The 72,089-nt window shown below is 37.1% G+C and overlaps 4 protein-coding genes across 5 annotated transcripts; 2 read left to right on the top strand and 2 right to left on the bottom strand.

Annotated features, from left to right (window-relative positions):
- The first annotated feature begins 20,762 nt into the window (after nucleotides 1-20,762).
- On the top strand, nucleotides 20,763-23,803 carry P58IPK (DnaJ P58IPK-like protein). Its single transcript, XM_078981588.1, has 9 exons — nucleotides 20,763-21,027; nucleotides 21,528-21,693; nucleotides 21,998-22,199; nucleotides 22,293-22,453; nucleotides 22,531-22,624; nucleotides 22,705-22,917; nucleotides 22,996-23,076; nucleotides 23,168-23,386; nucleotides 23,466-23,803. The coding sequence occupies exons 1-9, from the start codon at nucleotides 20,898-20,900 to the stop codon at nucleotides 23,658-23,660; spliced, it is 1,461 nt and encodes a 486-aa protein (XP_078837714.1). The 5' UTR covers nucleotides 20,763-20,897; the 3' UTR covers nucleotides 23,661-23,803.
- On the bottom strand, nucleotides 23,723-27,076 carry LOC145032693 (uncharacterized). 2 transcript variants are annotated; one of them, XM_078981586.1, is made up of 8 exons: nucleotides 26,838-27,076; nucleotides 25,495-26,013; nucleotides 25,220-25,394; nucleotides 24,822-25,131; nucleotides 24,671-24,746; nucleotides 24,496-24,586; nucleotides 24,202-24,281; nucleotides 23,723-24,114 (listed from the first exon to the last, which is right to left on the bottom strand). In XM_078981586.1, the coding sequence occupies exons 1-8, from the start codon at nucleotides 26,910-26,912 to the stop codon at nucleotides 23,872-23,874; spliced, it is 1,569 nt and encodes a 522-aa protein (XP_078837712.1). In that variant the 5' UTR covers nucleotides 26,913-27,076; the 3' UTR covers nucleotides 23,723-23,871. The 2 variants fall into 2 exon arrangements, with proteins under 2 accessions (XP_078837712.1, XP_078837713.1); XM_078981587.1 differs by having other exon boundaries at nucleotides 24,671-24,743; nucleotides 26,838-27,074.
- Nucleotides 27,077-55,713: 28,637 nt separating this feature from the next.
- LOC145032692 (putative E3 ubiquitin-protein ligase LUL2) lies at nucleotides 55,714-57,574 on the bottom strand. Its single transcript, XM_078981585.1, has 3 exons — nucleotides 56,654-57,574; nucleotides 56,025-56,526; nucleotides 55,714-55,945 (listed from the first exon to the last, which is right to left on the bottom strand). The coding sequence occupies exons 1-3, from the start codon at nucleotides 57,166-57,168 to the stop codon at nucleotides 55,829-55,831; spliced, it is 1,134 nt and encodes a 377-aa protein (XP_078837711.1). The 5' UTR covers nucleotides 57,169-57,574; the 3' UTR covers nucleotides 55,714-55,828.
- A 6,878-nt stretch (nucleotides 57,575-64,452) lies between these two features.
- Nucleotides 64,453-67,030, top strand: LOC145030360 (uncharacterized). Its single transcript, XM_078978737.1, has 6 exons — nucleotides 64,453-65,069; nucleotides 65,144-65,337; nucleotides 65,425-65,636; nucleotides 65,772-65,786; nucleotides 65,873-66,271; nucleotides 66,656-67,030. Exons 1-6 carry the CDS (start codon nucleotides 64,453-64,455, stop codon nucleotides 67,028-67,030), a joined length of 1,812 nt encoding a protein of 603 aa, XP_078834863.1.
- Nucleotides 67,031-72,089: the final 5,059 nt, after the last annotated feature.

The raw sequence follows: 72,089 nt of genomic DNA, 5'->3' as shown, positions 1-72,089 counted from the left end.
CATGACAAGTTGCATTCCTTAGAGGTTTCTATGTGGATATGGGAGAAGATCACCATGGATTTCATCACCAAATTATTGAGGACGGCCAAGGGATTTGATGTCATATGGGTTATTGTTGATCGCCTGACCAAGAATGCCCACTTTCTTGCCATTCGGGAGAGTTCTTTAGCCGAGAAATTGGTCGACGTGTATTTGTGTGAGCTCATTGCTCGCCATGGTGTAACGGTACGTATCCATCATATTTGATTGTAATGTGAGATTCACTTCTTGGTTTTAGTAGAGATTTCATGAGGAGTTGGGTATGAATTTATACTTTAGCACTTCTTATCACCATTAAACATATGGTCAGAGTGAGCGGACTATTCATATGCTCGAGGATATGTTGAGGGATTGTGTCATTGATTCTGGTGGGAATTAAGACTCCTACCTCACTCTATCTGAGTTTTCTTACAACAACAATTATCATTCCATCATTGTTGCACCTTTGTACAACCTTCTATAAAGGAGGAAATGTCGTACTCTAGTTTATTAGAAAGAGTTTGGCCATAGGGTCATGGGGAGAACTGAGGTGGTACTCCAGACGACAGAAGTTATTTAGCAGATCAGACAGAGGTTACAGACAGCACAAAGCCGATAGAAGATTTACGCCGATAGACGATGGTCTATGTTGGAATTTTAGGTTGGCGATATGATTTTGTCGAACGTATCACCCCGGCAGGGTATTATACGCTTCAGGAAGCGGGGCAAGTTGGGCCCCCACTTTATCAGACCTCTTCTAGTAGTGGCCAGGGTAGGCAATGTGGTCTACCGGTTAGATATGCATGAGGATCTTAGTTAGATTCATAGCACGTTCCATGTTTTCTCAGCTTCAGAAGTGCTTGGTTGATGATACAATGGTGGTTCCATTAGACAAAATTCATGTCAATGAGCGTCTGAATTATGTGGAAAGGTCGGTGGCTATTCTGGATAGGAAGAAAAAGGCCTTACTCAACAAGGTGGTACTATTAGTCAAGGTTTAATGGCAGCATCGGAAGGGTTCCGAGTGGACTTGCGAGCTCGAGTTGGAGATGTACTAGCACCACCCATATCTATTTGCAACTATAGATTTAGAGGATATAATCTAGTTCGAGTGTGGGAGAATTGTAACATCCAATTCTAGGTAAGCATCACTTCTGAGTTATCAATTAAATCTTACATGATGAAAACCTTGGTCCCAACGTGAGCACTTGTGTTTCATGATGTGACGGTGCCCAGGAAGGAACACACATTTAATTGGTTGTTAGGACATGACAACATGTTGGTTACGACGTGACAACTCTTCTGATAAAAACCCTAATTTCAGGGGTTGTCCCCTTATTTAAGGAAAGTGAGGGATAGGGTTTGCATAGCCACCCCCTCATTATCTTGAGCTACATTAGGACTCTTATAAGTCCTCAAGTTCCTGCCTTTTTGGCTCAAGCATGTTAGATCTAGAGTTTGGTCCACTTTTCTCAACATTTGAGGAAGTTTGAGTGTTGGAAACTCATAAAGTTGGAAACTTTATGAGTTCTTGAGTCTCATTTGTAACTCCTTGTCCCAAATTTATAAAATTAATGAGTTTCAAGTTCCATACATGGGATTCGATCTCATTTTCCTTTCACTTTGAAATAGCTTGTGTTTAAGACATGCATTGGACATGCATGTCTAAAAAGCAATGATTTTATGGTATTTTGAGATGGAGAAAGCCTTCTTGAAATTTTGGTTACTTGGCTTGAAGAATTAAGAGCTTAAAGTATTAAGTTGTCCAGAGCAAACTTCACGACGTGATGGTTGGGTTGTCACGAAGTGAAGATAATCAGCTTCGCGATTATTGTGTGCTCACTATGCTACGATGTCGATGGGTTTTATATGTTACAAAAATCTTATTTTAGCAAAATCATAAACCCTAAGTTCACATGCACCCTATAAGATCTATGTTCTCACTGTGATTTGCAATCAACTATTGAACATCGAGAATCCTAAAAGTACATTGCTATTTTTGAAATTACTAAAGGGTTATTAGAAAATACATACATTAGTTTATTATAGCAAATAAACTAGTAATCCTTCCTTGTTGCTATTCAGAAAGCAAGCACCAGAAATCTCATGCCTCTAATGGCTCACACCGAAACCTTAGCAAATTGAAGGCTAAAGAGGAGAGGGAAGGAGGAAGGGAATTTTTGAAATTCAATTTTTGGAATGAGGTGAACTTCAAAAATCATAACCCAATAGGATTTATATAGGTGCTAGGGAGGCTAAGGATAATGCAGGTTTCGTTTAGATAACCCTAACCTTTTGCTTTCCCCCTAAGGCATCCAGGTTTTCTTAGCGACCAAGAAAAGCTCTAGAAACCCTCTAGAACTCCTCTAGAATCGTACCCCTTATGGGAGGCTCTAGAATTGGTCAATGTTCAACTTTTGAACATTGTCATCTTTAGTCCTTCCACCTTTAATTTATCCAATTAATCACAAAATTAATTCAATTTAATTTTTAATTAAATATTACTATTTCTAATTAATATATTATTCTCATAATACATTAATAAGTTATTTATTTTGATTTATGATTAACTAATTAATCATATAATTAATAAATCAGTCACACTCTCCAAAAAGCATTACAGTCAGTTACTAGGTTTGAGGGCAACCCAAAAGGACTTTGCAAATAATTCAAGATTATACTAATTTAGTTGTTAGCTTAGACATCTAATCCAACAGATGTGACTATAGGGTGGTCACGATGTGGCGAGTGGATGAAGTGAACTTTGAGTGTTGACTTTTTGACCAAGTTTAACTTTAGGTCAATTTGAGGGTTTTGGACTGTAGTTTGATTTTTGATCTATGTTTGTTGTATAGGTGACCTCTAGTGTCAGTTATTGGATCTGTCATCAGTGTTGTTATCTTCTAGGCTATGAGGTAAGCTTTTCTCACTATATTTTGTACTGTAGTATATGTCTTGTGTGTAGGATATTGTTATGTTGTAGTGACATGTTAGACTGACAGATATGCTATGATTACCTGTACTTGCTTGTGATTGTTTTTGGTGCATATGTCGACATAATATGGTTTGGTTAAGGCAATATTTTTTTTGTGTTGTAGGCCAATAAACCAAGAGGGTGCAATCCAGTCTTGTAATTGTGGGCCTAGAGGAAATCTAGCCGTATGACTCTGTGCCTAGGGGAAATGTAGTTTATATTGTGGACCCGGTGTGCATGCGTTGTATATGTATTGTTGTGTGGGGTATTTTGGGGGAACTCACTAAGCTTTGACTTACAATTGTTAATTTTAATGTTTTCAAGTACTTCAGATGATTAGGGCAAGGTGAAGGCGTAATCGTACACATCTTCCTGTTGTTTTATGTTTGAGACATTATCTTGATACTCTAATTTTTATGGATTTGATTTGATAACAATATTTGATTATCTGATGGCTTTATGAAAATATCTTTTAAAACTGAAAATTTTTGTCATGATTTTTGAGATATTACAAGGCGTTGTCAAGGGACAAACAGAAGCCACCCCGCATGGCCTATGTAAGTTATTATTTAATCTATGACAAACAGAAGCCACTCATCCTAGCCTAAGTAATTCATTATTTAATCAAACCTCCTTTAGGAATAGCAATTCAAGAAGACATGAAATGACTGTTTTGCCCTTTAAGGGTTTTTTTTTTTTTTTTTTTTTTTTTGCGTTTTAATACTTTTATAATTTAAAAGATAAAATTGTAAATTTGGTCTCGAGGTTTGTCAAAAATTAGGACTTTAATCCAAAATGTTTTAAAGTTGAACCACTCATCCAAAAAATTTAATTTGTTGTGATTTTGGTCCAACTTTTAAACTTTTTAAAAATAATGAGTTTATCCATTGTATTTCTTCTATTTTCATTTTCTATCTCTCTCTCCAAAATATTCCAAACATTTTTTTGAACTTTTTTTTTATAATTATATAAACTAATAAACACTTTGATAAAAAAAAATGTTTATTGAGTTAAAGAATCAATCCCAAACACCCCTTAATCTCCATAAACCGTTTAGAAGTGTGTTCAAAATTATACTATTTTGTTTTCGAAAAAGAAATATTCTCCGTAAAATATTTATTTAATCTTTTAATTTTACAATCTTATTACAATACTACATGTATATGAACATATACATACTTATGAAAATATACGTACTTAAAGACATGTAAAGCAATCCATATTTGTAAATTTAAAATACGTTAAAAATGTTATTTATTAGATTCTTATGAATTCATATAAGTCGTGGGTTATTTATTTTTCTAAATATATCAAACTTTTATAATAAAAGTATATATTAATTTTGATTCAACAAGTAGATATTGAAAATTATGGTGTTTCTTATTTTCAGAAAGGATGAGAAGTGGAAATTACCCTACATGTTTAGGGTACTATTTGTGGTCTCCTTGGTTGACTTTCCAAGGCATTGTTTACTAGTTACTACTAGTACTTTTAAAGAGGCCTGCCTAGAAGTTTAGGTCAATATCTAACAATTATAAATTGGTAAATTATATTTTTATGTTTTAATTAAATTCAATTTAATTCAATTAACTTTATTGAGATTAGATAAAGAAAGATAAATCAGTTTGCTTGGGTACTTGTTTAGTACCCATCTTTCAAGGAATTCTCTCCCATTTTTTTTTTTTTACCTTTTTACCCTTTCTAAAAGGTTCACCTTTTCAAGATTTGGATCCAAGGGACTATGTAGACTCATGTCCTTTTAGTCTTTTAAAATTTAAAACTAGTCCAACAATACTTATAAAATAAATACTTCGCAGTTTAACTTATTTAATTTCTCAATCAGTTGATCACATTTTCTATATTCTATTTCTACCCTAGAGATACTCAAATAAGTCTCAGATCGTTCCTAAGTCCCAAAGAATACATATGTGAAACATTTATAATAGTTATTTGAGATATATTTTTTAACATATTTAATAGTTTCTTTTAAATTATATCTTTTTATGTGATGCAATGTGTATCTATACTTTTTAATGTATTATTTATAGAACTTATTTGAGGTATTTCTTCATGGAATATTAACGTTGCCGTCATTTGTTTACAGTATTAATCGAATTAAAATATATTAGAGTTCATATTAGAATGGTTTGCATTTTATTTAAATAGTGTTACGATGGTAAATGAATATAATTTAACAGATTAATACCCTGAAAAATACCTGAGAACTTATTAGGCCCAAAAAGCCTAGAAAATTGGGTCTTTCTTTTAAGTAGCTGGGCCAAATAAAACTGGCCGTAGAATTGAGCCGTGCATAATTCAGAAAATCTGAGGTCTATAATCTATTGAAGTAATCATAGCCCATAGGCATCCTCTGTTTCGTTGTAATAACCTCAAACATCTACCATTTTTTTTTTTTTTTTTGAAATGGTAAATATATTATATCGGTCTCAGGACTAGCAAGTAACTAGAAAAGGGTAAAAAAAGAAACTAAATAGTTACAATAATAGTTTAGGTGATTACATATGAGAAAAAGAAGAAGATATACTTTCGACCCAATTACATATTTTGTCTTTACCCCTACACTTAATCCATAAATGTACCATTGATTTATAGGTTACAAATTCAATGTACATGTGAAAAAATCACTTAAACACTTAAAAGTATATGTGAAAAAATCACTTAAACACTTATAAGTATATGCAACCGAAATGATCTATATCTTTAAACATTAATAACAATATACTTATGAAACTTGAAAACAAGAAACCCTATAATTGAGATCTACAAGTTTTGATTACATACATTTGATATTGTTATTGTAAACAATATCCTTGAATTTTTTCTTGATCTTTAGAAAGGTAACACCAAAAATATGGTTGTCTCTAATGACTCACACCCAAAACCCTTGAATGGAGAGGAGAGGGATGAGGCAGGAAGAAATTTCGACTTTATGCCTCTTGGGAGAATATGAACGAATTTTGGCTTTCTTGTGGTCCTACTTATAGTGTAGAGGTACAAGGATAATCGTAGATATGAATAATAAAATAATATTATTTTATGTATTCAAATATGATAATCCTTATCAGCTTTTCAAGCCTTCCACGATCCTTCATGATCCTTGACAAAACTGTCCACCAACCAATGAGAGTTCTATAATTGTTTCCTTACTCAATTATGAAAATTACAATTTAACCATTGGATCTTTAATTAATTCCAATTTACCCTGAATAAATTCTAGATTAATTTTGATTAATAATTAATTAATTCCAACTATTTCCAATTAATTCAAAATTAATTAATTTCTATTTCCATCTAATATATTAATCATATAACATATTAACAAATCATTTTATATCTTTCTTAATACCAATTCTAATTATTTCTGGTTATGAGGGCAATCCAAAAAGGATTTTGCTTTTATTCATAAGATTGCACCAATTTAGTTAAGACCTTATACACTTAATCCAATAGTCTCCCACTTTGATAAGTCGTCAACTACAATTGCTAGTATAATTACCTCGAATAAATAGCAAAGGTGTTTTCCAAAGCCATTGTCGAACTCTAATTAAAATCAAATGTTAGTCCTAAGATAAGTGATTAACTATTCCTTCATTTTACAAGATATCATATTAATAGACTCATCGATTAAAAGATCAACCTCATGTTCATTTTTTTTTTGTTTCTCAGTCTCTGATTTATGATCAAATTTAGACAAAAAAATCAAACACAACAATTTAGTCCGGACGAGGTCTGATTCTTACAGATCAAATCCAATCACCAAGGGGCCCAACGATATCGATTTTCCGTATTCATGCAAAAGGATCGAATAAACTATGACTACATAATTATAACACTTACTCAACATGTCATACATGGAACTACATTTTATAACATCCATTTACGAATGTGTTTATGCAATACCAATGCATAACAGATTCATAAACTATAAATTATGCATCTCGGTTTAAAGAATAATAGATGTTATTGTCTTAGAATTACTTGTGATGAACTCCATGAATTAATTTCTAAACGTGGGTTTACCAATACTTAAAATCCCTTCAAGCACTCATGAGCATAATATTAATTCTATTAACACTTCATGAAAGTCATAAATCATTACCAACATCCAAAAGTACAACCGACTGTGTAATTTTGACTAATATTTAAATTACTCAGGGGAGTAAAGATGTAAAGTGAAACACAACAATAAACTAATTAACTATGGTATCAAACATTTGTGTTGAGAGGAAAACTTGAGACACACTTGAACAAACGTTAGAACAAGTATAGTTGCGGAATTAGTTAATCTTAAAGGATTTAAAAGCTCAACAATAATAAGTTAATGTGTTAGATGGTTAGATAGTTAATTGCGGAAAAGTAAAGAAACATAGATGATAGCAGGTGATATATCAAGTAAACACATAAGTTGATTCATAACATGGAATGAATTCAAACTAAGTTAGTAAGAGAGATCAATCTTAGTGATAAAGTCATGAATAACTTGCTCCAAATAGAAGTATTACTGAGTTGTGTTTGAGAGGATTTTTAGTATGAACGATAGGAGATGCGTAAGAATAGTTTCAGATTTAGAGATTAGTAAAATAGATATGTATTGATTGATAAGGAGCGAGCTCTATTTATAGAGACTCGAGAAATACAAGTGATTCACTCTCTAAGAGTAACCATGCAAGGCATACTGGAGAATAGAGAGTATTACAGAAAAGTAAACTAAGTATAGAAAGAGTAATTGCGGTAACATGTAGATGACTTTGGATGTGATTAATGAAGGAGCTTGACTGCAGTAGCATGTAGACTTCGGTAGGCAAAAATTAAGAGGGTCACTTCATGTATCAACAATTTCCCCCTAAGTGACCTCTAATTTTCTTCACTTGTCAAGTTTAAGAAACTTGATCAGAATCCACCAAAACCTCCTGACATTCTCCAACCAAGTGATCCTTCTTAAAATCTCGAACTTGACTTCAGCAATTGTATGTTTCGATTTTTCCACTGCGATTCGACTGATTTCAAGTTGTTTCTTCGTGAGGCGGTTCATGGAGACCATTGAAATGAAGTATTTGACTTTATCAGTCTTTCTTTTGAAGATAACTCCGAGTTCAAGAAAGTTTGTAGCACCAAGTGATGTTTCCTCATATCCTTCGGTTGGCATTGGTGCGGGATCCAGTGGAGGTAGATAAAACTTTGTGGCAATGACTGGATAGATATCTGCATCGATCTTTGCGAAGTCACACACAGTCTCTTTCAGAAAAATACTTGCCCTTTCAAGTGCTATCATCATCTTCGGATGCTTTTCACACTTGTTATGGAAAACCTTAGCTATCAGGAAGACTTCTTCTGGGTTCATGCAGGGGAAGTCAGCTTGGGTGCGGACATAGTCTTGATTCCTTCTGGTGAGTGTGTATTGAACAAAATCATCTTTCATGAATTTGCGAAGTTTAAAGTTCTTGACTGTTGATGGTCTGTCGTTGGACCAGATCTTCTGAATTGAGGAGGCATGATTTGCATAAAAGCGGTTTAATCTTTCAAACTCCATTGGCAGTCTTTTGTGATCAGGAAGACTCCGGCCAAGTTGCTCAAACACAGTGAAGTACCTAGCATTTGGGGAGATAGGAACATCCCAGTAGCCATCAGGGGGAGGTTCGACAAATGTGAGGTACGGTTTGTAATCATCATCCAACAGTCTACGGTGGGGATTGACCCAAGAATTCATCAAGGATTCATCCATAACCATGTCAAAACTGCATTCTCTCCATATGAGCTCCGTAGATTTAGCTGCCCTCCAATCAACTTTCTTTTGTTTAGTGATGGGGGAGTCATTCGATCTTGGAGATGACATATACTCAACAAGATTTTTGAAGTGGGGTGGAGTTTCTGGTCGTTCAGAGGAGGGAACGATTTTTTGTTGTGGTGGAGGAGATTGATGGCTTGGATTGCTGTGATGAGATGGTGGCAGTGAGGGTTACGGTGAAGGAATTTTCTGAGCACTGATGGATCGAAGTTCTTCATGGTGTTTTTGTTCTTCTCTATTGTGTTTTTCACTTCCCCCTCTTGAGGAGTTCAGACCCGGAGACTCCTCAAGCCACTATTTAAGCCCATCGACTTTAGCACACACCTCCTGGAATTGAGCTTTAAGAGCATCAGCCAGTTGTTAATTGTCATGTATGGAGGTGTTGAAGAGTAACCGATGTATCTCCTTGTTCAGATTAAGGATTTCGGGGCCATGGAAATTTGCAGATAAGGATCGACGAAGTCTGTTGATGGTTGCATGCATGATTGAAATAGTTGACTCATAGGCAGTGTGAGTCTCAGCTATCAGTTTTTGAGAAAGTGTAGATTGATCCGCAATGGATTTCTGTAAGTGGTCTTTGATTGCGGATACCTCAAAGATGAGGCATTCCACAACAGCCATAAACTCCTTGTGATCCGCTTGATGGTTATTATCAAGAGACCTTATCCCCATTTCAACCTTGAGAGAAATTCTCTCAGCAGCTAATCTTTCCCTTGTTTCAAGACGTTCAATCCTTTCGATTAGAGATTATGGCATAGGATGGTCTTCAGACTGCGGTTGAGTAGATTTGACTGCGGCTAGAATTTGATCAACCTTGGATTGAAGATTGAGAAATTCTTTTCTTGATACAACCATTTTCTTCTTCTTTTTCTTCTCCTTTGGCTTGGACGTCGAGTGTTGAGAGCCAATCGATTCCTCTTCAACATACTGTAACATCCCGAGTTCAGGGGTTCAAAGTTTAGGGTTTAAAGTGAAAATGTGAATGATCAACTCGGCGGGTCCATGGGTAAACTCGACGAGTAGGGTCGCGATTCTGGTCGTGTGTCTAATGGCCAACTCGGCGAGTCGGTGGCTGGACTCGGCGAGTTGGTGTTGTGTGGAGAAAACCCTAATCACAGGGATTTGGCCCTATATAAAGAACATAATACCCTCTCCCTAGCCTCTTTGCTCTCCTTTGAAGTCCAGAAACCCTAATATTCGTTGTGGGAGAATTAGAGAACATTTGGATCTTGAAGGAGTGTTTGCTGAAGAGATCTTTGAAGATTAAGAGGCTTGGAGCAAGGGGCTTTTCAAGGTTTTGACTTATTCTTCTATTGGAGCCTTCTTTTGAGGTAATGATTCGTTGCTTGAGCTGTTATCCATCTAGATCTATCATTTGTGGGATTTTGGGTGTATATCTAGTGCTATCTTGAGTTTGGAGGTTAGATCTGAGGTTGCTACCTCAGATCTAGAATAGTGATGATCCAAAAGAGCATAAAGTCCCTGTTCAAGAGCTGTTGATGAAGTCTTTTAGCCCCAAACCTTAGCCCAAGAGTGTATTATGCTTAGATCTCCTTGGATTCACGTAAAGTTTGCCACTTTACGTGATGGATGGCTTGTATAAGAGTAGATCTATGGATTGGAGACCCTGCATGGTTTGGAAAGCCTCTGTACGGGTTAAGAGCTAGTGGTACTTGGTGAGTCACATGGGTGTACTCGGTGAGTTGCATGAAGATAGGAAGAATAACTCGGCGAGTTGGTTGAAGATAGCCTTGGACTCGGCGAGTCTGTTCTTGGACTCGGCGAGTCTGGTCTTGAGGTCATAACCTTTTCTGGTTAAGCTGAGAATCGGTGAGTCATGGGATGACTCAGTGAGTTGAGTACGGTTTGACTCAGAGTTGTAGGACTCGGCGAGTCTTGGAGTGACTCGGTGAGTTGAGTCGTGTTATGGGAGTTTTAGAGCATTGGAACTCGACGAGTCAGCGGGTTGACTCGGCGAGTAGAGTCAGTCAGGAGGGTTGGCTTTAACTGAGGACTTTGACTTTGACCAAGAGTTGACCGGTTGACTTCCAGGGGTATTTTGGTTGTTATTGGTATTTATTGGTTTCGGTGATTCAGTGGTGGAGTTCGTGATGGTGGTCGGAGCAGCGTGATCTCGTTCTTCAGTCGATAGTAGCAGGTGAGTCTTCTCACTATACTTTACCTAGAGTGGTAATAGAGTTATGTGACAGAGTTATTGTATGCTATCTATGCTATGTGTGGCACTGCATTATTTCTATGTGATTTATGTTGTGTGTATATCAGAGTTAGGACCAGAAGGTCCACAGAGCTAGGACCAGAGGATCTCCAGAGTTAGGTTAAGAGTTATGTGCCAGTGTAATTGTATGCTATTTATTTTCTGAGATTTATTGTTATATGTGATATGCATGATTATGAGTTATCAGAGTTAGGACCTTTGGGTCCATAGAGTTAGGACCAGAGGGTCCACAGAGAGTTGGGACTGGAGGGTCCCACTGAGACACACAAACTAGAGGGTCAACAGAGTTATAGCCTTGAGTGGATAATATGTGTTAGAGTGGTATTTTAGGGAACTCACTAAGCTTCGTGCTTACAGTGTTTTGTGTTATGTGTTTCAGGTTTCTCAGGTTCACGGGACAGCACCGGCTCGATTGTACACACCCGGGGAAGCGTTTATTTGAGGATCCTGGTTTATTAATTGATTGAACAAAAAAGTTATGTATTGTAAATTAAACAAATGGGATTTTTATGAAAAGCGTTAAAGAGATAACTATTTTAATTTTCAAAAAAAAAATTGTTTGAAAAATTACGGTGTTACAAGTTGGTATCAGAGCCTTGGTTTGAGGGATTCGGATGCACCTTCGGGTAAATCTGGACTCAAGCTGAGGAAGTACGAAAAGTTTTCAAAAGAAATGATTTTCTAAAATTGAATAAGAGTTCAAAGAGGAAGCAAGAAAGAGCAGTGTGTACAATCAGCTAGAGCCCGAACGGTGAATTCCCAAAATACCATTACTTTTGTGTTATGAGATATTTATGATACATTTACAAGATATTATGCATGTTAGAGACATGCTAGGTATTCCATATCTTAGGACTAGAGTGGCCTGATTTGTGATGCCTTAGTCTAGGAATTGTTATATGTGATGTGCTTTTGAGTATGAGTGAGAATATTCTATGTTTTCGTAATCCGAATCTGAAGAAATTTTTGATGGTTGAACCTCTCTATGGATTGGAGCTGCATCTTCTAATACCGGAACCTCGATGGTTGTTTGACCCTAAGTAGAATTTCCCCCTCAACCGACGAGGTGGAAGTATTTACCGATACTTCTTCAGTCGCGATGGGACCAGATACATCCGCATGTTGTTGTTGAGCTTCCGGAGATACGAGAACTTTGGAAAGCTTGGTTGTATCTACCGGATCAAAGAGATCGTCATAGTTTACTTCAACTAGATTTAATGGACCCGAAGAGGCAGGAATATCACTTTCTAGTATTGCTGTAGTTTCAGTTGATGGAGCTGAGTTGCGGATGTGATGGTCATCAAATTTAACGTCGAAGCTTTCAATTATCAACCTTGTGCGTCTAATGAGAACCCGATAAGCAACCTTGTTAGTGGAGTAGCCAAGGAAGATGCCTTCATCAGACTTCGGTGCAAATTTATTAAGGTGATCTCTGTTGTTGATATCGAAGCATCTACACACAAAAAATATGAAAGAATCTAACATTTGGCTTACGGTTGTTAAGACCTTCATAGGGTGTTTTGTTGAGACGTTTGCACACAATGCTTCCATTTTGAACAAAACAGGCTGTGGCCATTGCTTCGGCCCAAAAGTAGAGATGAAGGTTTGCAAAGTTTAGCATAGATCTTGCAGCTTCTACTAGAGTGTGATTCCTTCTTTCTACTACGCCGTTTTGTTGTGGTGTGTATGGAGCGGAGAAGTAGTGTGTAATCCCTTCGAAAACCAAGAAACTAATTAGAGGATGATTAGTAAACTCGGTTCCATTGTCACTTCGGATACGTCTGACTGGTAATTTGATCTGAAGTTCGATTTCCTTGATGAAGTTGATTAACACCTGCGGTGTTTCTGACTTGAGTCGAAGAAACAAGACCAATGTGAAATGTGTAAAGTCGTCCACAATAACCAGTATATATTTTTTGTGATAAAGACTGACTACGGTAGATGGACCGCAGTATCAATGTGTAAGAGTTCCAATGGTTCGGAGATTAAGGAATCAATGACCGTGGGATGACTTGCCTTGAACTGCTTTCCACACTCACATGCAGGACAGAGAGTATCATTGTTGAATTTGAGGATTGGAAGACCTCTGACTAGTTCTCCGGTGACCAAGTTGTTTATGTACCTGAAGTTAAGATGTGCTAGCTTGCGGTGCCATAGCCAGCTGACTTCGGATACAACTTTGGATAGAAAGCACAACTACGAGTTGCTTATGATCGGAGACACATCCAGAGGATACATAGTACCTTCGGGTCTGGACATGAACAGACAAGTGCTTTTATCGCTAGTCATTACATAGAAAAATAGGTCATCGAATTCAACAAGATGGCTTGCTTTACATAGTTGACCAACACTGATGAGATTGTGTTTAAGGCCTTTTACATAAGCAACCTTTTGAATGGAGAAGTTTCTTGTAGTGAGAACACCGTAACCTCGGATTATTCTATGATCATTGTTCCCAAAAGTGACATTTCCACTGTTGCAAATTGGCTTGAAATCTCGAAGGTATTCTAACTTTCCCGTCATGTGCAAGGAGCAGGCACTATCGATTAACCATTTTTCTTCTTGTTCCTCCTTGCAAAAGGCCTGAAAATTACATGGTTAGTTTAGGCATTCAAACTAGTTTGGAGCCTGTGACAACGTGTAAGCTTCTGATTGATGCATGAAAAGAGGTTGCAGGGACTGGTTTCATGTCAACTTTTAATCCGAGTCCTGGGTGTTTCTGAGTTTTTGGAGTATAGTGCCCTTTTGAAAAGTAACGAGGTTTTGGAGTGTAGTGTTTTTTGAAAAGTTATGAGGTTTCTGAAAAGTACCAGTTTTGACATTAGAAAACTTTTTCTGACAATTACAGTGACATTGACATGCTGAGATTTTGTCTTTTGCTTTGTCACTTTGTTTGTTCAGCGGTCGGAAGGATATTGTTGATTTGTGACTGGTCCAAGGTTGGTAAGATCTGACACGTGAAATGTTGGGTTTTGAAAAAGTTTTTCTCGAGGATGTTGCACGTGTAGATACTTTTGACATTTTATTAGGATTTGGTAAAATGTCTTTCCATTTGTTGAAACTTTGATGTGAGTTTAAACGTGTTGGAGTGGGTAAGATACCCTTCCATTTTGGGTCATCTAAGAAATAGATTTGAAAACCATTATTTTAAAAAGACCTTTCTTTCTTTTGGGTTTTGTCAGATGAGTTAGGAATGGATGTTGAAACTGCACATTCCTTTTTGCTTGGTTTCTTGACGGGAGAGTTTTTTTAAAAATAGTGATCAAAAACAAACTTTTCTAGACTCTTAGATTTTGGAAATCTGGCATGTTTTTTGTTTTTAGAAAAAAATTGTTTATTTGTGCCTAGAGAATGAATATCTTCTTTGAAAGCCCTTTTTGCTAAAGTTTTTGGAGATTCGCAGTCATAAGTGTTTAACTGTGGTTTTCTGGATGCCTTTGAAAAATTTTGACACCGAGGACTTGACTCATCAGAACTTGAAAATTCAGGATTTTGCAAACATTGACCTACTTCAAAATTTTCTCTGGGTAGTTCATGGTGAATTGGTTGAAGAGTCATAGAACCTTTGATTGTGGATTCTGGTAAGGAAGACTTAGCTACCGTAGCTTAAGTCTGTGTTGTGACTGGAATGGAGTTTTCTGAGAGTCATGACTGTGAGAAGCACTACGGTCTAAGGACAAGGGTGGAAAGTCCTGTGAGACTTCGGGACTTTCTATGACAATTTCTTCATCAACAACAGATGAAGTCTGAGAATTTGGACTGATTGAGCCACAGACAAGAGGTTGATCACACGTGTGATCCGAAGCCTCAGGAATAATTTCCTCAATGATACAATTATTACTTAAATAATGAAGTCTACCGAAGTGTGTTTTGATATCTTCGGGAAAAGTATTGTCATTGACTGGAAAATGGAATTCTCGGTCCGGAGGGACATAAGGTCGATATTTGTTAAACCGGGGTGAGGAATCCTCTGCGGTAGGATATCCATTGGACCAACCCCAATTGTATGTATTTTCCACAGTGCCATTATTAACTAAATTTTCAATAGCTTCACTTTCATTGAACAACTTTTCTATTAAAAGATTTAAACGTACAATCTCACACTGAGCTAAATGTCTTTGGTTTAAAGCTATTTCTAGTTGGGTTTCACTCAACATTCTTTCATCCTTTTCTAACTCTAAATCTCTTTCTAACATTGCCAATTTGAGTCTTTTGTTATCCATTCGTCCTCTCACATGAAACATTTCTTGAGACGTTATGTTCTTCTCATCTAAGGCTTTGTCGTAGTCTGAAAGGACGGCAGCACAAGTGTCATTAAGATTGTGTATGAATGGTGACAGTCATGCATGTTATAATTTAGAGTTCGGATCATAAGTTTTACCTGATCAATGATGCCTAGAGTTCCATATTTTTCCATGTAGCAGTAGTTCCTTTCCAACTTCGTAGAGCCATCAACATCAACAGTTGCTAGCATACAAATCTTGCCTTTGCCTTTGATGTTGCTAATGTTTTCTTCTTCATCTCCGGATGACCAAACTTGATGGTCTCTTTTGACATGAGCAACATATGCCCTAGCCTTTTCCTTTTCCTCCAGTTCCTGAGCCATTCTAAGGTAGAATGCTCTATCTTTCACAATGTTTGCTTTGCAATCCTTTGCAAAATGATTTTCTTTGTTGCACTTGTGACATATAACAACATCACTGTTGTCTTCTGAGGGGGTACCAGAGTCAGTGGTTTGGATAGACTATAATGCCTCTTTTGGTTGAGTGTTTTGAGATTGCGGTTGTGAGTGTGAATTTTTTGGATAATGAGAGTGATTGTTTTGTGGATTGAAGCTACGATTGAAAGGTGGTTTGTTGAATTGTTGATTTTTACGAAAAGAGTGAGGTGGTAGTCGGTTGAACTGTTTACTAACTAGAGCAATAGCCTTCTGAAATTCTTCTTCATCATCATACTCTGAGTCAGCTTCATATGACTACGATGTGGTGTCATACGAGGGAGAGTAAGGCTGGTTATGAGGAGCTTGTGCTACAAGAGCGAGTGGTCTTCCGAGGTCAGCATAATCTTTTAGTACGGTGGATTCTTGTGCTTGCAATTCCCCATATAGCTTGTAGAGAGACATGTAATGAATATTTCTGTCTCCTTGAACTATAATTTTGGCAGTAGTCTAATTTCTTCCTACCCGTTGAGAAATTGAAGGTTTGTTTCATGGTTATTGCGGATGGTGCCAACATTTGATAACTTAGTAACTATCATATTGAATATTTTGAAGGAGTCCTCTAAACTTTCACCAACATGAGCCTTGAAGTTGTTGAATTCATTGAGTGCGGTTGTGAGCTTCTTATCATGAGCTTGTTTTGAACCTTCATACAAGTTCTTGAGAACGTCCCAGATCTCTTTTGTTGATTTACAATTTATGATAATGTCGAAGTTGTCAGGAGCAAATCCACAAGAGATTTCATAAAAGGCAACAACATCATTTTCCATTTTATCGAGATCATCCTTGGTGGGACAGCTCAGGACTGGTTGTCCTCCTCATAGTCTGGCTGTAGCACCATCAGTTTGAACAGGTGTAAGAACAGGGACATGTGGTCCTTCTTCAACAGACCGCCATACATCTCTACCAAGTCTCCTTAAGTATCTTTCCATTCTTTGAGACCAATGATGATATTCATTGGCAACCAATATTGGAGCTTGGTTTGAGCCACCAACACTGTTGGAAACATTCAGAGAAAGTGCTTGTGCCTTTTTTTTTAAGAAAAAGAGAGCTTCAGTGGTATAGAAGGCCTTTTGAAAAATCAGAGTTCCGATTTTCAAAAAGAGGAACCACTATGGCTCTGATACAAATTGTTGAGAGAAAAACTTGAGGCACACTTGAACAAACGTTATAACAAGTATAGTTGTGGAATTAGTTAATTTTAAAGGATCTAAAAGCTCAACAATAATAAGTTAATATGTTAGATGGTTAGATAGTTAATTGCGGAAAAGTAAAGAAACATAAATGACAAATAACAGCAGGTGATATATCAAGTAAACACATAAGTTGATTTATAACATGTAATGCATTCAAACCAAGTTAGTAAGAGAGATCAATCTTAGTGATAAAGTCACGAATGACTTGCTCCGAAGAGAAGTATTACTTAGTTGTGTTCGAGAGGATTTTTAGTAAGAAAGATAGGAGATGCATAAGAATAGTTTCAAATTTAGAGATGAGTAAAATAGATATGTATTGATTGATAAGGAGCGAGCTCTATTTATAGAGACTCGAGAAATACAAATGATTCACTCTCTAAGAGTAGCCATGCAATGCATACTGGACAATAGTGAGTATTGCAGAAAAGTAAACTAAGTACATAAAGAGTAACTGCGGTAGCATGTAGATGACTTCGGATGTGATTAATGAAGGAGCTTGACCGCGGTAGCATGTAGACTTCGGTAGGCAAAAATTAAGAGGGTCACTTCATGTATCAACAATTTGAATATAAATAAATTCCTATTAACTAATATCCATAAAAATTACTAATTTATTCATTGTAGATTGTTTCGTGTAATCAACTAATCACTTAAGTTAAAAAATATCACTCGTGTCATGTTATAAACATGCATACCATGCCTCTATATAATCCTTCCTCTATGAACATATCGACTGGAAATTACTCCAATGTCACTCATTTAATAATTCCTAATTCTTATTGTTATCATAGATGTAGTGGAATTTCATCTTTACATGCATTGACATTCTATGATGTCGAGGTTCTAAAGTTAGAGAGATTGATCCTTCGATATTACAGAATGTTCTACTGAAAATTTCTACTCATAACAATTCTATGGTTATGAAGTTTCAAATTTAAGGTACACTCCTTGGACACTACTCTTTCATTAAAGTTTCCAACTCACATGTAGATTTTATAATCATCTCCCATTATGGAAACATTTCCATATTCTCATATGACCATTAATTTTGACCAAGAATCATTTCAATCCAAAGTGTATCAGTATGGTTTGTCCCAAATGATATCATACTTCCAACTGTCTAAAAGCAACCAATCTTCATTAAAGCCTCAAAATGTTCTTGACAGTTGTTTAACAACTTTATTCACATGAAATTCTAATCCTTTTCTCATAATGATCAAGGCATTTGAAAATTTAAAATAAGTGAATAGTATTGCATATATGATTGATCCTATATTTGAAGCATATAGACTCGACTCATTTTTACATGTACAAGGATTTAATATTTGTTCAATTTCTTGTTATAATATTTCTATTTATTAAATCTTCTATGTTAAAACATTTCATGTAATATCCCAAAATTTACGACCAACATTTTTAATTTAATAATTATAAAACATTTGTCTGACAACATCACATTGTTACTCATATCAAAACCAATGTATCCATAATCAAAACATGTCATGATAAAAAAATATCAGAGTACAAAATCCCAAGAATGCATAGCGCAGAAAAATCAAGTGTGATGCGCAACAGTCAAGCCGTCTCCTTTTCCTTCGAAGAAGAAGTACATGAAACTAAAACTGAAAAACGTAAGCATAAAGCTTAGTGAGTTCCCCCATCATATCACATACCATATAATACACATATTGCCTAGCATATCTCGGTGCTGGTCTACCCTTTTGGTCTCTTTCAACCAGTAACTGTCTAGCATATCTGGGTGTTGGCCTATCCTTTCGGTCTCTTTCAACCGGTAAATGTCTAGCATATTTGGGTGCTGGCCTACCCCTTCGGTCTCTTTCAACCGGTAATCGGGGACTATTTCACCCTTATAACTACCACATAATATTCTAGCATATATATATATATATATATATATATATATATATATATATATATATATATATAGCACATACTATCTAGCATATCTGGGTGTTGGCCTCCCCTTCGGTCTCTTTCAACCAGTAACAGGGTCTATCCTACCCTTCCTACCACTATCGCATAATAACACAACATACTAGCACATAAAACATAACAGATAGTGGCATACCAGACAATTATCATAAAGACAATTATCTCAACTATAATCAAATACTAGTGGGTCGGCATTAGTGTCTTCGATCCACTCCTATTGGAAGGTAACTCACCTCGTAAAGCTAAGTGTCGAATATCACGAAAAGGAATATCTAATAGCTGCTCCGATGACTCCCCGACTATCATTATCATAACAACACTTAGTCAAAATCCATAATACTTCTTACGGTGAAATGACCATTTTACCCTTGGTCTAAATTGGACCATACCTAAGGCCCAATTCCATCTTATCTTCCCGGCCCACTAATGGCCCAATTTTCTAAATTGGGCCCAACTCCTCAAATGGGCCTTATTACAAGCCCAATAAATCCTTAGCCCAAAATAAATAATTTCAAATGGCCCAATATGGCCTAAGAGGCGCAATACTCTAAGTCTCAATTCTAGTCCCAGAAACTATGCTCCATAGTGGGAGCTCATCCGTCCGCCGAAGGTATATATTCAGAAATCAAAAATGCTATTGTGACATGAAAAAGGTTTCCGATCAGTTTATTCCTTAGGTTCATTTTCTAGATCCCTAAAATACCCCCAATATCATTTTATTAATGTACCCTCATCCCTTTATTTTTCCACTTATTTACAAAAATGCCACAATGCATCTTGGCCATCCCATTTTTCTTCGGAAAACTATGAGTTCTCAAATGATCATCTCTCTCCCCCCCCCTCTCTCTCTCTCTTTCTTTCTCTTTCTCTTTCTCTCTCTCTCTCTCTCTCTCTATATATATATATATATATATATATATATATATATATATATATATATATATATATATATATATATATATATATATATATATATATAATTTGGTTTTATAGTGGCTAATACTATTTTCTTTCTTTCTGTCATTAGGGATGTCATGTGTTTTCATAGGTCATTTTTAACTTACTAATCATTAGATAAACGTATGCAACTATTATAAGACTAGAAGAATAATAATGCCGAATAATATTGATGCTGAGTTTTAAAAAAAATATATTTGCTTCCGGAATCACCCACTAAATCGTAAAATGTTTTTAACATTTCAAGATTTCAAGACGTAAAATACTTTCCAACATATAATTTGTACATCGATATTTGGATATTAATGTTGTGTACCGACATCATTACAAACATTTTAAACACTTATGAGTGGCACCCTTGCTTTTTTTTTTTTTTTTTTTTTCTTCTTTGTGTATATCATTTTAATTAATGGCATAAATTTGTCAAAAGTACCTTTTATCATCTAGACCCGACTTGCATCAATAAATTTGTAAGGTGACAATACGAACATGCATGAAAAACTACGCCTTCAAAAGCTAATTTTAAGGTCTTTAACCATATTTTTACATTATTAGAAGTACTGTAAAATGATTTAACAAAAATTTATTTTATAGGTTATTAATTTAATATATAGTTAGTAAATTGTTTTTTCAACCAAATTGTTCCCAAACAAGATTTATTTATTATTATTAATTTTTGTAGTTGTCACGTAAAGCAAAAGACATATAATTAATTAAATCGTTATTTTGTACTTATAAGATTAGTAAATCTCTAAAGTTTATTTGACCAGATTGAGATAAGTTTGACTTTGCATTTATGTTAGGTTGGATGCTTATAAATTATAATTTTCAGTTAAAGTTTATAGCTATTCTACGTGGCAATTAGTGTTTTTCGGGGTGCCTAAATAAGTTACACATGTACGTTTCTAATTGGTTAGTCTACGTGGAATGACATCGCAACCCCTGTAACACATCAACCCTTCCAAAAACGCAGAACCCTTCTTCGAATCCTCGAAATCGTCCCACGTATTGGATTCGAAGCTACATACAGTCCTCCGACCATGAAGATATTGAAAATGGTGTCAGCCATGGATCTGGTAGCATGGAGAGGCTTCGTATACACTATATTCATACTCCACTTCGTCTTCGCTTGCCAACTCCTTCTGCTCCAACCCCTCGTTTCTGCCCTAGGTACATGTTGTTTCATCTATTTTCGTATGTGTGATTTAGTGTTCTGATTAATTATGAGCTCCCCCGTCGATCAGATCACAGTAGGGTTTCTGCCGCGTTCTGTTTGAGATAGATTTCAAAATGATTTAGTTATTGACATGTCCTTTGAAAGTGATTTCGGTTTTTGTATGTTTAGTATACTAATGTGGTATTTTGATGAACGAAGATTAGAAGATTTGGATTTGGGTGTTTAGTTCAGAATTTTGAATTGATACCGTTCGATTTTGGAATTCCAAGCCCAGGATTTAGATTTAGGCTTTATTGTGTCATTTTTAGCTCTTTAACTGAGTTGAATTGAATGTATATCGAAGTTTAAAAGAACCTAATTTGTAATTTCTGAAATCCCCCAATGGAAATGTGTGTATGAGCTCTTCAATTAGGCAGTCTTCTGAAATTTCCTTTGACTGTCATGTATTTTTATCTGTTGTTCTTTGACTGAAACTGAATAATGCATTATGCAGATGGAAAATCTGGTGATACAGCTGAATTGTTTGAGAGAGTTTCACATAGTATCAAAGTTAAACATTATAGTGAGGCAATCAACGATCTTAACACTGCCATAGAAGCTGATCCTTCACTTTCAGAAGCATACTGGCGTAGGGCTTCTGTTCTTCGTCAGTTGTGCAGGTTCTTTTTTGAGCTTTCAGTACATCGTATAATATTTCTCACAAATATGGGAACTCTGTTTTCTTCTCTGTCTGATAATAATAACAATCTTTAGATCACCTCACCTAGTTATTCAATACTAAATTACTATTAACTACACCCATCGTCCCAAAAATGTAACATTGAGATCCCTTGTGGAAAAAAACCAATCTTATCTTGTAGTCTTGATCACTATATCTTTCTGAAAGACAGATAAACTAAACATAATTTCACATAGTTCCTGATTAGAAACTTATATGATTCAGGCGATTTTTGGCTAATGTAGATATGAGGAATCCGAGAAGAGCTACAAGAAGTTTCTTGAAATGAAACCTGGAAATTCTGCTGTTGAAAAGGAGCTTTCACAAATGCATCAAGCACAAAGCGCTTTAGATACAGCCAACAACCTCTTTGATTCAGGCGATTATACAAAAGCTTTGGATTTCATTGATAAAGTTGTTCTTATTTTTTCTCCAGCATGCTCACAGGTGTATAAAAAATTAAAAAGTAACTTTGCTTTTTCGCTTCCTCATTTCATCTTCTCCATTTCTTTATACTCACATATTTTCTTTAAATTTCAGGCTAAATTACTAAAGGTGAAGTTATTACTAGCTGCTAAGGACTATGCAGGGGTAATTTCGGAAGCAGGATATATACTTAAAGAGGATGAGGATAATCTACAGGCATTACTCCTCCGTGGTCGCGCCTATTATTATTTAGCTGATCATGATGTAGCTACAAGGTTCTTTTTTTTCATTATTTAAAATTAAAACAGATAAAATAATCTTCCAAAAGTGACTAATTACTTAACTGTTTCAGGCATTACCAGAAAGGGCTTCGTCTAGATCCAGAGCATAGTGAATTAAAAAAAGCATATTTTGGGTTAAAGAATTTACTTAAAAAGACCAAAAGTGTAAGACTTTAACTTTTTATATATATTCTGGTTTGACTTTCTCACAATAACTTTAAACTTTTTTTTTTTTCTTTTTTCAGGCAGAAGAGAATGAAAAGAAGGGTAAGCTGCGTGTAGCTGTGGAAGATTACAAATCTGCCCTTGCATTAGACCCTGACCACGTGGCACATAATCTGCATCTTCATTTTGGGCTGTGTAAGCTTTTGGTAAGGCTTGGTAGAGGAAAAGACGCCCTAAATGCTTGCACAGAAGTTTTAACCATTGATGAAGAACATGTTGAAGCTTTGGTTCAGGTTCTTAATTTATTTAATCTCCCACTTATTAAAAATGTTATGTAATTCGACATTTTGACTAATTTTAAACTTTATTAGAGGGGTGAAGCTAAATTATTGACAGAAGATTGGGAAGGAGCTGTTGCAGATATAAAATCCGCTGCAGAAAAATCTCCTCAGGTTGTTTTCTTTATATATATATATATTTTTTTTTACATAAAACTTATTTTATTCTAGTTGCAATAAGTTTATAAATTATTATTTTTTAAAGGATATGAGCATTCGAGAGGCACTCATGAAGGCTGAAAAGGCTTTGAAATTAAGTCAACGAAAGGATTGGTATAAAATTTTGGGTGTTTCAAAGACTTCATCAATATCAGAAATAAAACGAGCTTATAAAAAATTAGCATTACAATGGCATCCGGATAAAAATGTTGACAATAGAGAAGAAGCAGAGAATAAATTCAGAGAAATAGCGGCTGCATACGAGGTTGTCTCTAAAACCTTAATTTTAGTAAATGTTTTGTTTTGCTTAGAATTTTAATTTAATAATTTTTAATTATATATAGGTTCTTGGCGATGATGACAAGCGTGCAAAATATGATAACGGTGAAGATATTGACGAGGGTATGGGTGGCGGCGGCGGTGGCGGTTTTAACCCTTTTGGTGCAGGCGGTTTTGGTGGCGGCGGCGGTGGTGGTGGTTACACATTTCATTTCGAAGGTGGTTTTCCTGGCGGCGGTTTTGGTGGTTTTCACATGTGATTTTTTTTACGGGTTTTGTACTAACTTAAGCCGAGTTAATAGCAAAAGATTTTCATAGGAAATTGAGTTCAAATTATGATATGATTTCTTATTTCTTTTGTTAAAATCTGCAATCAGTGATACAAAATTTTAAGTTCTTGAAAGACTGTTTATATTGTTTTTATTCCATATACACATTATGACAAACTTTGCTTTTACAATCAAAAGCTTATTATGGTCTAGGGTGTTGACTAGACTCGCCAGTTTGACCGGATACTGTAGGCTGCTCTGGCTGTGTTGTCTCCGGTGAACCACCTTGTTGTGGCGGCTCTTCTGGTGGCGGAGGTTGGTTTGACCAGTCATGCCACCTTCCCCGCCATTTCAAGAACTCGTAAATAATTGAAGTCCCGCACATTGCACCACCAAATCCAGCAAATGTAGCAAGCAAAACCGATAGAACACCAGTCACATTGAGCTGTTGATATTTGCAAATATTATATAGTTAAAATTTATATTATATAGTTTAATATTAACATTTAATCCGGTTAATTGTGCTTTTTACCTTCGAGTAGAAAACATGAGCAAAAGCAACCACAAGAGCAAACTGAACTGTTGCATAGATCCATGCATATCGTCTTTTCACTAAACATAAATTGTAGAATTATTAGTTCTTGAGATTTGTTTGCTAATATGAAAAAAGGATTTGTGGTAGTGTATAATGTTTTGATTCTTTCTTTCTTCTTTTGTTTATAATGTAGAAAGGTTTTAGGGTAAACTTAGTTTTGTGATTGTAACATTTTTTTTTTCTTTAGAGGCATATGGTTTTTCTTTTGTCAAGTGAAAATGATGAAAATACCCATTGTTGTTGATGTCATTGATGCAAGGAGACCCAATATGCAAGAAAAAGGCAAAGATATAGCAATTGCACCAGATCCCATTTTGTTAACCTTTTTACAAAAACACCAATATCAGAAACACAAATCTATCTTTCAAAAAGATTCAAGATTTAGGGTTCTTGAATCTTGACATACCAAAAGTTGTTCCAAGAAGCAAAAGTAAGCAAGCATGCTGACAATCACAAGAACAGGCACATCCTGCCATACCCTGCTAAAAAAAAAACCCACGTTGAGAAATTACTTATATGCCCATGAATCAAATGTAAAAACAACAACAAAATGTTACCTGTATCGAGGTCCTTCATACTCATTCATACCTCCATTTCCATTCAAACCATGGCTTTGAGATCTTTGAATTCTTAAAAGTGTTACAGGAAGATTCTTGACTTCTTGCTTACAAACCTCACAAGTTTTATTCCCTTTGATGCTAAACCATTTTATTGCACATTCTTTATGAGCCAAAGCTAACTCCCCTTTGCAATTGCACTCCAATTTTAGGGTATCATCAACACCTTCTTGTAGTTCAACCATACAGATTCTACAAACAGCTTCTTCTTCTCTGATATCCTCACCCTTTCGTTCATCACCATTTCCATCTAAAGAAAACGAATCACCCAAATTGGACACAACAAATACTTGAATCACGGATTTTAACCTAAACCCTTATTGATTTATGAAGTTTACCATGTTCAACTGTAGGATCGACATTTATGGTGAGATGAGTTCCTTGTGAAACTTTTGTTGTAGTTGGAATTATCCGAAACACTCCACCTAACGACTCTATTTGTGTGACGCTTTCATCTTTAATCAAAGCAGGAACAGAATTTGAACGATGCATACCCCGATCAATCAAAACTTTCTGTCAAACATTGAATTCAAGTTAAAACAGATGATAACATTACATAATGTATAATGTATAATGTATTATGTATGAGCTCCAAAAATCAAGAACGACTTACTTCTATGGTGTTTCTACCATGTACAGACTCCGGATTTGAGTGGGTGATTGGAGTTACGGGTAAAGACGATGTTCTATTCATTCTCGGGGTGAATAGTTTTGTAAAAGATAAATTTCTTGACATTTTTACCCTTCCTCGTATCTCTGATGGTGAGCCACCAAGGGCTAGAATTGCAGCCTTTTCGATCTCTGAAGTTCTGTTTTTGAATTTGAAACTTATTTTAGGAAGGAGGGTTTTGATGGATTTACCTCTAGATGACGAAGGGCTTGATGATGATTCGTTGAGTTTGGCATAAACGTAAGTAGGGCTAGGCATTGGGGAAAAGTTTACTCGTTTTGGAGTTCTTTGTGGTGTTAATGGTGTGTTCATGCTGACATCATCTTCGATAGAGGTGTTATTATATGTTCTTTCTGGTATCTCCAAGATGAGGTGCTGTGATTTTGAATGTTGATTGGATTCACCCACTTCGGTTATTTCATTTGTTGTAGTATCTTCTATTATTTCACTCGCTTGTTCAACCTGCCATTGTTTAGAAATTAGAAGCGTTCATGTTTGAGTATTTACTTTTAAACTTCAATGTTCTACGACATCGATATTAATTCGATTTTAGAAGCTAAAAACTATGGGGAGTTTTTAAAGAAAAATGAACACTTGGAGTATGAAAAAACTCTGACGTTTGACTTTCGAAAGTCAACCATATGCCATTGTTCTCATTAAGCAGCAAGGATATCACGATGAAATCACTCTACATCCAGATTCAACATTCTTAATTCAATAATTACAATGATAAATTGATAATGATCTTGGGTTCTTACCCAGAAAATTTAGTTAAATCTCTTAAAGAGCCAACAAACTTCCTATTGTTTGTGTGTGTTTAAGTGAGATTCAGAGTTCAGACACCAGAATTTTACATCAAAACGTAACATGTGTATGAACGATTGTTCAAAAATTTCTAAAATAAAATCAGAAAAAAAGAAAATATAATTTGCTGGGCGACTTACACTATGTGTGTGAAAAACAGTAAGAACCAACAGAAAGATGCTGATTTTGTAGACGAATTTTCAAGAAACATTTCAAAGATCTGAAAAAACCCAATTCCCAAAACATAAAATCTTGCAGCGATACAAATTATCGTCATCACGTCTCTAATTAAAGGCATTGCCTGACTAAGTAAGTCCATGTGTCTGTGATTACGTGAGACACACACCAAAATTTATCGATAATTTTGCAGAAATTCAGAAAGAAAAAATCCCCCGATCAGAAGAAGCAATTTTGTCAACTTATTTCACAAGTATGGTTAGTGTGTGGGGATGAAAGAGAGAAAGAGATTGCATTTGAAATACCTTATGAATCGGAAGAGGTGGAATATCAAGTGAGATGCTATTGAGAGCTTCTTTGTCAGTTCTGGCGTTAGCCATGGATTGAATGATTTGTCTTTCAGAGGCTTGAATGTGTCAATGATATATATAATATGTACAGAAAATGTTTGGGAAAATACACACAAACCCTGTAAAAACCCCAAAAAAAAATTTATATATATATATTTAAGAAATTGATAGAAGGGTGAGTGGGGTTGGATAATTGTGAGACACCAACAACTTCGTCCTCGTACCAGTGTACCACGGCAGGCTCAACCATAAAATATTTCCCAACACGACTGATATTGAGACCTTATTCTTTTCACTAACCTACAAAAGATATCCCCCAACATATGCTTAACTTACAATTTTTGCATCTAAACTTTTTTCTTATTCATATTTGTTACAAAATGAGATTATTATTATTATTATTATTATTATTATTATTTTAATTTCAGATATCTAAGTTTTTAATTTTATCATTTTTAAGTGTTTACCCTAATATGGTCTTTTTTTTTATTTGCATAAAAGCTTGAAACTTACATAAGTTGTTTTTTCAAATATGATATATCAATGATGTAAGTCAAGTCGGTTACATTCTATTTAAGTGTTTGGTTACGTGGCACCGACTCAAATTTGTGGCTAACACGGCACGTTAGCCAAACTCGCAACCTTCCATATACAATACCAAAGCATCTACCATTGAAATGATCCTTTTTTTTTTTTTATAAAATGTTGCACTTTCATATATATTGTATTAAATGTTGGAAGCTTTTAAACATCATCATCATCATTATTATTCATTATACATGAGCTTATAATAAGCCAAATAAGCAATTCAATTGTTTGATTACATAGTTTACTTATTCTATTAGTTGGATTGAATAAGCATAAAAAACCTTATCTTAACAATATAAATATTTAAATGAGGGTTGCAATCATTAAGGCAACAAGCAAACATAATCACAAACCAACATCCCCTTCCACCCCCGCCCCCTCCCCCTCCCCTTCCCGCCCTTCTTCCCACACTCGGAGGCACGCCCTTCTCCTCCGTGTTAGGTTGGATCAACGAACCAAAAACAAGCAAAAATGAAGCTAGGTTGAGAAGTTGAAGTCCTAGCAACTCTCTATATTTGCTTGTGTGGTATTGTATACGGAAGGTTGCGAGTTTGGCTAACGTGTCGTGTTAGCCAAAAATTTGAGTCGGTGCCACGTAACCAAACACTTAAATAGAATGTAACCGATTTGAATTACATCATTGATATATCATATTTGAAAAAACAACTTACGTAAGTTTCAAGCTTTTATGCAAATAAAAAAAAAAGACCATATTAGGGTAAACACTTAAAAATGATAAAATTAAGAACTTAGATATTTGAAATAACGTAAGGCGTGACTTGTTGATAATATCAAACTTCAAACTTTTTTGAGCTGTGGCAAGATACGTTGTTTGTAAAGTGTGAATTAAGGCGACAATTTTGTGTGTGTGTATATATATATATATATATATATATATATATTCTACTATTATTTATTTTTACTTAAGACGACATTTTGTTAACATTTGACGACAAGTACAAGTCTTGGAGCCATGACGAACTTTTTAAAATATTGGTTATTATAGTCTAACTAGATCCTCTTTGTGTTTAAAAAAAATTATTTCCATTACGTTTATGATTCTATTAACTATTTCTAGAATTTATAATGTATGTATATGAGTACGAACATATATATATATATATATATATATATATATATATATATATATATATATATATATAGTTAGATTCATGTGAGACGATCTAATTTTGTGAGACCGTAAGACGTATTTTTTTATTTTTTTATTTATTTTATTTTTAATTTGTTTTACTTAATTCATGTTCCGAAAATAATATTTAAAAAAAGAATTTTTTGATTTTTTCATTTACTTTGCATTTTAAAATTATTTTTGGAATATATACAGTGTAATATTCTATTTAGAATATTTCACGTATTTTTTTAAAAAAAAAGGATTTTTTTTATTTTTTTTAGTTAATTCAAGCTCCGAAAATAATATTTAAAAAAAAGATTTTTTAGATTTTTTCATTTATTTTGTATTTTAAAATTATTTTTTAGAATATGTCAGTGTAATATTCTATTTAGAATATTTCACGTATTTTTCAAAAAAAAAACGGGATTTTTTTTATTTTTTATTTTTTTTATTTTTGTTTTATTTTTTTAGTTAATTCATGTTCCAAAAATAATATTTAAAAAAAGAATTTTTGGATTTGGTTTTACGGTCTTACAAAATTAGAATGGTCTCAAATGAACATGAACCTCTATATATATATATATATATATATATATATATAGTTTGTGTGTATGTTTTTTTAAACGGTGACACTATACCACTATTTCTATTATATTTAAACCAATGTTTTAAAACCCGGGTTAACCCGGCCGGTTCAACCTGTTGGACCGTGATCCGGGGTAGAAGGCGGGTCAATTGAGACCGGTTTTTTGTAAAAATACGAACCGGATCGAATCGGTCGGGTTTCCTCTAAACCGCGGTTCAACCGCTTATATCGAACCGGTTAAAACCGGATTGACCCGTTTTAATAGGGTTTGGATAGTTGAAAACAAGTAGCGAAGACCAAAACAACGAGCCGTTTACGGTTTCTTCAATGTTTTTCAATGTTTTTAAATATTTAAACTTTGTGGACATTAAATTATTGGTTTTATATGTTTATGCATTATACATGAAAGTAAAAATATATAAAAATAGAGAAAGACCATAAATCGGGTTGACCCGGCGGTTCAACCGGTTGAATCGGTTGACCCGTGAACCGGTCATCATACCGGATCAACCAAAAACCTGGATTTTAAAACATTGATTTAAACCATCAATCACTTGGCTTGAGAGGCAAAATGTCAAATATGATACCATTATGGTATAAGCCTTTTATGTGTATGTGTATTTACGCATGTGTAAGTTAACATAAAATACTAGGAGACCCTATCAAAATGATCAAAACCAAAAAAAAAAAAATTGATAGACCCCTCTAAACAAATTATTTTTACAAATTAGTATAAAGCTGATGAAACCAACTAATAAAAATGACTATATTAAAATAAAAAGAAAAGGTTTATTAAGGACCACAATGACAAAAAATATTTATGACTAAAATCAGATTTTGACAATGGTTTTTTTTTTCAACAACAAATTTTATCTACTCTTACTAAACTACTTTTAATATCACTTATGTCCCGAACGAGATTTGAACGTTCAATTTTTTTTTTAAAAAAAAAGGACAACACCTCCTATGTTGGACTGGACTATAATCCCTTTGGTATTTTGATAAGGAAAATGATTCGTACACAAAAGTTTTTAATCATATACAACAATTTATGTATTATAAGATTGTACAGTACAACATTTTAAAACACTAATTGTTGTGTATGGAGAAAAATTATTATGTACAAATCATTTCCTTTTGACGATAGTTCTTTGAGTTCTTAAATTTTTCTTTATTCTTTACTCAAACTTAAAAAAAATTATAACAAGCCCTTCATAATGGGTAAGATTCAGATCCATGACAACTTGTTTCTTGGGATACTTAATTCATAGTGATCGGGTCAAATTTCTTTATGTTAATTAAAGTTTTATTATTATTATTATTTGGTAATAATTACGAATATTGATTAACCAGTTATGATGTACAATTTTTTATCACAATGCCGATTAGAGATATAGATTTCTTACGTATCTATTTATTCGTGTTCCCCTACAGTTTTTTACTATTTTGGGTGAGTTTTTTTTTTTCAATAATATTGACCGTTTCTAAACAAATCTGATTATTCGTTATATATTATATAAAATTATAGCAACCCACTAAGTATTGTAAGCAATAAGTATTGTTCATCTTAATAATTTATTAATACAAATTGGATGTACTATAGTTGCCATTTTATTTATTATCAACACCCATTGATGACAATAATAATGGCTCAATCCAAATGGTTGACTATGTGTTTTATAAATTGAGTTTACTTTTAGTGGGAAAAAGGAGTAGCATATGTTTTATGCTTTTCACTTGATACAATATTGTTTTGATATATTATTTAATAGTATTTTTATTTTTAAATATCGATAGTCGATCATATGCTTAAGATGCCCTTTATTCGATGAAAAAAAAAAAAATAACCTTCTGGATCTAAAATCGAAATTATTGATTTTAACAATGATTATTAATCCACAAACTAATAAATTAATTAAAAACTTAGCCCAGAAGAACTATATTTTTTTGGATAATTCAAAATAATATGTAAAATAATTAACAATGAAGAAGAGGTGTTCAAACTTCAAAGGATGGAAATTATTATAAGATTTATTAAAGCATAAACTTTCAACTTTATCATAAGACAATTAAATAGTAGTGAATGAGATACTACATAATAATTATTATCTTTCTTTCATTTATTAAATCTTTATTATGTGTTTACCATGACCCTTGCTAGCAACTTTAAGACTATGGAAAGTGGTCATCACCAACCCACCGAAACTCACGCGCTATTAGATACCACAAAGGCAACACATCAACATCTAGCTCCTGACTCACACTATGAATCCAAATTAGGGTAAAACACATTTTTACTTTTCCACAAGCTTGACCCAAAGCCAATGCCCAAACTAGATGACTAACGACCCCAAATCCAAAAATAACATCTAAGGCCCAAATACGACCCAATTTTTCAAATTGGGCCCAATTCTTTTCGTGGGCCTTTACCTAAGAAAGTCCAACAAGAAAAAAAGCCCAAACCATAAAATCCAGATGGCCCAACATGACCAAAGACAATCCGAGCCCAAAACCGAAGCCCAAAACGAAGAGGCCCAATATTGTCGCATACGCGGGGCGTACTCCGGAGGTATGCCCAACATACGCAAGGCTGCGTAGAATCCATCATCAGGGTGACAGATTGATTATGTGGGGCATACACCTCCCTACACGGGGAGTACCCTCGCAAGACTCAATTTCTTCATAAGTGCTTAATGGCTTTAGCACTTGAGCTCATACTTCAGATCCAAGGTCCAGAGGCATACTGGGGTCATAAAGTTCCAAATTTTATGACTTTTCCACGTCCAAAAAGTCCTTAATGCATGGTCTTAATCCATTAAGACCTTCTACAAGAAGGATGGAGCTAAACTAGCTAAATGGACCTCATTTTTATGGCTTAGAACCCTTCTTAACTCTTCTTAGTGTCTGAAAGGACAGCCCAAAACGACCAAAATCAAATATGCATAACAATGGAAGTTTTGGGACAAAAAGAACATCATAAAGCTACCAAAATGAGAACCAAGCAAACAAAGCATAAATGTAGCAACTTTTTACCTTATGGAGCTTCCCAAGAATGTGATGATCCAAGATTCACAAGCCCGCTTCAACTACTAATCTCCTTCATGCAACTCTTTCTTCATTAAGCACACAAAGAACATACTTTTAGCTCAAGACACCCTCTTATGGGGTTAGGGTTTGGCAAAAACAACTCAAGGGTTTGGAGGCTGAAAAGATGAGGCTAAATGATCCATAAAGGTGCTTAAATACCCCATAAACCCTAAAACTTAGGGTTTCTTTCGGACAAGAGTACGCGTAGCGTACATATTTGTATGCCCAACGTACTAGGGCAGGCCCAAGTACGCTTAGCGTACTCACATGTACGCTTAGCGTACCACTCCTCCTAAAATTATGATTTTGCCACTCGGGCGTCTTGCGACCACTTCCTTCCAAAACAAGGACCAAAATGACATACTTTAAAACCAAGAGATGAATTTGAAAATGCCTGAAAACCAGGGAATTATAGATTGAGACAATGAAACTTGAGATGGTTGTGAAGGTTGTTGACGTTGGGAGGCTTGGGATTGAAATTGTGGAGAAGGTTGTTGTTGAAAGGTTTGAAATTGGGGTTGATTGAATTGTGGTGGTTGTTGTTGTTGGTAGTAGTGTGGGTGGTATGAAAGATTGGTGAATAGAGGTGGTTATTGAATTAGAGATGTTATTAATTGCATGTAACTAAGATTTGCTAATTGATCATTTGGAGTGTTTGGGGTGGGTGAGGTATTTTGGTTTGGATCTATTAAAATATGTGAGGAAGGAATATTTTTTGGTGAATATGTGTGTTTGTGTTGAAAGAGAGAGAGAGAGAGAGAGAGAGAGAGAGAGAGAGTATGTGTGTGTATGTGAGTGTGTGTGTGTGTGTGTTTGGTGAATATGTGTGTTTGGATCCCATGCGTTTTCCATCTCCTATACCGGATAGCCTAGAAATAATGCCTTTGGAGAGTTTGAGACTTTAAGTATTCGATTTTGAAATCACCCACACGTCCGTTCTCGAAAGCTACTCAAAGTATTAATCAAAATTCAAAAGTATTAATCCAAAAAACATGTCCTATTATTTTTATTAAACAAGATATTGTAATTAATACTTTTGAATTTTGATATGGGTTACCTATGTAGATGTTTGTAGCAGATTTGTTGGATTTTGAAAGTAATTATTCTATCTTAAACAATTTTATATATAAAGTGAGAAACCCTTCTACCTTAAACTATTTATAAACAATTTTACAAATATACAACTTTTTTTAAATTGTTAAGTATTAATACTCTGAGTTGAAAACAATAATAACAAATGTGAAATGATCTTATACAAAATAAAAATATACAAGCATATATTCACGATTTCAATACTAAAAACATCATCATCTCCTCCACCTCTACCGTTAAACAATATCATTAATATTATGTTTTCATTTAAATACATTTATATATATTAGTAACAATATTAATAATAACAAGTTCAATAAAAAGTATTCTTATTTATATTTTTAATAATAATAACAACAACAATAATAAGAGTTTTGTTTGTAGAAAAATCATAATATTTTTGTTCACAGAAAAATCATAATATTTTTTATTTACAGAAAAGTCCTCATATTTTTGATTAGTTTACGAAATATTCTCAAATTAGTTTGGTACCGGTGAAAAATGATCAAACTGTAAATTTTTACCGGTTTTCAGTACTTTTTCGTTCAAAAAAAATCTTGAGACTAAAGTGTAAATTTTTCGTAAATATTGAGACTTTTATAAAGATTTTATATTTATTATTTAATACATAATATATTTTAGGACATTATGATATGATGACTTCATTTGTCACATTTAATTAAGAGCGTATAACTTTTGCAGCCACGGAAAGTTGCAATTAAAATTAATTGTTGTCATTATCATATCAAACCTATAATTGACTTTTTTTGTTAGTTAAATCATTAATTTGTTTGTTTCTTTATATTGTTGCAATTATTAAAAAATATAAAATTTTAGATATACTATTTCAAGTTGAAGGCGCAAACAATATCCAATTTCCCCTGCTATCAAGTTAGTTCTAGTTAATGGATGAGAAATTAAATTGTTCTTTATCTTTTATGATTATAAATATTTTTACCCATTAAAATGATGATAAATATTATCATTCCACCATTCAATTTAATTTTATTTAATATATTCTTAGTACATCCTTAATTAGATAATTAAAAAAATATGAAATAACATAATTTTACTAGCTAGAAATATTTATAAACTAAGAAATTTATTTTTTCTTGATTTTTGTTAGATCCACTGAATTAAATATTTCAATAAAAACATATGCTCTGTTTTTTCTTGCATAATTTGATTATTTCATTTACATCTTCAATCGGCAAACAAAAAACAAAAAACAAAAAACGATATATATATATATATATATATATATATATATATATATATATATATATATATATATATATATATATATATATATATATATATATATATATAGAGGTGGGTTCAATTGAGAAAATAAAAAAGGTTGAGATTGGGGGAATCATTCCCAGCCACTCATTTAATCTAAGCATAAAAGACACGGTGACAAACTTGTAAATATCGTAATAACCTTCAATCTCAAATACTTAACTATAGAGAATTCGATAACTGTTCGTTCATCATCAAAAATTTTCTCCAACCTTCAATAATCATCCAGATTTCTTCAACTAAAACGAAATTTCTTCGTTGTTCATGAAATTGGAATCGGAGTTCTGGACTCGCATTCACAGTCGACATTGAGGGACTTAGAATCGGTACTCACAGGTTCCCAAACGGATTTTCGGAAATCAAAATCAAATTGAGAAATCGATCAGAGATAGGATGTCGCATCTGAAGTCAAAATCGGAAGTATATGATGATTTGGAATTGATAACTTGATGTTTTTAACATTTTTAAAATAGTTAACTTGTTTGCACTCCAACTGTTTGATGAAATGCATAAACTAAATTACCACGTTATATTCACATATGAATATGTTTTCTCACCTGAATCAGTATATGATTATTAAAAACACAAAACAAATATGCAAGTCTGTATGTTATTCATATGTGAATAACATATAAAAGTTATATATATTTGTCAAAATACCTTCAATATTCATAAGTGAAGATACCTTGTAATATTCATATGTGAATATACTGTGTAATATTCATAAGTGAATATATCATCTAATATTCACAAGTGAATATACTCAGTAATATTCACATGTGATATACCATGTAATACTATTTAATATTCACATATGAAATATCATTTAATACTCATAAGTGAATATATCATCTAATATTCACAAGTGAATATACTATGTTAAAATTCACAAGTGAATTCATCGTCTAATATTAAAATATGAATATACTATGTTTATTATATGTTATATTCATATATGAATGATACTTAAATTGTAAAAAAAAAAATCATACTTTTTATTCATAAGTAAATAATGAATGTATTGTAATAAAACTTGATGCATTGTTATTTATTTATGAATAACGATAGCTGAAAATATAAAAAAAAATTATTTTATCTTAAAACTATATCAATATGGATGTCTATTTGTAGAGAATAAAAAATCATGAATTTTGGTATATTTAAAATCATTTTATAATAAAAATAGCTTATAAAAATTAAAAAAAAAAAACTATGTTTTTGTATATATTAAGGTAATGATTAGCATAGTTTAAGGAAATATGTTATGTTGGAAAACACATGTGCATTCGTTTCCCATTTCTGTCGGTACGTTAGAGCTTTTTGCGGCAAAAATAAATGATTGGCTAATAATGATTCCCCCATTCTCAACTTTTTTTTTCTCAATTGAACCATCCTATATATATATATATATATATATATATATATATATATATATATATATATATATATATATATATATATATATATAGTTTTTGGAAATCACATGAATTAAATTTGATATGCGATATTATTCGATGAAATTGTTGATTGAAAAACAATGATATATGTATTTTTTATTTTTTATTTTTAGGCTAAAGATCCAATTTTTTAAGCTATTGTTTACACTTTGTATTGCGATAAATGATCTAAGAAAAATCGATTAAACTAATCAAAACGAACTAATTGATTCCACAATAATTGACTATTTTAATTTTTGTTACAACTCCATGACTAAACACAAGATACATGAAAAAAAAAATTAATATTCTTTTACATCTACTTTCGGTTAGTTCTATTAAATTGGTTGTTTATAAAAGGGTTATATATGTCTATAAACAGATTCAATGTGAAAAATAAATAATAAAATGGTTGTCAACTTATGTTTAATGATGTATTATAAGGTGATTATGGAAAGTTTAAGAGAGTTTGTGATTTTTCTAGTCGTATTCATCTTTTCTGAATTCAATTTTTTGCATTGGAAGTCTTTGAGGTGTATTTTCTTTTAATGTTGTGCACCTTCATAGGTTTCATGGTCTTGTTTGTGATCTTATGGATGGCTTGAGGGTTGAACTTTCTTTATAGTGTGATTAAAATTCCAAACCAGTAGACATTGAAATATCTTCCTCTAACTTCAAACTCATAAATAAGGAATTTGTCAAACATAAGCGCTTCGATGATCCAACCTACATCAGGTTCGCAAGGTCAAGTTTCTATTTTTTGTGCTTAAGCTTGGTTTTGTTTTAGATGTTAAATCTCCCCTATTTTAGTTGATCCGGACATCGAAGTAGAAAATGAACCAAATCTAAAAGCAATTTATAATATGAAAAAAAATTAAGGACTTTATACACAGAGAATCCAAGAGCTTATTCATTGGTCATATAAACAATTCCTTATATAACCTCCTCTATTATGTGTACATGTTGGTCACAATCCTAGAGAAATCTGCAAAGCCTTTGAGCTTAAGTACAAGATACATGAGGAAAATACTAACAAGTACCTTATGTCAATGTACTTAAAGTTCCAAATGGACGATCAAGAACCCATCTTGGAGTAGTTGTATGAGCTTCATGTCTTATTCAACAAGAAAACCAAGCTTTCCACTTCTCTATCGAAGCTCTTCATGCCCCAACTCGCCAAGTAGAGGAGTTAAATGGCCACGTGATTTTTAGAGTCCACTCGATGAGTTGGAGGACCCCAACTCGACGAGTACGTGCTGAGTGAGGAAACCCTGATTTTCAGGGTTTGCATCCTATTTAAAGGACCTTAAGCCTTCATTTCTGCATCCCTTATCACCCTAACACTCTGTGAAAAACACTAATTAAGCTATAACTTTAACATCCCAAATTTCGAGACCAAAAATTTTATTTTTGATTTAATAATTTATAAAACATTTTACAATAATATTGTCAATAAAGCAACATATTACAAAATCAAAATGTTGTGTCCCAAACCATGCCATCAAAAATAATGAAAATCAAAGTGCAGTACTAGAAACCCAATGCGGAAACCATGTGTATTTGTGTGATGCGGTGCTACACCGCCGACTCCTTCCCCTTCGACGAATAGGTACCTAAAACCAAAATTGTAAGCACAAAGCTTAGTGAGTTCCCCCATCATACCACATACAATATCATATCATCGGTATCTTTCATCCGATAACTACCATCGGTATCTTTCAACCGGTATTTGCCATCGGTATCTATCAACCGGTAACCGCCATCGATATCTTTCAACCGGTACCTGTCATCGGTATCTTTCAACCGGTAATCGGGGACTATTTCACCCCTACTGCTATCATACAATATCAAGATATAATCATACAGTCAGGCATATCTGGGGTACTGACCTACCCTTCGATCCTAACGACCGATGTCAAGGAAAAACTATTCCATACTACTACCACTAACATACAAATTGCATATCATACAGGCATATCTCATGACCATATCACATAAACATACCAAGATAATTATCACAGAGACAATTATCCACCAAATACCCCTGATGGTGGGCCGACATTGTGGCCTTAGACCCACTCCTACTGGAAGGTAACTCACCTCGATATCGTGTAGTGTCTGAACTATTTTCGGTGTACAAGTAGACTACCCTCGACTCCTCGATCCCTACACGACAACACTTCAAAGTTATTCATTTGAGTATGCAACCCTAACTGGGGTCATACCAATATAGTCAAAGTGAACATTTGGTCGAAGTCAACTTCCAGTTGACCTGACTACCCAAGTTGGTCAACCAACTCATCGAGTCCATACCATTCAACTCGATACAATCCCCGTCTCCACTCATTGAGTCTGGCAAGAACTCGACGGGTTCTCCTTCGATCTTACCCTCAGGGCCAACTTCATCTGACTCGCCGAGTTCACCTTGAACTCGTCGAGCCCACCTCCCTCTTAAGAACACGTCTAGTCTACAACACGCCGAGTTGTATGAACAACTCGTCGAGTCCAAGGGAGTCGTCGAGTCCCATGACTCACAGGCCCCCTAATGAGCTTGAACAACTAAGGGATCTTCCTTGCTCTCATCTGGTCCTTCGATAGAAGGATTTGATGGTCATTACGCTCCGACTCGTAGAGTCCCAAGAACGCCTCATCGAGTTCACTCTTGACCACCACCATACATTCGATCTAAAGGGGTCTTAACACACCAAAACCATAGATATGGCCTTCAAATGCCCATTTTACATGTAAAGTCCCGAACTTGATGCACATGTAAGGGGTTTTTGGCTCAAAAAGCCATAAGAAGTAACCTACAAGAGGCATGGGGCTCTCATGGCCATAAAGTTGGCACCTTTATGCCATGAGACACCTCCTAAGGCCCATATCTGAAGTCAAACCCCATTCAATCCCTTTATAATCCGAAAATGGCTTTGAAAGCCCCCAAAATCCCAACTCCAAAGATGAATAATCACGTAGAAGACTAAGACAATATATTTTTACCTTGAATGAACTGGATATGGAACAAATCTCCTGGATCTTTAAGCCCCAACTTGCACTCCCAAGCTCCTTTCCTCTTCTCAAGCTTCACAACCCACCATAAGACACCAAAATGGCCTTAGAGCACACAAACTAGGCTAGGGTTTCGATATACTGTCTTATGGGAGTGATAGAGAGGAAGGAGGCTGGGATAAGTTGTTTAAATACGGTGCAAACCCTCGAATTTAGGGTTTCACCCAAATAGTACCTACTCGCCGAGTCAGGGTCCCAACTCGTCGAGTAGGTCAATTAAACTCTACCGCGGTCACGAATCTACTCGACGAGTTGGGCCATCAACTCGTCGAGTCCCATAACAAATACAAGAAACCTTGAATTAATACATACCGGGAATCAGGTGTTACAAATCTCCCCCACTTATTTTAGACTTTATCCTCGAAGTCTGCTACCTGGTCCTAAAAAAGCTCGGGTAGTGCTCCCTCAACTCGTCCTCTGGCTCCCAGGTCCATTCCGAGCCTTTTCGGTGCTGCCACTGAACCTTTACCAACTCCACTCTCTTGTTCCTCGGATCCTTCGACATCCTGTCAAGGATTGCCAATGGACGCTCGATGTAGTTCAGGCTGTTATCGAACTGAATATCCTCTAAAGGCACCACTGCCGAATCGTCCACCAGGCACTTCCGTAACTGGGAGACATGAAAAGTGCTATGAATCTGACTGAGTTCGGTTGGAAAATCTAGCCTATATGCCACCTTGCCCACCCGGGCTATAACCCTGAAGGGCCCAATATACCTAGGGCCCAGCTTGCCCTGCTTCATGAATCGAATGATGCCCTTCCAAGGCGACACCTTCAGGAGCACCATATCCCCGACCTGGAACTCCAAGTCCGATCGACGCTTGTCGGCATAACTTTTCTACCGACTCTGAGCAGTCTGAAGCCTGATCTAAACCTATTGGATCCTTTCCGTAGTCTTAAGTACCACATTTGTACTCCGCATGACCCTCTAACCCACCTCACCCCAACATATCAAGATCCTGCACTTCCTCCCATACAACATCTCGAAAGGAGGACAGTCGCTGCTCGCGTGATAGCTGTTATTATAAGAGAACTCCGCTAAAGGAAGGTAAGTATCCCAACTACCTCGTAAGTCTAAAACACATGCTCGTAGCATATCCTCTAGAGTCTGGATAGTCCGTTTGCTCTAACCATCCGTTTGCGGGTGGAAGGCGGTACTAAAATGCATACAAGTACCCAGCTCGTCATGGAACTTCTTCCAAAACCTGGAAGTGAACCGCACATCCCTATCAGAAATCAATGAAAATGGCACCCCATGTCGCACCACTACCTCCCTGATATAAATTTCGGTCAACTTTTAGGCTGAAATGCTTTCCTGAATCGAAACAAAATGGGCGCTCTTGGCTAACCGATAAACGATGACACAAATTCAATCCATTCCTCATGCGGTCCTGGGATGATTCGTGATGAAATCCATAGTGATATCCTCCCATTTCCACAACAGAATATCCAACGGTTGGACCTTGTCGTGAGGTATCTGGTGCTCAGCCTTGACCTTCCTACAGGTCAGGCACTTCTACACGAACCAAGCTACATCCCTCTTCGTACAGGGCCACCAATAATCAAGACGAAGATCCCTATACATCTTCGTCACCCCGGGATGGATAGAGAACTTGGATTTATGTGCCTCCTCCATCAATACCTGGCGCACACCTCCATGATATGAGACCCACACCCTACATTGAAGGGTGAACAATCCTCGACTATCATAGTCAAAGGAGGAAACCTGACCCACGATTCGCTCGCTCTTCCGATGTTCCTCCTTCATGGCCTTATGTTGGGCCTCCTGAATCTGCTCCAACAATGGATGTCAAAAAAAACCCGAACCTGATTAACCCGACCCGACCCTAACCCAATTGAGACATTTAGGGTCAGGTTTTCTAGGGTCAAAATTCTTAATCGGGTTATTCGGGTTAACCCGACAAACCCGAACTATAGTTAGGGTCGTGTTTAGGGTTGATTTTTTTATAAAAGTTGGGTTTCGGGTTAACCCGATTTACCCGAATAAATATATACTACAATATTTATGTATTTTATTCCACCTCACATCTTCTATTTTTGTACATTATGTGGCCTAAAAAAGAAGAAAATATGATGTAACACAATTATAGAACAAAATATTGCTTTTTACAATTGGAAATTAATATGTAGCATAGTAAAATAATATGCAATGGTAGTTTAGGTGGCCTAAAATAAAAAATACACAACCTCAAATCAAATGCATAAAGCTTTTTACTTGTATAGTACAAACAAGAAAAATAAACCATATGCACTCAAAGTCATTTGGATTTAACACATCCTAATTTAACCTTCTGAAAAATAAACCTTATTATAAATATAACACAATATTTATGTCTTACATTGTCACCCGATTAACCCGACTAACCCAAACCTATAAACCCGAAACCCGCATAACCCGAACCCGGATAACCTGTACCTTAATAGGGTCGGGTTCCGGGTGAAATAATTTTTATATAAAACCCGACTAACCCGACCTGTTTAACCCGAAACCCGATCGGATTGTCCCGATTAACAGCCCTAGTCACAACTGTCATTCTCATACAGGTATCCCGAATCGGCGCTGCCTTGCGCCTAAGCACGTCGGCCACGACATTGGCCTTCCCCGGATGGTAGAGGATCGCGCAATCGTAATCCTTTATCACATCAAGCCACTGATGTTGCCTCATATTCAGATTTGGCTGGTCCATGAGATACCCCAGGCACTTGTGGTCCATGTAAATGGTACAATGAACCCCATAGAGGTAATGACGCCAAATCTTGAGAGCGAAAACAACATCCCCCAGCTCTAAATCATGCGTCGGATAATTCACCTCGCGAGGCTTCAACTGCCTCGAAGCGTAAGCAATAACATGCCCCCTCTATATCAATATCGCGCCTAAGCCTGAGATATATGCATCACAATATACCACAAAGTCCTCCATACCCTCCAACAGGTATAAGATTGGCGCCTCGCATAATCTTTGTATCAACATCTCAAATGCGGCCTGCTGCTCAGGCCCCCAGGGAAAGACCACGACTTTCCTTATCAACCGAGTCAGGGGCACAACTATCCCGGAGAAGTCCTGAATGAATCTCCGATAGTAGCTTGCCAGTCCCAGAAAGCTCCAAATCTCTGATGGAGACCTCGGAACCTCCCATCTCATCACGGCCTCCACCTTGGTTGAATCAACCGAAATTTCGTCGTGGTTGACAAGGTGCCCTAGAAACTGCACCTCGTGCAACCAGAACTCACACTTGGAGAACTTAGCATACAAGCCTCCCTCCTCAAAGTATCCAACACCTCTCACAAGTGCTCCTCATGCGACTCCCGCGTCTTGGAATAAACCAAGATGTCATCGATAAAAACTATCACAGACCGATCCAACATCGGTCTGCACACACGGTTCATAAGGTCCGTGAACGCGGCACGAGCATTGGTGAGCCTGAAGGGCATCACCACGAACTCATAGTGGCCATAACGCGTCCGAAACGCAGTCTTCTGCACATCCTCCTCTTTGAACCTCATCTGATGATATCTTGAACGCAGATCAATCATGGAGAACCAAGATGCTCCCTGTAGCTGGTCAAAGAGGTCATCAATTCTTGAGAGTGGGTAACGGTTCTTCACCGTTACCTTATTCAGCTCCCTATAGTCTATACACATCCGATGCGACCCGTCCTTCTTTTTCACGAACAGAATTGGGGCTCCCCAGGGTGAACTGCTCGGTCTATTGAATCCCTTGTCTAACAGCTCCTACAGCTGTGTAGACAACTCTTGCATCTCAGGAGGAGCCAACTGATATGGTGCCTTGGCTATCGAAGTCGGACCATGGACTAGGTCGATACTGAACTCTACCTGCCTTTCTCGAGGTATCCCAGGCAGCTCCTCGGGGAATACATCCGTGAAATCTCGCACTACTGGCACATCACCCACCGTCTCCTTACCCGCCTCTCGAGTATCCATAACATAGGCGACAAATCCTGCGTAACCCTGCTGAAGGTAGCGCCTAGTCCTCGCTGCCGAACATAAAAATGGTCCTCGTTGCGGTCTTTCACCCTGAATCATCAGCTCTCCCCCACCTGGGGTCCTGATCCGCACCAACTGTTGCGCGTAGTCAATCACTTCCCCATTGGGATTTAGCCAATCCACACCGATAATAACCTTGTTCCCCCGCAAAGGTATTGGAACCAAGTCTACCAGGTAACGCTCCTCGAACAGCCTCAAAACACAATCTTGGTAGACCTCTGATGCTCGTACTGACTGGTCGTCCGCAATCTCAATCTCTAGAGGAAAATCCAGCATGCCCGTACACTCCGGAAACTTCTTGCTAAGCGTAAGAGAGACAAATGATCGGGTAGCACCCAATTCAAACAATACCTGAATTGGGATACCGTTCACATGGAACAACCCTAAACATGGCATACATATATCAAAATCACAGCAACATAACATAAAGAGTAAAGATAAGAAATCAAACTCGTCACCACATCGGGTGCAGCGCGTACATCCTCGACTGTCAACTAAAATGCTCGGCTCCGCATCACCGGAGCCTCTACCTTGGCCTTTCAGCCCTCCGTAACCCGTACTGACACTGGGGTCGGCGCCGCCGCTGGCGCTGCTGTCAATCTAGGCCAATTGGCCTTTTTATGGCCCATCTGATTGCAATGAAAGCAAATCAGGTCTGATATCTAAACCATGGGAGCAGGGGCAGTATAATCCCTGCCAAAATGCCCAATCTTGTCGCACTTATAGTAGCCGGTACCCAATCCAGTGCGGAAAACTCCCTCATATGACCGACCGCACTTCCCACAGCGGTCCCGCCCCTGCTGGCCCTTCGACCTTGCGTCGAATCCCTTGGGTTTCTTCTCCGAAACCCCTGCAACATGCGCAGTCTCTAACTTCCACTTCCTGAGGTGCTCCAAATCAATCTCCCTCTCCCGCGCCCTGGCAATCATGGACTCCAGGGTTGGACAGGGCGAATAGTTGACATGCTTCCGAATGTCGGCTCTCAGCATATCATGATAGCGGGTCTTTCCGCATCTCCTCATCCCCGCATACTGGGGTACCAACAAAACCCTCTCTCGGAACTTGGCAGTGATATCCGCCATAGTCTCTTTAGTCTGTCTCATATCCAAAAACTCTCTGGACAGCTGTTGAAGCTCCACAGCTTGTGCAAACTCAGCCCTGAATCGGGTCATGAAATCTGACCAAGTCATATCCTCGATAGTTGGGGCTCCTAACGAATCACCAAATAACTCCCACCAATCTCTGGCTCGATCCCTCAAACAACCTGTAGCAAAACGGACCTTTGATCCTTCCGGGAAGAAGCTTGTCAACTGCGCAGACTCGATGTCTGCAATCCATCTCCTAGCAGTAATGGGGTCCTTCACCACATGGAAGTATGACACACTACTCCTCTGAAGTCCTTGAAGGATAATGTGCGTGTACCCGTTTGGCTAGACGCCAAATCACTCCTGAATGATCGGAGGTGATCCTCCATCGATAAGCCCCTCCTTGATCGACCTGAAAATGACCATGGTCGACTCAAGGATACATCTCATGATCTCAGTCGCGATGAACTCACATAGCCTGTCATCAACCTGCTCGGATCCTACCCCCGAGCCTGATCCTGATCCAGATCCTAATCCTCATGCTCCATGTCGTGTGGTCACCATATTGAAAATAAACACATAAACGTCAGGATCATACATACTCCCGAGAGGTCTCACACATCATCCAAGTTTACTGGTTCCATCTCGGCCCTCCTTGACTTGAGTACGGATCCTTTGCTTCCAGTAGTACGGGCCCATACTACCTTCCACATCTATCTGTACTTTCCTCAAGGATTTTTTTGACTTCACCAAGTCCCTTTGCCGACACCCTTTTCCACTAATCTCATCCTAGGCTTTCCTAGGGCACCTTCGACCTACTCTCCGCCATCAGCTGCACTAGAAGTCCCTACTTGCTTTCCCTAACTAGCTTGCAAATACTGTTACATATCCCCTCACTAGCTAGTTAAAGTTAGCCAGGACCATTATAGCATAAAGCAAGCAACATTCGTGCATTGAGTAACCACATCAAGCATAACCTAATCAGGTTATCCTACTGCTGACTAGACAATCCTAGCATGCAGCTCACACAACAGGCATTCAAGGCATCATCTTAGATCCTTAGCCCTAATCTAGCATGCAGTTCTTAGAATCATATATCAGGCATAAAAGACATCCTCCTAGATCCTTATACCTAATCTAGCACGCAACACACACCTTGTCATTTCTCAAAATTCTTTAACTTAAAATTTTAGAATCTGTTTTCTTTGTGAAAAAAATCTTTTAGTCCCTCGGTTTGAGTCCAGACACCCCCGAGCGTGTGTCCGAATCCCTCGAACCAGGGCTCTGATACCAACTAGTAACATCCCAAATTTCGAGACCAAAAATTTCATTTTTGAATTAATAATATATAAAACATTTTACCATAATATTGTTAGTAAAGAAACACATTACAAAATCATAATATTGTGTCCCAAACCATGACATCAAAAGTAATGAAAATCAGAGTACAATCACAGAAACCCAATGTGGAAACCATGTGTGTGCATGTGCTGCTACACCGCTGGCTCCTTCCCCTTCGACGAAAAGGTACCTAAAACCAAAACTAAAATTGTAAACACAAAGCTTAGTGAGTTCCCCTATCATACCACATACAATATCATATCATCGGTATCTTTAAACCGGTAAGTGCCATCAGTATCTTTCAACCGATATCTGTCATCGGTATCTTTCAACCGGTAACCGCCATCGGTATCTTTCAACCGGTACCTGCCATCGGTATCATTCAAACGGTAACCGGGGACTATTTCACCCCTACTACTATCATACAATATCAATATATAATCATACAATCAGGCATATCTGGGGTACTGACCTACCCTTCGATCCTAACGACCGATGTCAGGAAAAACTATTCCCTACTACTACCACTAACATACAAATTGCATATCATACAGTCATATCTCATGACCATATCACATAAACATACCAAGATAATTATCACAGAGACAATTATCCACCAAATACCCCTGATGGTGGGCCGACATTGTGGCCTTAGACCCGCTCCTACTGGAACGTAACTCACCTCGATGTCGTGCAGTGTCTGAACTATTTTCGGTGTACAAGTCGACTACCCTCGACTCCTCGATCCTTACACGACAACACTTCAAAGTTATTCCTTTAAGTATGCAACCCTAACCGGGGTCATACCAATATAGTCAAAGTGAACATTTGGTCGAAATCAACTTCCAGTTGACCTGACTCGCCGAGTTGGTCTACCAACTCGTCGAGTCCATACCCTTCAACTCGATACAATCCCCGTCTCCACTCGTTGAGTCTCGCAAGAACTCGATGGGTTCTCCTTCGATCTTACCCTCAGGGCCAACTTCATCTGACTCGTCGAGTTCACCTTGAACTCGTCGAGCCCACCTCCCTCTTAAGAAGACATCCAGTCTAAAACTTCGCCGAGTTGTTTGAATAACTCGTCGAGTCCTTGGGAGATTCCCTTGGACTCGATGAGCCTGATCTAAGAACTCGTCGAGTCCCATGACTCACAGGCCCCCTAATGAGCTTGAACAACTAAGGGATCTTCCTTGCTCTCATCTGGTCCTTTGATAGAAGGATTTGATGGTCATTACGCTCCGACTCGTAGAGTCCCAAGAACGCCTCATCGAGTTCACTCTTGACCACCACCATACATTCGATCTAAAGGGGTCTTAACACACCAAAACCATAGATATGGCCTTCAAATGCCCATTTTACACGTAAAGTCCCGAACTTGGTGCACATGCAAGGGTTTTTTGGCTCAAAAATCCATAAGATGTGACCTACAAGAGGCATGGGGCTCTCATGGCCATAAAGTTGGCACCTTTATGCCACGAGACCCCTCCTAAGGTCTAGATCTGAAGTCAACCCCCATTCAATCCCTTTATAATCCCAAAATGGCTTTGAAAGCCCCCAAAATCCCAACTCCAAAGATGAATAATCACGTAGAAGACCAAGACAATATATTTTTACCTTGAATGAACTGGATATGGAACAAATCTCCTGGATCTTTAAGCCCCAACTTGCACTCCCAAGCTCCTTTCCTCTTATCAAGCTTCACAACCCACCAAAATACACCAAAATTGCCTTAGAGTGCACAAACTAGGCTAGGGTTTCGATATACTGTCTTATGGGAGTGATAAGGAGGAAGGAGGCTGGGATAAGTTGTTTAAATAGGGTGAAAACCCTCAGATTTAGGGTTTCACCCAAATAGTACCTACTCGTCGAGTCAGTCTCCCAACTCGTCGAGTAGGCCACTTAAACTCTCCCACGGTCACGACTCTACTCAACGAGTTGGGCCATCAACTCGTTGAGTCCCAGAACAAATACAAGAAATCTTGAATTAATACATATCGGGAATCAGGTGTTACAGTAACCTTGTGTGAGAGAAAGTAAGGCTGATATTGTGTGTTTTAGTGCATCTTTGGAGGAAATTCATGGGGCAAGAGGATTAAGACGAGAAAACGCTTTTGGATATGGTGTAATTCATTCTTAGCTCCTGTTTGAAGGTAAAAAGTCACCACCTTGCTCATTTTTTGGTTAGATCTCGTTTCTAAGGAGTTTAGATCCTTTTTCCGTCTTTCCTTACGTTCTAGAGTCTTTTAAGCTTGCCAAGGAGTTGAGACTTAAGATCTGGACCATATGAGATCCCTTGAGCCCAAAAGGTCCAAGCTTTATCAAGTCAATAGCAAGCTTTGATGCATCTAACCCTATATAGAGCTTATGTTGGCATTTCGAGCCCTAGATGCCATGCACGGACGTAAAGCTTGTAGCTTTACAAGGTATTTCAACCTTGGGAGGCTAGATCTAGAGTTTGGGATCTTATTTTAGCTTAGAATCGTCTGAATGAGAAATTTTCTAGAGGGACTCGTCGATTGCCGAAGCTAACTCAACGAGTAAGCTAGGGTTTGCCTTGATAGACTAAACGTTCTACAACTCGGCGAGTTTATGAGACAACTCGACGAGTTAAGTAGGATTTCCCCGATACTTCTGAGAAAACGAAGGAACTCGACGAGTCGCATAGAGGCACTTGACGAGTTTAGACAGCATGGTTGTTGACTTGAGCGTTGACTTTTAGGGTTTGGTTAATGGTGGACTTTGGAGGCCACGGAGGGGTAAAATGTTCGTTTTACCCTTTTGAGATTTAGTGGAGAAGTTAATTTAGCATCGCAGAGTGGTTATTACAAATTTCTTACGAGATAATTATATTATGTAGGCGGAGTCTAGACTATTCATGAGGTGCTAGGTTTACTTGCGTACTTCCGAGGTGAGTATTCTCACTATACTTACCTGAGTGGTAACATTGTGTGACCGGAGGGTCTGGTATGATTATGATGAGTTATGTAATATCATGCATTATGTCTTTATGATGTATGTTGTATATTATTATGAGCTTTATTGAGTTAGGACCGGAGGGTCCAACCCGAGTTGTGGGACCAGAGGGTCTCCATTGAGACACATTGACTGGTGGGTCTTTATCGAGATATTGCCATGAGAGGATAACGATAGGTATGCGGTATTTTGGGGAACTCACTAAGCTTTGTGCTAACCGTGTTATGTTATATGTGTTTCAGGTACTTCTTAGGATCACGGGAAGGCGTCGGCTTGATTGTACACACGATATGGAGTTTATGTTTTAGAGGATCCTCGGTTATTATCAAACAGTTATTGATTTGTGTTTTGTGATAATTTAAACAATTGTGGTTTTACAAAAAGTGATAATTAGAATTATGTGATTTTGAAAATGAAAATTTTAGCTCAAAATTTACAGTGTTACACTATCTTGGCTCACTGTCGTGGGAACCCCCACATTGTCTTGGCTCACTGTCGTGGGAACCTCCACACAGTCTACACTAATCATAAAAATATTATACGAACTAAACATGTAAACATACTAGGAATCTGTAACAACCCAAATTTCAAGACCAAAAATTTCTTTTAATAAAACATTACTTTAAGCAAAGTCATCATTCCAAAACATAATCAGAGTATTAATTTTCAAAACACATGTTCATTATCAGAGTAAACATTCCCACGCTGTCTAATCTATGGTGTGTGCCATGCGATCACCCCGAGCTCTTCCCTCCGCTACCGGAAGTACCTGAAACCAAAATTGAAAACCGTAAGCACAAAGCTTAGTGAGTTCCCCACCCTACCACATACCAAGCATAATCACATGCTGCACATACTGGGCCACGCTCGCTATCTTGGGCCTCGCCCTCTGCCTCGGGCCTCTCCCGCTACAACGGCCCCGCCGCTCTAGGCCCCGCCTGGCTTCGAGTCCTGCTCGGATACAGATCTATTTCACATAGTCCCCGCCTGTCACAGGGCCTCACCCGCTAACAAGTAATAACACATAAACATATCACAACACATAAGCTAAACTCATACGACTGATCCTGTCCTAAGGCCTCACCTATCCTGGGCCTCGCCCCTGTCCTGTTACTGATGAGCCATGGAACCCCGTCCACGCTCCTACTGGTAGTGAGATACGGGCCCAGACCACCCTCACTCCTAGCCTAACTTGGGCCTCGCCCCTGTTCTGCTACTAATGATATATGGAACCCCATCCACACTCTGCTATTGGTGAGATACGGGACCTCGCCCACACTCACCCCCCTACCAGGCACATACATGTATCACACAGACAACAAGTATAAACTATCATATAAACAAATCCTTGGGCATCCGCCCGCTATTAATGGACCTCATCCTATATCATTCTAGCATACTGTGCCTAGGGCTAACCCCCGGGTCTTCTACTTATAACTACATGGGCCGGCATTGTGGCCTTAGACCCATTCACACAAAGGGAAACTCACCTGCATTGGCTGAACTTGCTGATGATCTCACTAGCTGCTGCCCGGCAACTCACTGAACTCCTGCTCCCCTTGCTCCCCAAACTACCAATATCAATGCAACACTGAGTCTAACTGACCCTCGAAAGACAACCAAGTCAACCCTGGTCCAAGTCAAACTCCTGGTCAAGGTCAACCTTCCAGGTCAACCCTACTCGCCGAGTCACCCTACTGACTCGCCAAGTTCATATATTCAGAATCCTTTCCTTCGCATCTCGACTCGCCGAGTCAGTCCATGACTCGCCGAGTCTACCGATTTCTGAGTCCTGGCCTGTCCAACTCACCGAGTCTCCACCCGACTTACTGATTCGAGTCTCAACTTGAAGGGTTTGGGGTTGCGCAACCTGACTCGCCGAGTCCAAGAACAGACTCGCCGAGTACACGACAATCTTCGTCTGACACGACGAGCTGTTCATCCCACTCGTCGAGTTGCTCGTCACCTACATGCTACTCACCGAGTCCACTCAAAGGACTCGCCGAGTCCGTTCAGATCTCCTTACATGAAGAGGACTTTTGAGTCATGCATGGACTCCAAACTGTAGATCTACCCTTCCCAAGCCTATTCCTCACGTAAATTTGCAAACTTTACGTGTAGAGAAGGAGATCAAGGCAAAATACACCATAAACTAGGTTTAAGGCAAAGAGGCTCCATAAACAACTCAAGGGATGACACTTTATGCTTCTCAAGACCATAAAATGCTTAGATCTGAAGTGGCAACTTCAGATCTGGCTTCTAACTCAAAAGAATAACATTATGGCTAAAAAGCTCCAACAACCACACATAGATCTAGGTGCAAAAAGGGTCCAAGAACTAGTTTATTACCTTCAAATGCTTAGAAATGAACTCACAATCCCAGATCTATAGTCCTTTCTTTCTCCTCCAAGTTCCTTCTTCCTACTCCAAGATTTAATGCACCCTTCAAGGCAACAAATGGCTCAAATAGAGGATATGGCGGCTAGGGTTTGATGTTCTGGGTGAAAGAGGCAGTAAAGGAACCCTAGGGGAGAGAATGAGGCGTTTAAATAGGCTCCAAGTCCCGATTTTAGGGTTTTCCTCGCACAGACCAGACTCGCCGAGTCGGTCACTTACTCCTCGACCCGGATCCCGCTCGGACTCGCCGAGTTCATCCTTGGACTCGCCGAGTCGCCCTTTAAAATCAGGGTTTTCTTTCCTTTCTTGGCCTTCCAGACTTTGGGTGTTACAGAATCCATGGAAACCCTCCAATGACTTATACCAAATGCCATAGGAACCGCCTTATGGTCTTAATATGTTGCCACGGGAACCCCCCGCAGACTTCCGAACAAGTGTCATAGCGACAAATCACCTAATCAACTATCTATCCATATATATATATATATATATATATATATATATATATATGTGCCTTTGACCCATTGGTATGGTGAGAAGATTCGCCTCTCAAAAATATTGAACTGACAAGGTAAGATCGGATAAATCCCCACACGCAACTCCAACTCAACCGCCTACAATCATCACGTGACTAGTTTTGTCAAAACTCTGGAATACCAAAGATACGCTCAAAATCACACTTGGTTAATCCCTGGTCAAACTCCAAGTCAACAGTCAAGGTCAACAATCCATGTTAACCTCAACTCGTCGAGTGCATCTAGCGACTCGTCGAGTTCCTTCAGAGTCCATAAAAATGAATCCCCAAGTCAACTCACCGAGTTACCTGAGTAACTTGTCGATTTCTTTGGTGCCTAATAGGCCGAACACTCTAAAGCAAAATCTCTAGACCGAAATCTCTAATCAGCTCACCGAGATCATTCAGGATCCCGAAAACGGGTAAAACCTACCCGAATCATCGAGTTGATTAAGCAACTCATCGAGTCCCTTCAGCCCTTTTCAAGTTCAGGCCTTTCTAGTGGGATTCAACCCCCTAGGGTGTAGTTACCACGTAAAAATTCCAACTTTATGTGCATGCAATGCCTTAAGAGGCTAAAACACTCAAAACTAAGGTTTAAGGCATGGAGAAGGGCTACGACTAGATAAAGTGAGCAACTAAAGGTCAAGATCTGAAACCATATCCTCATGACAATTTCAAATCTGAAAATGGAGGCCTAAAGGTGTCCAGATCTGAAACCATATCCTTATTATTATTATTATTTGAACGACAGATTCTATTTGAAAACTAGCAAGAAGCTAGCAAAAGAAAGTCATCACAACAAATTACAAGCTGAAAGAGGATTATGTAACGAGGAGGTCCAACTAATTTTAGCTTTACTACACCTATTAGTAATCCAAAAAAAGACCTATCGATAACCTCATCTAAAATAAACGATTTTTTGGGAAGTGTCGTTCCAAAAATTGTGGAATTTTGAAAATTCCATAAACACCATAACGTAATGAAGATGACCGCTTCAAAGGTTTGACATTGCCCACTTTTTAACGAAAGAGAATCAGACCATGAAAGAAGATGATCAGTAGAGCACTGAATATGAGTTTGGACACCCCACCAAATAGCAACACGAGTCCATATCTCAATCAGCTGATGAGAACCGATAAAAAGATGTTCAATAGATTCAATGGTATTAGAACAAACCGGACAAAGAATCGAATCCAAAGTGATCCCACGAAGAGAGAGACTCTCTCTAGTCGGGATACTTCGAAGCTGCAATCTCCAAATGAAAATATTCACTTTGATAGGGACCCAAGTATTCCAACGGGTTTCATAACCCCCCAAACATAACGTGCGACTATCCAAAAAAACTATGAGAGAGGAAACAGTAAAGGAGTCAGAAGCATCAATAGTCCACCCCAATCGGTCGGGAATGGGATGAAGAAGCACATCCTGCATTAATGAATTAAAAGCAACCCATTGATTTTCCTCAATGCCCCCTCTAGGAGGTTGCCGAAGAAGAGCGGAATCCCATCCAAGAAGACTCTATCACGGATCGATATCAATTTATGAGGATCGAGAGCAAAAATCCTGTGAAAAGAAGCAACAATGGGGACATCTCCCTTCCACACACCCTGCCAGAAAGAAGTTCTAGCCCCATCACCAATCCTAATAGGAAAAAAAGGTTGGAGATCAAGCCCACGGTTTTTTAACTGAACCAACATCTGAATAATGCCATTCCAAGGACCAGTCATCCATCTCCTCTGAGAAAAGGAGCTGCAACCGCCATCAGGACCATAAATAGCTTTGACAACCTTTACCCAAATCAAATCCGGATTGTTAAAAAAATCTCCAGCGCCATCTGAAAAGTAAAGCCCGATTGAAAGAAAACAAGCTACCAATACCGAGCCCCCCCCCCCCCCCCCCCCTTCGTTTCTCCGAGCTAAAACTCTATCCCACCGAACCCAATGCATGCATCTTTCATCTAAGTCAGCACCCCAAGAAAACCTAGCTCGCATAGACTCCAAGGTGTTAACAACTGAGGTCGGTACCATGAAGATAGATATTAGGTAACTGCCGAGACTTCCAAGAACAGACTTGATCGACGAAAGACGAACACCAGACGAAAGGCTTTTTGCTTTCCATCCCGAAAGTTTAGAGCGAAAACGATCAACAACCGAAGACCAAGCAGATATTCGAGTCATATTCTGGCCAACCGGGACTCCAAGGTGAAAGAAAGGACAAGAAGAACGAGCATAACCAGCCTTACTAGCCGCCACATCTACCTGATCATAAGGAATTCCCACTCCAATCAACTTACTTTTTTGCAAATTTATCTTAAGACCCGAGGCTAAGTAAAAACATTGAAGAATACGAATGATACGGGAAACATTAACGGGATCCCATGAAGACACAATGATAGCATTATCAGCATAAAATAAGTGAGAAATGTCAATCCCACTAATAGAAATGCCTCGTAACACATTTGTTGTATGTGCTTTAAGCAAAGCAACATGGAGTCCTTCCATCACCAAAATGAACAAAAAGGGGGACAAATGGTCACCTTGTCTCAAACCCCGTTGGAGTTTAAACTCATCAAACAGAGATCCGTTGACAAGAACGGAAGCCTTGGCAGATCTAAGAAGCTCCATAATCCAATCACACCACAAGTTACCAAAACTCATAATCTGCATAATCTCCAAAAGGTATTCCCATGAAACAGAATCAAAAGCCTTTTCAAAATCCACTTTAAAGATCATAAGCGGATGATTCGAGGCTTTACTCTAAGCAATCAACTCATTAAGAAGAAACAACCCATCTAAAATTTGTCTACCTTTAACAAAAGCAGATTGCTCTAAACTAACAACAGAACCAATTAATCATAACAACAACTATAAATATCAGTAAATCATATATTATATTATTTTATTTATGAATAAATCGCTGGTAGAAACTATTGAGACAATTAATATTATAGAGCTTAAAAAGATGCATGCATTTTCATTTAATTCAAATAAACGATGTTTATATCAACTTAATATAAAAATATTATATATGATTTGACAACAATGTCAATTTTATATTTAAAAAAATATATATTTAAAGATTTAAACTATATTGTTGTATTCTACGCAGCATAAAATTATTCGCCTACTAATATGTATAATTGAAAGTCAAGATACATTGATTTTCAACACAACTATATGAGACAACTAATTGAGAGATTTGGTTGAAACTACTATGAGAGTCGTAGATCCTTAAGAATCGTTTAGTGATGAAACCCAAAATTGGAATTAGTGCTCATATTTCACTACTTTAAATGGTAATACAAAGTTACCAATAATGGAAAGTATTACCAGTAATGATATATTCATATGAAATAGGATAATATGCCGTTGTCAAAAAACGAGGTTAAAACTCTTAGCAAAGTCTCCTCATATTAACTCTATAGGTCACATGTCATGTTGCAAAGGGGACATCCATGAGCCCTTCGTACCACATGGACTTGCCCAAGAAAAATACTTCTTTATCAAAGAAAATATAACTTTCCATCAATAACTTTCGACTAAAATTTGTTTTTTTATTATTTTATACCAATAAATCCGATTTAGTATATCAAGTTTCGTATGTTGTCCTCTTTAAAATTTGTCATTCCAAATTGAAAGAAATAGTTACTTTGACAAAGCTAGAATAGACAAGACATATCACATATATGCATCAAAATCCAATCTTCTTTATGAAGATTTTTGTTGCCCACAACACAATCCATAGCCAATGATTTCTTGATAAACATGATTGGTTGTGTGATAGTGGTTAATGCCTAAATGGTAAGTGGAATTCCATAATTCCTCCATTATTTATTCATTTCATACTTTTTAATTTCATTTAAAAATGAACTTTTAATTTTAGAGGTTAACTTACAAAACTAATTTACCACTTCTACTTTTTATAATCATACAAATAAAATAACCAAAATTTGACCATTCTTTTTATAGTATTTTACTAACTACTCTCAATCTGATTTTTTTGTTTTCTAACTAATAATTCACCTAAAAATCTTATGAAAACCATCACTTTCATAATTTATTCCCTACCCAACCCAAATCCACACCCACTACCAAAACCAAAAAGTACCCTCCCACTAAAATTGCAAACCAAAATAGAAAAAAAAAATGTCCTTTTTCAACAAGGAAAATTATTCTAAGCATCTTAAACATGTCACACAAAACTTAAAACATCAATCAATATTTCGATTACTCAAACAAACATATATATAATGTTTCAAAAACAAAACATGATTTTACAATATTAATACGATTTTATGATTTTATGGTTGATTATCAATCAATCTTCACCTCCATTACTCACCTTTATCTCCAAAAGCCTCTCCACAGGCTGCCTACATATCGGACACCTGTTCGTCTGAAACCTCAAAACTTTTGCACATCCACTGCACATACACTGAAACGAAGCAAATTACGTTAATACCCCTGTGTGTGTGTGTGGATAAAGAAAGATGGGGAAGAGGAAAATGGTGTACCATGTGGCGGCATGGAAGGACTGTAGTGTCCCGAGGTTCTGATAAACAGATGACACATTCTTTTCCGGGATCATTCCCATCGAAATCAGCACCATCAACGGAATTGCCGATTCCGTAGATCTCCTGTAATTCGTATCTCATTCCATTCACCCACAGGATTTGTTTTGTGACCTTAACCTGATACTCACCTTTCTCCTTTTCAAACACTGCTTGAGTTATTTGGGAATTGGTAGTTCCAGGATTTGGAGAATTCCCGTTTTCAGATATAGATGGAATCGGATTTGCTTCTGCTTTAATTGCTAGAGGGTATACCCCTGTTTCGCTTACTTTTAGTAATTCCGCCTCTTCGAATAATGAAAGGTCAATTCCAGTCCCTGATTCCTGTCGGAATTTCTGGCCTAAACCTTGTTGGAAGGCCACTGTGATTGGTGGAAGAAGGTCTTCTTTTGTTGGACTCATGTTACAGTCTTCTCCCTCTTTTGCGAAGAAATAAAGGGTAATGCTGTGGGAAGACGAAATCAAAACCAAAACATAGAAAATAATAATATCGATGCATAAATGGAAAGATGTTGGCTTGATGAGAAATTTTCAATGTCTTATGATTATATTAGTAAGAATAAAGAGTTTACCTGCCAGCGACAGTGGCATCATACGTGAAAACAACAAGAAATTTTCCAGGGTTTTCTTGATCGGGCTCGATCTTCAATGTTTCTTTCTTGAGATTAACGTCGTTTCTTATGGTTACAGCTTTTTGATGATCGACATAAGGTGTTGGAGTGTTCATCACAGGCCCACAGGGATACCTCCCGCCGACCCACGCCTGCGCTGCAGGGTCCATAGGCACGCGGTGGTGGTGATCGTATGGTGGAGGCAAGGCTGCTGCGGGAGGTGGTGGTGGTGGATAGTATGGTCCAGATGGGTATTGGTAATATGGAGGATGTGGTTGAGGAGTATTAGGGTTAGGGTTAGGGTATTGAGCAGGGTAAGGTGTGGCAGCGGCGAACACGTATCTATTAGCGTTGATCTCCGGCTGTGGCTGTTGCGGCGGTGGCGGTGTGGGGTGATTTTGATTGCTCCCCCTCCTGCTCCCACCACCGCCTTGTCTCCGCCGGCCGTTGGAGCTGTTACTTCCAACATTACCCATTATCAGACCAAAATTAAAATCTTGATCGCGGGGAAATTGAGGGTTCGAACGAAAATCAAAACGAGAACGTCGAGTAATGGGAGGGAGTAGTGAGAAATCAGATTACGTCAGGAGCTCTGTTTCTCAACTGAATCAACAGAAGTGAATCAAGGTCGGAAGACCTAAAATAAAGTTATGAAGAAACCCTATATGAAGGGGAATTGGAATTGGGGATAGAAATCATGAGAGGGTGTTAGTAGTATCGATACCTTTTGATGAAGAAAACATCGGTGGTGGTGATTGGTGAAAGGTGAATGTGTGTGTGTGTGCGATAAGGGGGATGAAAGGTGGGTGGGGATGGTCACGTAAAGAAGCTCCACTCTGAAACGGAACAAGAACTATACCATTATTCTCCTAACCGTGTCTTTCAGTGTATCTAATCTTTTTTAATACAGTACTTTGATAATTAATTCCCGATTGTTTTTTATTTGAGATAATTAAAAAATATATATATTAGAAATGTGACTTTATTTATTTATAAAATTTGAACCGTTTGTCTAGAGATGTTAGTGTATTTTTTTTTAACAGAACAAAAACATATTTTGGATTTTAGACTAAACAAGTCGAATATAAAAAATATATTTTGAAATTTCAAGAATATTAAGTCTGAATTTTTGAGAAAAATGTTTCTTTTTGTTTTTATTGATATTATAAGCAAAAATGCAAATAAATATAAATGAAAACAAAGAAATAAACAATATCATTTGATTGAAAAACAGTACAACTTAACATTTTAGATTAAGAAGGAAATGACTATGTGAAAAATATTTACATAAATTTAAAAAATGCACATCATAACCACAAAAACTTTAAAATTTTAAATTGTTTATGTAAATATTTTTCAAAAATTCTTTTTTCCCATTAATCCAAATGTTTAGTTTCACTCTTTGTCAACAAAATCACATTGTTTGTTTACATAAAAGAAATCTCCAAAAAAAAAATTAAGACTTTGGACTAGTTTATGCAAAAGTTCTAAATTTTATTTTGTTAAAAAAAGTAATGATCATTGGATAAAAAATTTAAATCAATCTTTTTTAGAGGGAAAGTATTTTTTATCCAATTACTTCTGGAAAAGCCCTATTATTTGGTACAGTTTATGAAAAATCCTAAATGTTTTTTGTTTTAACTCTTTTTCACTTTTACTTAAAAAAAAAAAAAAAAAAAAAAAAAAAAAAAAAAAAAAAAACTGGAAATTTCATGGTTGGAATTATGATTAAGAATAAAAGTTATTAAACTTCATAAAACTAATCTCTTTCCTTTTTTCGCCCCCATGTCGCCACACAGGGGGCATGGGGACGTAAAAAGGGGGATCCTATCAACTTGTTCCGACCTGAGATAATAAGCTCATGAGCTTGGTCTTACTTCACTGTCGAGAAACGAAAGAAGACTTCCATCTCCAAGTTTAACTCAGACGTAGCTCCCTTCTTTTTGGGTGTGAAGCAGTGTCAAACCAAAATACCCAACAAGCATTAGCTCTCCCTGAAAAGGAGGTGATCCAGCCGCACCTTCCAGTACGGCTACCTTGTTACGACTTCACTCCAGTCACTAGCCCTGCCTTCGGCATCCCCCTCCTTGCGGATTAAAGACCTTTATAATCAATTATTTGCCACAAAAAAAAATGATATTTATCATCATTTTGAACTCACCATCGTCCTTATAATCCATTTTCCATAAAAATTTATGTTACAAGCAATATTGTAAAAATCGGACAACTCGATTGAGAATCGACCCTCCACTGAGCAAAGTAGCGTCAACTCAGCAAAAAATCAGATTCAGTCAAACTCAGTCAAAACTCAATCAACCTTGGTCAAAACCTAGTCAACCTCGCTCCAACTCGGGGCTACTCGGTCAACGAGGGCAAAAATTGACAATCCGATAAAACTTATTTTTGACTTTAAAAAAAGTAACCCTAACACCTAAACTGACGAATAGCGGTACCAACGAATAACAATGTTGTGTTCCTGATTTGTGATTGTCCACTAGCGAGATCCTTCACTAGCGATCGAGGTTCTTTCTCTTCTACTCTTACTGTATCTCGCTGCATCGATTTTTGATTTCTTCTTCAAGAACTCATTTTTTTTTTGTATTTAAGTTTGTATAACCGTATGTATTTCATATCTGAGTATTTTACAAAGGCAAATGCTCTATATCTCTACTCACTATGTCCTACTGTTACTCTATCTTGATGTCGATTTCAGATTTCTTCATCAAGAGCTCAATTTTTTTGTATTTAAGTGTAATACCTGATTCCTGGTACACATTTTAATAATAATTCTTTCATTTTTATAAGCAACTTAACGAGTTGGTGGCCCTAAACTCGTTGAGTAGATACAAGAAAGGGACGCGAGTTTTAAGCAATCTACTCGACGAGTTGAGAACCCTCAACTCGACGAGTAGGTCTGCCAAAGTGAAACCCTAATTTCAGGGTTTTGCATCCTATTTAAGCACCTTAATCCCCCACCTGTTGGCCTCATTTCCAGCCTCCAAGTCCCAAACCCTAATCCACAAAACCCTAGTGCACTATTTGAGCTTGTGAGTTGTTTTTAGTGATTATAGTGTGTTTTGAAGCTTGTTGAAGAAGGGGGAGCTTGAAGATTCGAAAGGAAGCTAGTATATCCAGAAATAACTTCTCATCATCTTCATTTGTTGGTAAGCAAATCTCAACCTTGCTTAGTAGCTTGATAGATTTCCTTCTTTTCACTTTATGGGATTTTTGGTCCAAGAAGCTTAGTCATTGGGAAATGGATGTCCCCAGTGCTTTACCTTTCAAATCTAGGGTCTAGAAGGGGTTTCGTAGCATAAAGGAGCAAACTTTATGACCATGGCAGCCCCATACAAGCCATAAGGTGTTCTTTTGGTCTTTTAACCTCCAAAAGGCCATGCATGGAAGGAAAGTTAGGAGCTTTACGTGTTCAAATGATGTTTAAGGCCTATATATATGTTAGTATGCTTTAGTTTGGAGTATTGTGGTTTCTGGATCAAGATTAATGTCCTAGAGAACTAGGGTTTTAGCTAAACCCATTAAGAAGGACTATTAGCGGGTAAAGTTGGAAACTTTACCCTTAGAAGGGCATTTCTAGTATGTAGATGAAGTATGGAGCTTAGATCTAAAGAGTAGGGGCTTAATCCTTTGAGATGGCCCAAACAGACTGAGGAACTCAATGAGTCCAGAGAGGGACTCGATGAGTTGAGGTGAGTTGTCTCGATTCTGATTATGGTAGAACTCGACGAGTTTGAGGATGACTCGATGAGTTGATTTGCTAAATCGCGACTATGAGTAGTCAGGCAAATCGGCGAGTCATGGGGTTGACTCGACAAGTTGGATCGCGATTTCAGGGTTTTGATTTATAGAACTCGGCGAGTTGAGTCAACCTAAAACGTTGACTTTGACCAAAATGTTGACTTTGACCAGGGCTAAAATGGTTATTTTACCCTAAGAAGGATTATCAGTTAAGGTGAGTTGTCCCGATTCCATACACGAGATTTCACAGTTAGCATACGAGGTGAGTTTCCTTCAGTAGTAACAGGTCGAAGGCACCAATGTCGGCCCGTGTAGAGTAGCTAAGTGTGGGATGGGCCCGTATCTTACAATTATTTATGATTAGTAGTTAAGTGTGGGTTGGGCTCGTATCTTAGACTCGCTTATGATTAGTAGCTAAGTGTGACCAACGCAGTATCTTAGTATCATTTGAGTGTGTTTATGAATTGGTCAATTATGGTTATACTTGTTGTCTGCGTGATGCTTGTATATATGTTTAGTTAGCAAAGTGTGGGTGGGGGCCCGTGTCTCCCGGATAGCGGAGCGTGGGCGAGGCCTGTACCTCCTAGCCAACTGAGTGTGGGTGAGGCCCGTATCTCTTAGTTAGCAGAGTGTGGGTGACACCCGTATCTCTGAGATAGCTTAGTGTAGGCGAGGCCCATATCTCATAGTTAGTCGAGTGTGGGCGGGGGCCCGTATCTCCTTGAGTGTAGGCGAAGCCCGCATCTCCTAGTTGCATGTTGTATGTTATGTGTATGGTATAAAGAATTTTGAAGAGACTCACTAAGCTTCATGCTTACATTTTTTAGTTTTGGTTTCAGGTATTTCCGGTAGCAAAAGGAAGAGCTCGGGATGCTTGCAGTGCACACACTATTCGTTCAGCCTGGGATGTTTAGGCTCTGATATTTTGACACATGATTTTAATACAATATTTTTGTGACATCCCCAATTTCACGGTCAGAAAAGACCGATTTGTTTATGCTTTGTTTTTAAAATCAGAGTAATTTTTTAAAGAAAACGGTTGTGGAATTTATTCCCAAAATAAAATATGATAAAATTTATCAAAAAGTTTCTCAAAGAGATTTTTTTTCATTAAATAATAAAACCTCGGGATGTCATGTTTCGATACAGACCAAAAGCATAAACAGTACAATACAGACCTTACAATAGTTATTTGTAACTACTGATCTATAATCCAAAATCTCTTGTCAAGTCCACCAATTTATACTCTTGTGCCATTACCTGTAATGCAAAGAAAACTGAGAGGGCCAGGCTTGGGAGCCTGGTGAGCATATAGGGTTTTCAACCCACAATAATAAATTTATTATTCAATCATCAAACAATCAGCCCAAATACCCACACCCATACTCCTTTATTTCTTAAGGGTTTACCCTAAAAACCAACTATCATTCATTCATTCATTCCTAAGGATTTATAGAAGGAACTGGCACAAAGTCCATTTGCTACCACGATTTATACAACAGACACTACGTCACATAGTCACTAGGGTTCATTCAATCGGCACTACGTCTTATAGTCACCAAGGTGTACACAATAGGCACTACGTCTCATAGTCACATAGGTTTACACAACAGGCACGAAGTCACATCGTCACCAAGGTTTATCAAATAGGCACGAAGTCGCATCGTCACCAAGGTTTACTCAATAGGCACGAAGTCGCATCGTCACCAAGGCTTACTAAATAGGCACGAAGTCGTATCGTCACCAACTATTCCATCTACCCATGTTCTACCCAACATATTTGTAGATATAAATACAAACGCAGTTTAAATCATTTAACACCCGTATAAAAACATCAATTCCATGCCCATCTCAAATAGACAAATAATATATAACACATAGAACGTATTTCATAATTAATACTTTATATTTATGTGTTAGAAGAAAGTAACTATACACTCACTTGATCAGAAGATGATTGGACAGCACTATGGCTTGTAGAAGTAGTATTCTTCGGTAGACCTGGAAGATCTTCATAAAAATTGCTTCTCGCAGGCAGAGCTTCGACTCGGGAATTTCACTTCTCAGGATCTTCGGGGCTTCGGGACTTGCTTTAGGTCTCGGGAATGATACCGAGGCTTCAGGGTATTTCTTGCACGCAAAAAGAGGTAAAAACGCGAGACAAAGGGAGGAACGGAGCACCAAAACTCGGTTGCACTCGACATCTATTTATAGGGGGCTGAAACCCCAAAGTACGCTGGGTGTAACCCTTAGTTACGCTGGGGGTAACCTGGATAAGGTCGCTGACCCCCCCCCCCCCCCCCCCCCCCGGTTGTGGATAATATTGAAATTTATAATTAAATTAAATACTTTAATTATTTAATAAAATTCAAAAATTCATATCTTCATCATACAAACTCCGTTTTTGACGTTCTTTATATTCACGCGTAGGTGAGACTATGCTCTACAACTTTTGTTTAGACTCCGTTGCCTAATTTTGAATTGATTTTTATTATTTATTTTTAGTAGGTCGGGACAAGAAAACTCCGTTATAAATCCATAACTTATTCATCTGACGTCCGTTTTCATCTGTCTTTTTACCGTTGCACTACTATCAACAAGATCATCGATTCTTGTTTAGATTGTTTTAGCTAAAAGCCACTCGATCTCAAATCGAGTATTCAGACTACATACCGCTAAGTAGAAACTTAGAAAATCATAAATTCTTCATACGAAGTCAGATTCGAACGTTCTTTTTATGCACGCTCACGGTTTCTTGAACTCTACGACTTTTGTTTAGATCGCTAATGCTAAATATCGCTCTAACGTAAATTCACTTTTTACGTCATTCAGTGTCGTGCTGGTTCTGTCGCGAAACTTTGACAAGTTATAACTTCTTCGTTATAACTCGGATTTCGGCGTTCTTTATATGTACGGAATCCTTGTAACACATACTATAACTTAGTTACCATTATTCATTCTAAATAATATTTCATCAAAAATTCATTTTTTGATGTTTATCGTCTCTAAATTGACTAGCCTGAATCTGCGGGCGTTACAATTTTGTTATTGATGATTTGAGATACATGACTTATGATCTTTATTGTGATGTTTGATGAATTATAGTTTTTCTTAAATGATTTTAAAACGAAAATTTTGGACCGTATTTTTAGGACGTTTCATTAAGTTTGTATAATTTTATGTATTTTATATCTGAGTATTTACAGAGGTGATTGCTCTATATCTCTACTCCCACAGTCCCACTCTGTCCATGTTCCTCATTTTTCCTTTAAAATTGTCGATTGGTGTGTATTAGTGTATGTATTTCTTGATTTCTTTATTGGTGTGGTGTGTATGTATTTAGTATTTTTAGTGTATTTTATTTCTTTACTAGATACTGAAGTTACTACAATTGGTAGTGGATATGTATTTGATTGTCCATGTTTCTCATTTTATTTATTTGATTTCTCTGGTAGTGGATATGTATTTCATAATTAAGATTTCTAGTATCAGTTTCACAGTTTGTATGTATTTTTTCCCTGTTTTCTGTGTAATAGACTAATAGGATGTATATTATTATGTTTTATCACTTTATGTGACAATAACAATATGATATTATTATTTTGATCTTGTAAACGTGGTTGTAGTTGTATATTTGTATGTATTTTAGAATTCAGATTTCCAGTATCAGTTTCACAGTTTGTATTTTCTTTTTCCTGTTTTTTTGTGTAATAGCCTAATAGTATCATAGTATGTAATATGATTGCATGTTATTTTGTTTTATCATTTAATATGATATTATTCTGTTCTGAAACAATGTGTGTGTTTTAAACTCGCTAACTCACTTTGTGTTAGATAGTTTTCTAACTGAAGTAATGACATCAACCACAACAACCCCGTCTACGGGATCAACTGCAGCTCAAGAGAATCTTAAACGCAAATCGAATGAGCATGGATAAGAATATGCAGTGTGTGTGAATCCTAAGAAATTGGAGCTAGTAAAATACATTTTATGTAATAAAGAGATGGGCGGGGGAATCAATAGACTAAAACAACATATTGCACAAATTAAGGGAAATGTTTCTTCATGCCCAAAGGCTACAAAACATGACCAAATAAAATGTAAAGATGCTCTTCTTGATAACAAAAATAAAAAGAAGGGGAAAGTAGATGAAAATGATTCTTTAAGAGCACAAGTGAATATTAGAAGTAGTGAGAATGAAACCATTACCGTCGATGATGATTTGATGCAAAATTCAATTGGCTCTAAGAAGGCTAAACGTTCTTTTGGGCCTATGGAGCGGTTTCCAAACACTATCAACCCCCAAGATGTTTCTAACAGGGGAAAGAACAGACAAGAAAATATGTTAAATGTTATTCGTAAGGAACACATGATTCTTGTGAAAGAATATATTTGTAGATGGGCCTATGAATGTGACATTCCTTTTCATACCTTTGAAAATGATAGCTTCAAAATTATATTGGAGGCGGTTGGCCAATTTGGACGTGGGGAACCACCTCCAACTAGATATGACATGGAAGAAACATACTTAAAGAAAGAAGTAGAAAGAACAATAATTTTTTTGACACCATACAAAGACGAATGGGAATCTAATGGATGCTCGATTATGACAGATGTATGGTCCGATAGAAGAGAAGGAGCATCAATAACTTATGTTTTAATTCAAAGATGGGGACCATGTTTTTGTCATCTAGTGATTCATCGGATGAAGCTCACACAAGTGAACATATACATGAGTATGTTGAAAGTTGCATCAAAGAAGTTGGCCCCGATAATGTGGTTCAAATGGTGACCAACAATGCATCAAATAATATTGGAACGGCCAAGTTGTTTCCAACTATTTTTTGGACATCTTGTGGAACACATACCCTCGATCTTATGCTTGAAGGTATTAATTTTAATCGTGCTAAGTTTATAATTTAGTGTTATTTATTAATTTTTAATAATATTATCAATGTTTTATTTGTTTTAAAAGGTATTGGTGGGCTACCAAGGTATAAGAAAATTCTCAACCATGCAAAAACACTCACGGTGTTTATTTATGCTCATCATAAAACTTTGGCCATGATAAGATACTTTACAATGAAAAGAGATATTGTGCGTCCGGGAGTCACGAGATTTGCTTCCTCATTTCTTACTTTGCAAAGTTTGGCCGATAAAAAGACCCAAGCGATGAATGGGAATCATGTAAACATGGCAACATTGTTAAAGGGAAATCCACATACAACATGGTGGTAAATGTCACATTTTGGATAGTGGCGAGTCTAGAATAGAAAACCACATGGTTATTTTTTATATACATTTTTCTATGTAAATTCAAAGATTTTTATTGGTAAGGTAGGTTCTAAATATTTTTTAAGATAAGTCTCTAAAAATTTTCTATAGAAAATTTAGATAAATTTAAAAAATTATGTTGGTCCTAGGACCCACCTTCCTTTAACATAGCCTCATCACTGTTTTGGACTGGTGTAGCAATATGTTTAAAGGTTTTTGCCCCTTTGGTCAAAGTTCTTCGGATGGTTGATGCGAATCGAAAGCCATCAATGATTTTTGTATACGGTGAGATTCAAAATGCGAAACAAGAAATTATTAATGATTTGGGCAACAATAAAAAAGCATATGAGCCTATTATGGATATCATTTCAAAAAAGATGAAATATAGGATTGATACAACCCTACATTTGACCGCTTACCTTTTAAATCAATATTATCTTTATAAGAATCCGGAGATCCAAAATGATATTAATGTGACCGATGCGATTGTTGATTTTCTCCATACACTATATTCGGAAGATCATACTTTGCAAAACCATATCGTGATGGTTAACTTGCTGGTTTACAAGGGTAAACAAGAAAATTTTAGTTGAGAAATTGCAATTAAAGGATGTGAGGTGAACAACGACAAATTTGATCCGGGTAATATATTTTTAAATTGTATTTATTTTATAAAATTCCAAAATAATAAATTTAACAATGTTTTTTTCAACTTGTAGCGAACTGGTGGGTAGCTTATGGTGCATCAACTCCACAATCGAGAAAGATTGCTACAATGATACTTTCTTTAACAACTAGTTCTTCGCAGTATGAAAGAAATTAGAGCACTATTAAAGGGGTTGGTAGTTTACTAAATTTTAATTATAATTTTTAAGTAGTTTATTCAAAACTTGTATATTTATCAAACTTTTTTTGCTTATTTAAATTTGTAGGTACATAGAAAGAGAATAAATAGATTAGAGACCTGGAAATTTAACAATCTTGTTTTTGTTCAATTTAATGGAAATTTGATGGAAAATAACAAGAAAAGGAAGACTAAGGATATGGAAGTACTATTAGCAAAATATGCAAGTGAGGCTCAAGATTGGATTGTCGAAAATGATGTATTGTTGGATAAAGTTGAGCTTGATGAAGCTATGGGAGAAGAGGAATGTTTACAAAATCGTAGAAGTTCTAGATTGAGAGAACTTGATGAGGAAGAATTTGTGTCGGAGGATGATGAACAACTAAATGAAGATGTTGAATATGAATCGGATGGAGTTAACATCAACGAACAAATCGAAGCTACATTGGAAGATAAAGATTAAATGATTAATCTAAATATATAATATTTAAGAATGGTGTCTATTTTTGAAACAATTTAATATTTGAAAATGTATCTTTTGTTGATATTTCACCTAATTTTGTGTAACATCCCGAAATATCAAGAGTAGAGTTGAAGGGGCTACAAGTGTAATTTTGAAGGGCAACTCGGCGAGTCCATGGATGGACTCGGCGAGTAGGATCGCGACTTTGGTCGTGTGTCAAGTGGCCTACTCGGCGAGTCCAAAGATGGACTCGGCGAGTAGGTGCTGGGTGAAGAAAACCCTAAATCCGGGGAATGAGCCCTATATAAAGAACATTATGTTTCCTCCCCAGCCTCTTTGATCCCCCTAGAGCCCCAAAAACCCTAATTTCATGGAGGAACACCATTATTGAGCAAATTGGAGCTTGGAGAAGTGCTTGTTGAAGAAATCTTGAAGGAGAAGAAGCTTGGATCAAAGGGTTTTGCTTGGATTCGAGTTTCATTGTTGTTGGGGCATTCTTTGGAGGTAATATCTCGTTCTTGGGCTGTGTTCTTCTAGATTCTCATTTTGTGGTTGTGTGGGAAGCGTAGATATGTGACATCTTGAGTTTGAAGGATAGATCTAAGATTGCTACCTCAGATCTGGAGTGGAGAAGGTCCTTAGAGCATTAAAGTCCCTGTTCTTGTGTTGTTAATGGAGCTATCATGTCCCAAACCCTAGTTCTAGAGTGAATAAGGCCTAGATCTCTTTGGATTCACGTAAAGTTTGCCACTTTACGTGATGGATGGATTGTAGGAGGTTAGGTCTATGTTTTGGATCAATTGCATGGCCTGGAGTGCTTCTGTATGGATTCAGACCGGTGGTACTCGGCGAGTCACAAGGGTGGACTCGACGAGTTGCTTGAAGATGAGCTGGAACTCGAAGAGTTGGATGAACAACTCGGCGAGTAGGTTGAAGATAGCCTTGGACTCGGCGAGTCTGTTGATGGACTCAGCGAGTCTTGTCGAGGAGTCCCAATAATTTTTGGTTGAGTCGAGAATCGGTGAGTCAAGGGATGACTCAGTGAGTTGGACAGGACAGAACTCGGAATCAGTGAACTCGGCGAGTCAGCAGGCCGACTCGGCGAGTAGGGTCAACATGGAAGGTTGACTTTGGCCAAGACTTTGACTTTGATCGGAATTGAGTTAGTTGACTTTTAGAGGTCTATCAGGCTAAGTGTCGCTTTGTTATTGGTAGCTCGGAGAGTAGAGGAGCAGCGTTTCAGTCGGTGGTTGGTTAGCAGTCCAAGGGTTACCAGCAGGATTCAGCAGTTCATGTGAGTTTCCTTTCAGTAGGAACGGGTCTAAGGCCACAATGCCAGCCCGTTAAGTTAGTAGTAGTTCCCGGACTTTGGTCCGATGCAGTAGTTAGTATGTTGATGCCTTCGTGGCTCAGACAGGATTATGTATTATGTGTTATGTGTTATGTGTTATGTGTTCCGGGCTACGGCCCGATGCAGTATGCAGTATATGTATTCATGTTAATTGATAGGTTATGCCATGCTATGTTCAGTCAGTTTCCGGACTTCGGTCCGATGCAGGGGACAAGGTCCCAGTCAGTTAGTCCGGACTTCGATCCGATGTAGGGGACAAGGTCCCAGTCAGTTTCCGGACTTCGGTCCGATGCAGGGGGCAAGGCCCCAGTTAGTCCGGACTTCGGTCCGATGCAGGGGACAGGGTCCCAGTTAGTTTCCGGACTCAGGTCTGATGCAGGGGGAAAGGCCCCAGTTAGTCCGGACCTCGGTTCGATGCAGTGGGCAAGGCCCAGTATGTGCTTTATGTGTTATTGTATGGTATGTGGTAGTTTGAGGGAGCTCACTAAGCTTCGTGCTTACAGTTTCAGTTTTTGGTTTCAGGTACTCAGTTTTCAAAGGAGGAGCTCGGGAAGATTGCAGTGCACACACCATAGTCAGCTAGCCTGGGATGTTTTACTCTGATAATAAGTTTGTATTTCGAATTAATGCTACGAAATTATGTTATGAATTATGATACGGTTTTTATGAATATGGTTTTAGTAATGTTTTTTAAAAGAAAATTTTAGTCGTGATAATTGGGATGTTACATTTTGTAATGAATTTCAATAAACTAATATTTTAAATTATGATCTTTGACGTGTATAATTTCCTTAAAAATATTTTTTTACATGATTTACCATATCCGAGTACTCCCCGAGTAATCCGAGTACTCATTACTCCCCCCTCGGCCGAGCAAGTATCGAGTAGAGAGTTTTGCAACCTTGGTTACACGTATTATAAAATATTCAAATTATATGTTGAACACATCAGTACAATCCACCTAAAAGTATGTTAAAGGAAACCAACTATATGTTTATATAAGAAATCATTGATGGATGACAAACCAATCAATACAATAGTAGGTTAGGTAGGATTATACGAATTTTATAGAAAAATATGAGTTTTATCCTAAAATCTTAAACATATATGAATAATTTTTTCATGGATCAATTACTTTATGAACATAAAATAATTGGTAGTTGGAGAAATTGTTATGTCCATGTAGTAATCGATCCATGGAGGAATTGTTCATATATGCTTAATACTTAAGGATAAAACTCATATTTTTCTTTATAATCTATACAATCTAATCTAATATACTATTGTATTGATTGGTTTGTCATCAATCAATGGTTTCTTATATGAACATAACAATTGGTTTTCCTTTAACCTACTTTTAGGTAGATTATACTAAGGTGTTCAACACATAATTTGAATATCTTAGAATATTTGTAACATAAATTTTGTAACACCCTGTTCCAAAATGTTTCCTAATTCGAGGTTGTGACCCGAAGATCGGGTATCATAAGCCTTAGGGCCTTTGGAAAAGGAAGATTTAGACCCATTTGGGTGTGGCTAATGTAAGTTAGATGATCCGGGAGTCCGGTTTGTGATTTGGATCCTAAGGGCATAACCGTAAAATGGCAATTTAAGCTTTTATAAATATTGGATTTTAGTTCAGGAAGTTTTAAGGCAAGGATGATTTGATAGAAGTGTGGAGTTTCTCGTTACCTTTCTTTGGATATAAGGATCGTAGAAATCGGATATAGAACAAAGAAGTTATGACATTCAGAAGTTGGTGGGTTTAAGGCTAAGCCTAGGACGCAGGGCGTACTTAGGGAGTATGGCGGGCGTACTAGGGAGAAGGATCGCAACACATTTAGGAGTACGCTAAGCATACTGGGAGTATGCAGGGTGTACTTCAGTTTTGTGCAAACCCTAATTTAGGGTCTTGGACCCTATTTAAGCTCCTTAACTCAACACCAAACCCTATTATCTTCAGCCGCCATCCATTTAAACCCTATATTCGAAACCTTAAGTGCATTTTGTGAGATGTAAGCCTAAAAGTGAGTTTTTTGGTGTTTTGTGGTGAAGAAGAAGATGACGAACACTTGAAGGCAAAGCTTGAGCTTGTAGATCCAAGATTACCTTCTCATTTGCAAGCTTTTTAAGGTAAAAAACTCTCACCTTGATGATCTTTTATGCTAGATCAATTTTATTGAGTCTTGTATGCATTTTGAAGTCTTTTGAGTTAAAGTTAAGATTTTGATCTACTCCAAAAGCTATGGAGGTTAGATCTTAGCTCCATGAGGGTCCCTTGATCATAAAGATGCAAACTTTGTGAGAGATTTTGGCCCATGCAAGCATTAAGACCTTTATTAATCTTCTTTTTAAGTGTTAAGTCCCTTTAAGGCATGTAAGAAAGTAAAGTTGGCAATTTTATTGTTTAAGACCTTATCTAGGGATCAGATATGTGTTTTGGCAACTTGACTTAACCTATTAAGAGCTTAATGTTGTTTTTATGGCCTCTAATGAGTACGTTGGGTGTATATGGGAGTACGCTCAGCATAATGCTAGGATCTTGCATCAAAGACTTGTGCCTTCTACTTTGAGGGTGCGTACACGGGGCGTACTTCCCAGTGCAACTATTTTGGGCCTTGTTGCGTCATTGGACTTCTGACTTTGGGCCATGGATAGTCTACATGTTTTCTTATAATTAGGTCCATGATGGTTTTTCAGGCCCATTTAGGAAGTTGGGCCATATTGGGCCTTAGGATGCATTTTAGGAAATTGGACTTTTTGAGCAAATGGGTTGGGCCTTGGTTTTGGGCAAAGTAAGACAAGGGTAAATGATCTTTTACCCTTTAAGAAGTTGGATTATGGAGTGGGCCTCGTATTTTAGGTTATCGGGTTAATTACTAATCAAGGTTGTACTTATTGTTAGTTGGTGCGAGGTTATCCGGTACAATGACTCGGGCAGTTATATGGTTATCAGCAGATTGAGGTGAGTTTTGTCATTGTGTTTAGCGGGCCGAAGGCACCAATTTTGGCCCATCGTTTATTATGTTAAGGTACTAGAGGTCTGTGTGACTCTTGCATGTGTTATGTGCTTGTATGTTTACCGGGTAAAACCCGATGTCGGACGGGGCCCGATGATTGTACTGTATGCTATTATCTTTGTGATTATTGTATGTGTTTGTATGATTTTATGTTTATATGTATATCGTACGAGGCCTGATAACTAACAGTTCTGTATACCGAGCGGGGATCGATGTCGGGCGGGGCCCATTATGCGTTTATTATGTATGCTATGTGATATTTTGGGGAACTCACTAAACTTTGTGCTTACTCTTTTTCACTTTACGTTTCAGGTGCTTCTAGTTCGAAGGGGAAGGGCCCAGGATAATTGCAGTGCACACACCATCTTTTTCCGCATTGTCTGATTACTCTGATGTTTTACAATGTATTGATACACTTTGTTCCACTTTGGTTTTATGATACTGTTTTGGATTACAGTTTTATTTATTAAAAATGAAAATTTTTTGTGTTAATTTTTGGGACGTTACAAATTTGTATGGAAAATGAATTATATGGACGATGATGAGTTCAAAATGATGCTAAGGTCATTTTTTGATGACACATAATTGGTTATAGAGGTATTTAATCCTTAGTTTTATGGACTTTAATGACCTTTATTCTTATTCAAAATTTCAATAGAAAAGCTTTCAGTATTTTAGTGAAAGGATA

The sequence above is a fragment of the Lactuca saligna genome, chromosome 2 (genome assembly GCF_052625555.1).
Source record: "Lactuca saligna cultivar CGN05327 chromosome 2, ASM5262555v1, whole genome shotgun sequence".
NCBI lineage: Eukaryota > Viridiplantae > Streptophyta > Magnoliopsida > Asterales > Asteraceae > Lactuca > Lactuca saligna.
Note: the sequence above shows the minus strand (reverse complement) of the source record. Positions and strands in the feature narration are given on the sequence as shown.

Bases quoted from the DNA above. Each gene is read 5' to 3' on its own strand.
- P58IPK (XM_078981588.1), top strand. From the start codon at position 20,898: ATGAAGATATTGAAAATGGTGTCAGCCATGGATCTGGTAGCATGGAGA. The intron at 21,028-21,527 runs GTACATGTTGTT...TGCATTATGCAG, and splicing joins ACCCCTCGTTTCTGCCCTAG to ATGGAAAATCTGGTGATACA. The intron at 22,200-22,292 runs GTGTATAAAAAA...TTTAAATTTCAG, and splicing joins TTTCTCCAGCATGCTCACAG to GCTAAATTACTAAAGGTGAA.
- LOC145032693 (XM_078981586.1), bottom strand. From the start codon at position 26,912: ATGGCTAACGCCAGAACTGACAAAGAAGCTCTCAATAGCATCTCACTT. The intron at 25,395-25,494 runs GTAAGTCGTTCT...AATGTTTGACAG, and splicing joins ATGGTAGAAACACCATAGAA to AAAGTTTTGATTGATCGGGG. The intron at 25,132-25,219 runs GTAAACTTCATA...CGTTTTCTTTAG, and splicing joins CGATCCTACAGTTGAACATG to ATGGAAATGGTGATGAACGA.
- LOC145032692 (XM_078981585.1), bottom strand. From the start codon at position 57,168: ATGGGTAATGTTGGAAGTAACAGCTCCAACGGCCGGCGGAGACAAGGC. The intron at 56,527-56,653 runs GTAAACTCTTTA...GTCTTCCCACAG, and splicing joins GATGCCACTGTCGCTGGCAG to CATTACCCTTTATTTCTTCG. The intron at 55,946-56,024 runs GTACACCATTTT...GCTTCGTTTCAG, and splicing joins TCCTTCCATGCCGCCACATG to TGTATGTGCAGTGGATGTGC.
- LOC145030360 (XM_078978737.1), top strand. From the start codon at position 64,453: ATGGGCGGGGGAATCAATAGACTAAAACAACATATTGCACAAATTAAG. The intron at 65,338-65,424 runs GTATTAATTTTA...TTGTTTTAAAAG, and splicing joins CCTCGATCTTATGCTTGAAG to GTATTGGTGGGCTACCAAGG. The intron at 66,272-66,655 runs GTTAACTTGCTG...TTAAATTTGTAG, and splicing joins TGCAAAACCATATCGTGATG to GTACATAGAAAGAGAATAAA.